The sequence below is a fragment of the Natrix helvetica genome (genome assembly GCF_964273705.1).
Source record: "Natrix helvetica genome assembly, chromosome: 4".
In the NCBI taxonomy this organism is placed as follows: Eukaryota; Metazoa; Chordata; class Lepidosauria; order Squamata; family Natricidae; genus Natrix; species Natrix helvetica.
Window position 1 is genome coordinate 9820408 of NC_138550.1, and position 72089 is coordinate 9892496.

General features: G+C 41.6%; 2 protein-coding genes across 2 annotated transcripts in view; one reads left to right on the forward strand and one right to left on the reverse strand.

Annotated features, from left to right (window-relative positions):
• Nucleotides 1–3670: 3670 nt before the first annotated feature.
• On the forward strand, nucleotides 3671–57920 carry LOC309390714 (N-acetylated-alpha-linked acidic dipeptidase 2-like). The gene is made up of 19 exons (XM_081950352.1): nucleotides 3671–3764; nucleotides 16906–17017; nucleotides 19174–19360; nucleotides 23213–23314; nucleotides 25266–25391; nucleotides 26963–27149; nucleotides 29557–29650; nucleotides 32097–32195; nucleotides 38005–38090; nucleotides 39116–39235; nucleotides 40190–40272; nucleotides 41432–41495; nucleotides 45481–45548; nucleotides 48429–48520; nucleotides 51035–51125; nucleotides 52891–53155; nucleotides 54160–54241; nucleotides 54990–55082; nucleotides 56408–57920. The coding sequence occupies exons 1-19, from the start codon at nucleotides 3683–3685 to the stop codon at nucleotides 56595–56597; spliced, it is 2223 nt and encodes a 740-aa protein (XP_081806478.1). The 5' UTR covers nucleotides 3671–3682; the 3' UTR covers nucleotides 56598–57920.
• Nucleotides 57921–59278: 1358 nt separating this feature from the next.
• CHORDC1 (cysteine and histidine rich domain containing 1) overlaps nucleotides 59279–72089 on the reverse strand; it is a 15327-nt gene continuing 2516 nt past the window's right edge. Inside the window, exons 2-11 of the mRNA XM_081950360.1 lie at nucleotides 70287–70336; nucleotides 69492–69548; nucleotides 68893–69053; nucleotides 68465–68565; nucleotides 68156–68214; nucleotides 67316–67386; nucleotides 67078–67183; nucleotides 66820–66939; nucleotides 64660–64722; nucleotides 59279–63085 (exon numbers count right to left, since the gene is read on the reverse strand). Coding sequence (XP_081806486.1) covers nucleotides 62933–63085; nucleotides 64660–64722; nucleotides 66820–66939; nucleotides 67078–67183; nucleotides 67316–67386; nucleotides 68156–68214; nucleotides 68465–68565; nucleotides 68893–69053; nucleotides 69492–69548; nucleotides 70287–70336 — 941 coding nt within the window. The 3' untranslated portion in view covers nucleotides 59279–62932. The remainder of the gene's footprint in view (nucleotides 63086–64659; nucleotides 64723–66819; nucleotides 66940–67077; nucleotides 67184–67315; nucleotides 67387–68155; nucleotides 68215–68464; nucleotides 68566–68892; nucleotides 69054–69491; nucleotides 69549–70286; nucleotides 70337–72089) is intronic.

Sequence of the window (72089 nt, forward strand, 5' to 3'; positions counted from 1 at the left end):
TAAATATGAGTCAGGTGTCAAGCTGAACATTGACCCTGGGAATGTTGCAATGGTCATAAGTGTGAAAAACAGTCACAAGTCACTTTTTTCAGACCAGTTGTAACTTTGACCAGCCACTAAATGAACTATTGTACGTCGAGGACTCCCTGTATATATTCCACCCACGCCACTATGCAGAGCGACTTCGGGCAGCTTACCAGACAATAAAAATATAACAAAATGTCTACTTTAACTACTAAAGCAATTTTAAAATTTTACAAAAATGGAAGGATTCATATTAAAGAATGTAAGAGTTGCTGGATAGCAAGATTTAACAAATAAATAATTAATAAAACATAAACAGAGGGATAGAATCAAGATCACGTGAAGTATTGATACCACTTTATAATGCCTTGGTAAGGCTACACTTGGAATAGTGCATTCAGTTTTGTCGCCACGATGTAGAAAAGATGTGGAGACTCTAGAAAGAGTGCAGAGAAGAGCAACAAAGAGGATTAGGGGACTGGAGGCTAAAACATATGAAGAACGGTTGCAGGAACTGGGTATGTCTAGTTTAATAGAAAGAAGGACTAGGGGAGACATGATAGCAGTCTTCCAATATCTCAGGGGTTGCCACAAAGAAGAGGGAGTCAAACTATTCTCCAAAGCACCTGAGGGTAGAACAAGAAGCAATGGGTGGAAACTAATCAAGAAGAGAAGCAACTTGGAACTAAGGAGAAATTTCCTGACAGTTAGAACAATTAATCAGTGGAACAGCTTGCCTCCAGAAGTTGTGAATGCCCCAACACTGGAAATCTTTAAGAAGATGTTGGATAGCCTTTTATCTGAAATGGTATAGGGTTTCCTTCCTAGGCAGTGGGTTGGACTAGAAGGCCTCCGAGGTCCCTTCCAACTCTGCTATTGTATTGTAAATACATAAATAAATAAACAAACAAACAAAGAAAGGAAGGAAGGAAGGAAGGAAGAAAGGAAGGAAGGAATGCATATATACAGACTCCCCCCCCCCCCAGAAAAGTATAAATAGATCTAAAAGATGGAGGTGTCCAAGTGACAACTGAGATAAGGCTCTTTCAATCTCATCCAAATGCACAGCACATCAGGAATCAAGAATTATTATTTTTTCCCTTAATGAAATATTAACTGGCCCTCATTAGATTGCTAACCAATAATCTAATCAAGGAGATAGAGCGCTAACTGTAATGGTAAACAGCCTCGTAAAACAAACCAATGAGCTTCTAGGTAAGGATAATGGTTGGGGATGTTTTGGAACGGCAGGGAGAATATTTACAAGGTCCATAGAGCAAGGGTCATTGTTCCTTCTCTGCGGGAAAAATGAACTCATGAAGTGGAGTAAGCAGTTGTTGTGTTGTTTTTTTAAAAAAAAAAATTCTTGGAATCCAGAGTTTTGGCGGTATCCATCTAGACTCTAAAGGATTAAAACAGTTCTGACCTCCCCTTCATTGGAATAACAAAATAGCAGAGTTGGAAGGGACCTTGGAGGTCTTCTAGTCCAAACCCTATACTATTTTTGACAAATGGTTGCCCAAATCCAATCTCTTCTTAAAGACTTCCAGTGTTGGAGCATTCACAACTTCTGGAGGCAAGCTGTTCCACTGGTTAATTGTTCTGTCAGGAAATTTATCCTTAGTTCTAAGTTGCTTCTCTCCTTGATCAGTTTCCACCCATTGCTTCTTGTTCTACTCTCAGTTGCTTTGAAGAATAGCTTGAGTCCCTCTTCTTTGAGGCAACCCCTGAAATATTGGAACACTGCTATTATGTCACCATTGTCTCATTATATATCATTTGTTTTATTTTAAAAAAAGTCCTTCTGGCTGGGGAATTTTAGAAGAAGTAGTCCACACTTCTCCACCTGCTGAGGTTATAACAAACACTGTTCTAATCTTAACAAGAGGGTCGTCTGAGGGTGGTACTGTACCAGAGAACTATTTTTGCTGCTCCTACTGGTTGATTAGTGAATTGCAACACAGGTAAGGCAGCTCTTTCCAAAGTCCATCTTTTAGTGCAGGAAAAAGCCACCGGAAAAAGCCACCGTCTCTGCGTAGGAATCAATTGCCCATGTTTAGCTGCAATACAGTAAAATAAAATAATAAGTAAAATAGTAAAATAAAAGTAAAAATAAAAGTAAAAATAAAATAAAATAAATAAATGAAATAAATAAAATAAACAATAAAGTAAATAAAATAAAATAAATAAAATAAAATAAAATAGTAAAGTAAAAGTAAAGTAAAGAAAAGTAAAAGTAAAATAAAATCAATAAATAAAATCAATAAAAAAATCAATAAAATTAATAAAATCAATAAATAAAATAAAATCAGTAAATAAAATAAAATAAAATAGTAAAGTAAAAGTAAAGAAAAGAAAAAGTAAAATAAAATAAAATAATAAATAAAATAGTAAAATAAAAGTAAAAATAAAATAAAATAGTAAAGTAAAAATAAAATAAATAAAATAAAATAGTAAAGTAAAAGTAAAGTAAAATAAAATGTAAAATAAATAAAATAAAATCAATAAACTAATAATTAAAATAAATAATAAAATAAATAAAATAAAATAGTAAAGTAAAAATAAAGAAAAGAAAAAGTAAAATAATAAAATAAATAAAATAAATAAATAAATAAAATAAAAATAAATAAAATAAATAAAATAAATAAAATAAATAAAATAAATAAAATAAATAAAATAATAAATAAAATAAAATAGTAAAGTAAAAGTAAATTAAAATAAAGTATAAAGTAAAGTAAAATAAAATAAATAAAATAGTAAAGTAAAAGTAAAGTAAAAAGTAAAATAAAATAAAATAAAGATAAAATAGCAAAGTAAAAGTAAAGTAAAAGTAAAATAAAATAAAATAAAATAAATTAAAATTTGGATTAGCGTTAACCTTAATTCTTGGACATGGTGCTTCCTGAGTGCTGATTTGCCACGGGGCAAAACCAAAACAGGCAACCCTTCAAAGACTTCGGGGTGCAAAATGAACACAATCTTGACACAATAGCTATGTTCCAATATCTAAAAGGAGACCACCATAAAGGGGAGGGAGTCAAGCTATTCTCCAAAGCACTTGAGGGCAGGAGAAACCACGGATGGAAACCCATCAAGGAGAGAAGCAACCTAGGACTCAGCAGAAATTGCCTGACAGCGAGAACAATCAAACAATTCAAGTTATTACAGCCGTAGACCAAAGACGCTGACAGTGAGAACGGATTCATCAGTGGAACGGCTTGCCTCCAGAAATTGTGCAAACGCCAACAGTGGGACGCTTTTAAGAAGAGACCGGACAGCCATTTGCCTGAAATGGCATAGGGTTTCCTGCCGGAGCAGGGGGTTGGGCTAGAAGACCTCCAAGGTCCCTTTCCAACTCTTCCGTCCTTTAGTTACACCGCGTGGTTACACCCGGCACTTTATTCCTATAGGGGGCAGTGTTTTGTTGTACTTATGCGTGTTCTAGAGGGAGTTGGAAGTAGGTGTCCTGTGTCCGGAGTGGGACTCCCCCCCTCCCCCTCCCCAAACTCCCGCGATCCCAGTTCACCGTCCCAGCTGGCTTTCGGAGTGTGCGCGGGGGAGAGATGTGTCAGTGGGCGGGGAGATGGGTGGGGGCTCCCCAGCCGGGACGGGAACCTTCCCCGTCCCTTGTCCCGCGCCAGCCGTCTGGAAAGCCAACATGGGCAGGTGGAAAGTGGTGCTTTGCAGCTGGCTGGGCGTCGCGGCGCTCCTGGCGCTGTTCCTGCTGGGTTTCTTAGTGGGTAAGAAGCGCGGGGCTTTTACTTCCACCGGGCCCTTTGGGGGAAGCGGGAGGCGAGGACCGGGGCGCAAGGAGGGTCTGGATCGGAGCGCAGCTGCGCCGATCCAGGACGCGTCGCGCGCCATACGGGATCTCTGACTTCGGCGTTGGCGCGTCACCCTGCTTAGGCTTGCCCGAGCTGGATTTCCACCGGCCCTTTGCCCGGCTGCTGACCCTCAAAGGGGTGTCCAGCTTAGGGAAAGAATAGGATCGGGGTGTGATGGGTGTGCGCGCGTTGGTGTTTCTTGCAGAGACGCAGGTTTTTACACTTTTTACAGATTAACAGAGTTGGAAGGGACCTTGGAGGTCATCTAGTCTAACCTTTACTAACCCTACACCTTTTCTGACAAATGACAGTCCAGTCTCTTCTTGAAAGCCTCCAGGGAGGAAGCTCCCACAACTTTTGCGACCTTCTGACAAGCAGAGTCAATGGGGAAGCCAGATGCACAGATACAGATTAAAAGGGTTGGAAGGACCCTGTAGGTCATCTAGTCCAACCCTCCCCCCCACCTCAAACAGGAGACCCTACACCATTTCTGACAGAGGGCAGTCCAGTCTCTTCTTGAAAGCTTCCAGGGATGAAGCTCCCACAACTTCTGAAGGCAACTTCTGTTCCATTGGTTGGTTGTTCTCACTGTCAGAAAATTTCTCCTTGTTTCTAAATTGAATCTCTCCTTGGTCAGTTTCCATCCATTATTCCTTGTCTGGCCTTCGGGTGCCTCGGAAAATAGCTTGACTCCTTCCTCTTTGTGGCAGCCTCTCAAATATTGGAAGACTGCTATCATGTCTCCCTTGGTCCTTCTCTTCACTAGACTAGCCACGCCCAGTTCCTGCAACAGTTCTTCGTATGTTTTAGGTTCAAAGTTCCCACTCAGAATAACTAGTTGCTTTTCTTCAGCCTAATTTATACTCCAGAATCAACCATCACTAGTGTTGGTGCTGAAGGATTTTAAGAAGAAATTGGACAAGCAATGGAATTGGACATCTAAATAGTGTAGGAGTCTCCTGCTTGAACAGGGGGTTGGACTAGAAGACCTCTAAGGTCTCTTCCAACTGTTATTCTCTTATCTCCCACAGCCACCACTCTTAAATGTCCTTACAGGCAGGACGACAGCACAATTTGAGCCTCCAAGTTTAAAGCAGGAAGTCCATAGGCTCAGAGGCCCTTTGCACATGCTCACTTGCGCTCTTTCCCTAAGGCTCAGGCCTTAGGGGAAATCCCCATTCTGGGCAAAGTTGTTGAACGGTGTGTCACCAGATATCTTCATTGTTTCAGCTTGCCCAATTTCCTGTAATGTAATGCTAATGGTTTTTATCCCATGATCAGCTCTTAAACTTAGTTCTGGATAATAATCAAATCCAGATTGCTTCTTGTAATCCACACCCGTGGCTTGGTTCCCAGGTTTTTGCGCCTGAATGTTCTTTTTAAGAGTTGGTTACCGTGAAGAAAATTCAAAGAAAGAGCTGTTGTTGTTGGTTTTTTTGTAAAAAATATAATAAACATGGATGGCTTTCACTGACGACCCAAAGGTTTAAGTGTAATTTATTTTTATCTGAATTTCTTCCTAGGACGATAACAATTAATGTTTCAATCCAAGCAAAACGTTTTATTCTGATTTGACATGTTTTTTTCCCAGCTGCCGTTGCACAAACAAGCCACGTGTGCAAATCCTAACGTTCCCCTAAAAAGCAAACTTAACCAAATTTAAAATTTCCTAAACTTGCTCCTGTTGTGGACAAGATGACCTTGATGAACCCAGTTGTTCCTTTCCTCATCCTTTCCCCCAATCCCCATGGGGGAGGGATGTGGAAAAATATAGCACGGACTTCCAAACTTTGCTTCGGCCGAATGTTATGTAATCCTTCTGGTGCACCCAAAACAAAAATGCATTTCAAAGCACAAAGAAAGCTTGCACAGGGTGCACAGAGGCAATAAAAAATGGCAACTTTAAGTCCTTAGCCAGTGGGACAGAGACATCATGTTATGCCAGTTCTCGGAGTCAATCATCCTTATTTTTTTTCTTTTCAAGGCACAATTTAAATCGCTCTGGCTGTGTTTCAAGGTTTTGTGTAACTCTCTATTCACTGCATAGCAGTGCTGTAGAATGGCTGTCCCAAGGAGTTGGGTCAGATTTGGGGACTGCAGGTGCTGTACTAATTGGGGTGGGAAGACCCAAGTAAGCAAGATGAACTGCTGGGGGCTCAGTGGTTAGAGTGCAGCACTGCAGGCTGCTTCTGCTGATCACCGGCTGCCATCAGTTTGGCAGATCGAATCCCACCAGGCTCAAGGTTGACTCAGCCTTCCATCCTTTTGAGGTGGGTAAAATGAGGACCCAAAATTGTTGGGGGCAAAAGGCTGACTCTGTAAACCGCTTAGAGAGGGCTGTAAAAGCCCTGTGAAGCGTATAGAAGGCTTAAGTGCTCTTGTTATGTCCTAACACTGCGTGCGTCTGATGAGCTATCCGTGTAACTCAGGGGTGTCCAAACTTGGGAACTTTAAGACTTGTGGACTTCAACTCCCAGAATTCCCCAGCCAGAATTCTGAGAGTTGAAGTCCACAAGTCTTAAAGTTCCCAAGTTTGGACACCCCTGGTGTAACTGAACTCATATCCCCTATTTGCAAGACAAATTTAGGACCAACAAACTTAGGTAGAAAGTTAGCACTCACCCCTCTCCTAGGGGAATGAAATATTTTGAGAAATATTAAAAAGGCAGAATATTACATTTCTCCGGATGAGAAATGGAGAAACGTGCGCTTGGGAAGCAGCCCCCACCTTCCTTAATAGCCCTCAGCAAATGTCAGCACTTAAGAGACAAGCAGGGGGGTGGACTAGAAGACCTCCAAGGTCCTTTCCAACTGTGTTATTCTGTAGTAACATCTCCAGTCCAGGTTCTAGGCACTGTCCACCATGGCTAATGTCACCTGGTCTGCAGTATAGGTTTCCTAGTTTTCCAGAGCTGTTGGGACAAATGATGCCTGACTAGCGTTTTTTTTTTAAACCAGCAGTAATCCAATATTTGTTATTTGTGCATCAAAATGCCAGATGTATCATATAGAGGTAGTCCTCGCTTAACCATTGTCTTATTTAGCGACCGTTACAACTTGAGGTTGCAGAATAAATGAAGCTACAATGGTGCTGAAAAGGTAACTTTGCAATCAGTTCTCACCTTTATGTCCTCTGCAGTGCCCCCCCACCCATGGTCACATGGTAGAGATTCAGGCACTTTGCAACCAGTGGGCCTTTATAACCAATAGAGCATCCCGTGGTCATGGGGTTACTATTTGCATACTTCACAGCCAGGTTCTGACGTGGTCAATGAAGAGCCTGCCAGTGAAATCACAAGTCACAGTCACATGATGTCTCACTGAATGATTGTGAGGCGATTTGCTTAATGGCTGTGGGAGAAGTGAGGTCACAAGTTAATGCAATAATACAATAGCAGAGTTGGAAGGGACCTTGGAGGTCTTCTAGTCCAACCCCCTGCCTAGGCAGGAAACCCTATACCATTTCAGACAAATGGCTATCCAACATCTTCTTAAAGACTTCCAGTGTTGGGGCATTCACAACTTCTGGAGGCAACTTCTGTTCCACTGATTAATTGTTCTCACTGTCAGGAAATTTCTCCTCAGTTTTAGGTTGCTTCTCTCCTTGATTAGTTTAGTTTAGTTTAGTTTATTAGACTTCTAGACCGCCCCCTCTCCCCGAAGGGACTCGGGGCGGTGTACAGGTACCAAATTAAAACCATACAATCAATAATAAATATAATTAAAATCGGATTAAATAGACCCCTGTACAAGTTTATAAAAATTAAAAACTTAACCTTAAAACCAAACCATGAAATTTAAAAATACAAACTGAGGTGGGAGAGCTGGAATTAGGCCAGGCCGGCTAGATGAAACAGGTGGGTTTTGAGCTTCTGGCGGAAGGAGCGGAGATCCGTGGTCGTTCTAATGTCAGGGGGAAGGTCATTCCAGAGGGTCGGGCCCATCACAGAGAAGGCCCTTCCCCTGGGCGTCGCCCGCTGGCACAGCCTAGTAGACGGCACCCGGAGGAGTCCCTCTCTGTGTGAGCGAATCGGCCGAAGGGATGTGTGGGGCAGAATACGATCCCGATTAGTTTCCACCCATTGCTTCTTGTCCTGCCTTCAAGTGCCTTGGAGAATAGTTTGACTCCCTCTTCCTTGTGGCAACCCCTGAGATAGCGGAAGACTGCTATCCTGTCTCCCCTAGTCCTTCTTTCTATTAAACCAGACATACCCAGTTCCTGCAACCGTTCTTGATATGTTTTAGCCTCCAATCCCCTAATCCTCTTTGTTGCTCTTCTCTGCACTCTTTCTAGAGTCTCCACATCTTTTCTACATCGTGGTGACCATGCCAAGTCCATTGCAATCATGTTTTTTTCACTTAACAACTGCGTTGCATAGCAAGAAGTTGCTGCTCCTAACTGTAGATGTTAAGCAAGGACTACCTACATGGACCGATTTTCATATATATATAATTTTTATTCAACATTTTCCAAACATTAAAATCACAACTAGCATTTTCTGAGCGGCTCGTTCTGCAGTTATGATCAAAAAAGCCAAATTGGGGAGGAGAGGAGGAAGGAAGAAAGTAGAGAAGGGAGGGAGGGAGAAAAGAAAGGGAAAACAATAGGTTGTGTTACGAAAGGAGGAAGGGATAGTAAATAAAGCAACCCAAACTGTATATTATAACCTATGAAATGAAATAATAAATACATAAGAATGATAAATGCAAAGAAGAATAACAATTATGTGAATGTATACTTAAAATGGTGTGTAAGAGAGTAAAAAAATAAAATAAAAACCTTTGAAATCAAAAAAGCCAAATTGGCAGTCATAACGATGGAATCAAAGCAACATTTTTTTTCTGTGCACAAATTATCAACATAATCAATTCCATTTTCAATATCACGTTGGGTGGGGGGTGTTCTTCTGATAGGCTGAATAATAAACTAACCAATCAATCAGACTCTGCACAATGCATGCAAGTATGTTGGTCTGATTAGACATGGCACCATATACGTATACTTTTTAAACCAATGCTTTTCAAACTTGGCAACTTTAAGACGTGGTTTTCGGCTCTCAGCCGGCATTCTGGGAGTTGAAGTCCAGACATTTTAAAGTTGCTAAGTTTGAAAACCCTGGTCTGGATGGTGGAACTCACTGCCTCGGGAACATTTGATCCCACTCTTTCCTTTTTTAGCAAGGTTTACGTCTCCTCGTAATGGGACCACTGAAATTTTTTTTATAGCCCAATTGTTATTGACCAAAGTATTTTAAATGTTTTGTTCTTAAAGAAAAGAAAAAAAAATGATCTTGTTTCGGAGCCCATGTTGAACATTATTTTCTAATGGAAAAACATAGGCAAAATGAATACTTAATACAAGGATCAACTTATGACTGTATTTTCACTGGCCCGTCACATACTTCCTGACAGTTAGAACAATTAATCAGCGGAACAGCTTGCCTTCAGAAGTTGTGAATGCCCCAACACTGGAAGTCTTTAAGAAGATGTTGGATAGCCATTTGTCTGAAACGGTATAGGGTTTCCTGCCTAGGCAGGGGATTGGACTAGAAGACCTCCAAGGTCCCTTCCAACTCTACTATTGTATTATTGTATTATTGTATTATTGTATTATTGTATTTGTAAGTCGGGATGGTCGTAACACGGGTCACCCACAAGATTGACCCAATGTTATGTATGACCTCTCTTATGGTGGTTATTAAGCAAATGCTGTGGTTGTTAAGCAAACACCACAGTCGCTAAGTGAACAAATAGTTCACTATGGGGCGTTTTTTTCTGAAAACGAAGTAAAATGCGATCACATGACTGTGGCTAACCTCAAACGGCCATAAATATGGTCACATGACCATGGGGTGGGGTGGGGGGCGGTGGCCCACAACCATCAGAACTGCAGACACAGGTTATAAATATCCCGGAAGAGGTCCATATAATTTTGAACAGTCACTGAGCAAGCAGTCATAAATGGAGGATTAGCTGTATTAAAGTTTTGATCCTTTTTCTCAAAAAGATTCAGGCAGGGACTTTCCCAGCCCCATCTAAAGGGGTCAGGAATCTCCTTTACGTAAAGTAGGGCTTTTTTTTGTTTTTTTGCAGGCCTGTATCTCTTCCTTGAGGCATAGACAAGGAAAGGAGAGAAAGAGAAAGAGCCGTCAACAAATAATCTGCTTGAGAGGGGTTTAAGAAAGATATACTCTATCTAATCATACATATACTGACTGCAGCGCGCATAACCTATGCACAGCATTGGAAAAAAGAAAATACACCATCAGAGCTAGATATAATCAGAAAAGTGTTGGCCTGTGCAGAAGCAGATAGGCTCACTTTGGAACTTAAAAATAAAGGGGAATCAGAATATTTTGAGGTATGGAATAGATTTTATGATTGGTATAAGTTAAGATGACAAGACTGGAACAAATGTATATATTGTGATCAAACAGAAGGACAGACAATGTATTAAGTAGATTAACTGTTAATGGTTGAAACTAGCTGTACATAATGTGAATATACGAACACTCCGACTCCGCGGCATTGCATTGTTTTAAATGTAAAAATAATATATATATATACATATATATACATACATACATACATACATACATACATACATACATACATACATATATATATATATATATATTAAAAAAACAAATACTCTGCTTGAGTTAGAGATGAGATGAGCAAATCGTAAGCTGTGTGCAGTTCCTCCAAAGAGTTTGCAAAGGATGTCTTTCCTGCCAGTGCAAACTTTTTTTTCCAAAGAATTTTTTAAATTTTTTTATTAGCTTACATACCATTTTAAGTATACACTCACATAATTGTTATTCTTCTTTACATTTGTCATTCTTATACATTTATTATTTCATTTCATAGGTTATAATATACAGTTTGGGTTGCTTTATTTACTACCTCTTCCTCCTGTTGTAACACCTTATTTTCCCTTTCTTTTCTCCCTCCCTCCCTTCTCTACTTCCTTCCTTCCTCCTCTCCTTCCCCTTCCTTCTTCCCTTACTTTTCTCCTACTACTACTCTTCCCCTTCCTACCCTTGCTCCTTCTCTTCCTCTCCCTTCCATCCTCCTCACCTCTTTCTTCTTTCCCCCGTCTTCCTTTCATTCTCTCCTCCTCTCTGCTAGTGTAAACTTTTGTTGCCGTTTTTAATCCCTACTGAACTCTCTGACCGAAATAAACCAAAAAACCCCAGCAGATTAACCAGTTTCCTTTCTCTCCTGCAATAATTCTTGGAGGTGCCACTTCCTTGTCCTTCTTCCTCCCAAAATAAATACTCCAGATGTTGCAATCTAATCAAGAGAAACCGGACTCCTTCATTAAGAAACCTGCCCTACAATGTTGGTGCTCACTTTGCCCCGCCAGACTCCAGTGGCAAAACAAAGGAGCAGGCTATACAATTATTTCTTTGTTTGTATCCTGTCTTTATTGTTGTGACAAATTGTCTCTGCGTTAATTGGTTTGTCAACTTGTGCTTATATTCTGAGTTATACAGTAGACTGGATTGTTTCTTATCTGACAATGATTTATGCGCACGTCTCATAATACGTCACACATTCTTTACTTTCCTTCTGATCTTCCGTTCGCCTGCCAAAGAAGGTGGGCAACATAGCTCTTGCCAAAATGTAAGATTTAGATAGCAAAGCTTTGTATTTTTACTTTCTTTTATATTAAAGTTGTTTATTGGAATATGTTTTTGGGTTTTATTTTCTGCTTATTCGGAAATATCCTGCCGACGATCCATACCTCATTAGTTCAGGGTGGAACTTCCCCTGACACAAATATCCCAAGGCATGGGACATATCTAATGCTCCTTCCTCCTCCTATTTTCCACACAACAACAACAACAACAACAACAACAACAACAACAACCCTGGGAGGTGGATTGGGCTGAGAGAGAGCGACTGGCCCAAAATCACCCAGTCGGCTTTCATGCCTATGGTAGGACTAGAACTCACCATCTCCTGGTGATAGGTGTAAAGTCATACACCTGGATTTCATTGTTAAGGTGAATTTACCCTCTTTCTAGCCTGATGCTTCAACCACTAGACCAGTTGTTCTCAACCTGTGGGTCAGGACCCCTTTGGGGGCCGAACGACCCTTTCACAGGGGTTGCCTAAGACCATCGAAAACATATATTTTCGATGGTCTTAGGAAACGAGACACCAATTTTATGCTTGGGGGGTCACCACAACATGAGGAACTGTATTAAAGGGTCGCGGCATTGGGAAGGTTGAGAACCACTGTTCTAGAACAGAGTGGCTTTTCCCCAAATTCTCTGTTAAAAGAACATAACTAATCTTATGACTGTCACTGATGACATTTGTATCTTATGCTTTATGCTGATTATATTTTGTGAGTATGATCATCGCATCAACTTGTTGCTTGCATGTATGCGGAGAGCTTATGCACCGGAGATAAATTCCTTGTGTGTCCAGTCACACTTGGCCAATAAAGAATTCTACTCTGCCCTGCTCTGCCCTACCCTATCCTACCCTACCCTATTCTAAGGAAGAGACTGCATACACACCCCTGGGCTGCATCAACAGAGGAATAGTATTAAGATATTCAGTGGTGTTTATTACTACTACTATCCTGTACCGGAGACAAATTCCTTGTGTATTCAATCACACTTGGCTAATAAAGAATTCTATTCTATTCTATTCTATTCTATTCTATTCTATTCTATTCTATTCTATTCTATTCCATTCCATTCCATTCCATTCCACTCCACTCCACTCCACTCCACTCCACTCCACTCTACATTGAGGCTCCGGTCATCAAATATCCCTCTTACCGTTTCTAGACAGCAAACATTTTCTGATGTTAGTCTAAAGCAGTGTTTCTCAAACTTGGCGACTTTAAGTCCTGTGGACTTCAACTCCCAGAATCCCCCAGCCAGCATAGCTGGCTGGGGAATTCTGGGAGTTGAAGTCCACAGGACTTAAAGTCGCCAAGTTTGAGAAACACTGGTCTAAAGTAGCAGCTTTTTGCAGGATTACCAAGAATTGCACCATGTCTCTCTAAATTTCGGAGAGCACTAACTCTAGCATGTTGTAAGGGTCTCCCCACAGTAGTCCTGTGGCGCTGATATGAAAAAAAAAGTCCCAGATGAGCTGAGATTGTGCCCCTGTGGGCAAGAGACCATTGAAACCACAGCTCATGTCCTGTTATATTATATCCTCCGTAATTATTCACAGACTCATTTTATAACTCCCTACCTGCTATAATATCCGAGAATTTCTGATTTCTTTCATGTATAGCTGTTACTATTGGGCTCAATATGATACAGTTTCTCTGAATGTAGGAAAATTCCTCTGTACTGTCCCAAAATTCAGATGCTCATCTATGATCTCATCACTAGCAGTATATACTACTACTACATCCTGCTCTGATTTATTCTATCTATCTATCTATCTATCTATCTATCTATCTATCTATCTATCTATCTATCTATCTATCTATCTATCTATCTATCCTATCTATATATCTATCTATCTATCATCTATCTTCATTATCTATCTATCTATCTATCTATATCTATCTATCTATCATCTATCATCATTATCTATCTATCTATCTATCTATCTATCATCTATCTATCATCTATCTATCTATCCTATCTATATATCTATCTATCTATCTATCATCATTATCTATCTATCTATCTATCTATCTATCTATCTATCTATCTATCTATCTATCATCTATCTATCATCTATCTATCTATCTATCATCATTATCTATCTATCTATCTATCTATCTATCTATCTATCTATCTATCTATCTATCTATCTATCTATCTATCTATCCTATCTATATATCTATCTATCATCTATCTTCATTATCTATCTATCTATCTATCTATCTATCTATCTATCTATCTATCTATCTATCATCTATCATCATTATCTATCTATCTATCTATCTATCTATCATCTATCTATCATCTATCTATCTATCCTATCTATATATCTATCTATCATCTATCATCATTATCTATCTATCTATCTATCTATCTATCTATCTATCTATCTATCTATCTATCTATCATCATCTATCTATCATCTATCTATCTATCTATCTATCTATCTATCTATCTATCTATCTATCTATCCTATCTATATATCTATCTATCATCTATCTTCATTATCTATCTATCTATCTATCTATCTATCTATCTATCTATCTATCTATCTATCTATCTATCTATCTATCTATCATCTATCATCATTATCTATCTATCTATCTATCTATCTATCTATCTATCTATCTATCTATCTATCATCTATCTATCATCTATCTATCTATCCTATCTATATATCTATCTATCATCTATCATCATTATCTATCTATCTATCTATCTATCTATCTATCTATCTATCATCATCATCTATCTATCATCTATCTATCTATCTATCTATCTATCTATCTATCTATCTATCTATCATCTATCTATCATCTATCTATCTATCTATCTATCCTATCTATATATCTATCTATCTATCTATCATCTATCTATCTATCTATCTATCTATCATCATTATCTATCTATCTATCTATCTATCTATCTATCTATCTATCTATCTATCTATCATCTATCTATCATCTATCTATCTATCATCTATCATCATTATCTATCTATCTATCTATCCTATCTATATATCTATCTATCTATCATCTATCATCATTATCTATCTATCTATCTATCTATCTATCTATCTATCTATCATCTATCTATCTATCTATCATCTATCATCATTATCTATCTATCTATCATCTATCTATCTATCTATCATCTATCATCATTATCTATCTATCTATCTATCTATCTATCTATCTATCTTTCATCTATCTATCATCTATCTATCTATCTATCTATCTATCTATCTATCTATCTATCATCTATCTATCTATCTATCTATCCTATATATCTATCTATCTATCTATCATCTATCATCATTATCTATCTATCTATCTATCTATCTATCTATCTATCATCTATCTATCTATCTATCTATCTATCATCATCTATCTATCTATCATCTATCTATCTATCCTATCTATCTATCTATCTATCTATCTATCTATCTATCTATCTATCTATCTATCTATCTATCTATCATCTATCATCATTATCTATCTATCTATCTATCTATCTATCTATCTATCTATCTATCTATCATCTATCTATCATCTATCTATCTATCCTATCTATATATCTATCTATCTATCATCTATCATCATTATCTATCTATCTATCTATCTATCTATCTATCTATCTATCTATCATCATCTATCTATCATCTATCTATCTATCTATCTATCTATCTATCTATCTATCTATCTATCTATCTATCTATCTATCTATCTATCTATCCTATCTATCTATCTATCTATCTATCTATCTATCTATCTATCTATCTATCATCTATCATCATTATCTATCTATCTATCTATCTATCTATCATCTATCTATCATCTATCTATCTATCTATCTATCCTATCTATATATCTATCTATCTATCATCTATCATCATTATCTATCTATCTATCTATCTATCTATCTATCTATCTATCTATCATCTATCTATCTATCATATATCTATCTATCTATCTATCTATCTATCTATCTATCTATCTATCTATCTATCTATCCTATCTATCTATCTATCTATCTATCTATCTATCTATCATTTATCATCATTATCTATCTATCTATCTATCTATCTATCTATCATCTATCTACCATCTATCTATCTATCTATCTATCTATCTATCTATCTATCTATCATCTATCTATCTATCTATCTATCTATCTATCTATCTATCTCTATCTATCTATCTATCTATCTATCTATCTATCTATCTATCTATCTATCATCTATCTATCATCTATCTATCTATCTATCCTATCTATCTATCTATCTATCTATCATCTATCATCATTATCTATCTATCTATCTATCTATCTATCTATCTATCATCTATCTATCATCTATCTATCTATCTATCTATCCTATCTATATATCTATCTATCTATCATCTATCATCATTATCTATCTATCTATCTATCTATCTATCTATCTATCTATCTATCTATCATCTATCTACCATCTATCTATCTATCTATCTATCTATCTATCTATCTATCATCTATCTATCTATCTATCTATCTATCTATCTATCTATCATCTATCTACCATCTATCTATCTATCTATCTATCTATCTATCTATCATCTATCTATCATCTATCTATCTATCTATCCTATCTATCTATCTATCTATCTATCTATCATCTATCATCATTATCTATCTATCTATCTATCTATCTATCTATCTATCTATCTATCATCTATCTACTATCTATCTATCTATCTATCTATCTATCTATCATCTATCTATCTATCTATCTATCTATCTATCATCTATCTATCTATCTATCTATCTATCTATCTATCTATCATCTATCTATCTATCTATCATCTATCTATCTATCTATCTATCTATCTATCTATCTATCATCTATCTATCTATCTATCTATCTATCTATCTATCATCTATCATCTATCATCTATCTACAGTATCTATCATCTATTTTTTAAAGTTTTAATTTTTAATTCTAGTCTGTGACCATAACAAAAGGTGGATTGATTGATTGCATCACCTCCTGTCCACAGGTCACTTTTAGTTGACATGATTGATTTTCGCTTATAAGAGGGATATTTCTGCTTATTTCATTATTGAATTTTCTCCTACTGACTTCTGCATCTTAGCTTGTTACTGAATGGTCAAGGCAAGCCTTTGCTTTTGGAATATAGTTGTAGTCGTACTTGACTTCCATCAGGCACTGCTCAAAGTTGAGACCACAATCCATCTCAGATGATGAGCCTCCAAATGTCACTCATTAGGTCTCTGAAATGGCATGGGGTCTCCTGCTTGAGCAGGGGGTTGGACTAGAAGACCTCCAAGGTCCCTTCTGAGTCTGTTATTCTGTTAATTATTGGGGAGGAATAAATGAACTATCATATTGTTGTTTTTTGACCCTGCAGGTTGGTTGGTGAAATCCTTCACCGAGCCACATGGCACCAACGAGTCTTTTCCAAATGTAAGAAAACAACTTTATTCGGAAATGAAGGCAGAAAATATCCAGGACTTCCTACGGTAAGTCTGCTGCTGGGTTTCTTTTATTCTGTAGGTTTCGGAAAACAATCTGGGGTGGGCTGATCATACACACACACACACACACACACACACACACACACACAGACACTTTGCCTGTTATATTTGTGTGTGTATGTGCATGTATATGTATGTGTATGCACACATCAGTGGTGGGTTGCCAATATTTTTACTACCGGTTCGGGTGTGTTCCCACGTGCTGCTTTTGTGTGTCTGGGCTGGTGGGCCACCGGTGGGACAGTGCGCCACTGGGCAGAGCCTCCTGCCACTGCTACTACCGGTTCGCCCGATCCGTCCCGAACCGGGAGAAACCCACCTCTGGTACACAGACACAGACACATATATATTATATTAACATCTATGTGAACGACTGTCGTAAAATGGGGCAAATCTCACTTAACTACTTCGCTTAACAACAGAAATTTTGAACTCAATTGTAATCATAAATCGAGGACTTACACATACACACATACACAGATAGTCCTCGACATTTTCAGGGAAATAGTTAGTGTTGTATTTGTGCTGATAAATAAATAAAGGGAGACTAGTATAGATCTATTTCAAGCTATTTAGCTCTCATCAGCTAAGTAAGGTATGGCTAGGTGATGAGAACTAAATAGCTTGAAATAGATCTATACTAGTCTCCCTTTATTTATCTATCAGCACAAATACAACACACACACACACACACATACACACACACACTGTGTGTGTGTGTGTGTGTTTGTTTGTTTGTTTGTTTTTGGAGATTTTCACGGGTGTAGGTATGCTGGTCTTGTTGTATTCGGGTCTTTTCCTGTGTAAGATTGAGATTGTCTTGGCAACGTTTCAGCGAGGTCCCACTTGCCATCTTCAGGCTGGTGTGACAATACCTCCCGCCTACCAGACATCTGGAAACCAGCCCTAGTCAACAAACGAGCCCCACCCATCACCCAGGCCATTACAACACAAAAGAACAACGGACACACAGCCAGCCACACAACAGCCAACCAATCTACAAATGTCAACTCCACCTACCAATCAGGATGCAACTACACAGCCAATCAACCCACTTACAACAACAAAGCCAGCACTCCACACACTCCCACCAAGGTTTATAGAGAGACGGCAGTTCTGACCACGCTTTACTCGCACAAGCACAAAGCCAAAAACGCCAGCCTGAAGATGGCGAGTGGGACCTCGCTGAAACGTTGCCAAGACAATCTCAATCTTACACAGGAAAAGACCCGAATATATATATAAAGTGTTATGTCAAAGCACCTGGTATGCCCAAATATGGGAGGGAGCATACTGCTTCCCTTTTGCCTTTCAGCTCCACCCTAGGAGCCTTCCAGGCAGGAAACCATTTTTGTGTTGCATTTGTGCTGATAAATAAATAAAGGGAGACTAGTATAGATCTATTTCAAGCTATTTAGCTCTCATCACCTAGCCATACCCTAGTCTACTACTATACTAGTCTCCCTTTATTTATTTATCAGCACAAATGCAGTGTGTGTGTGTATGTGTGCGTACGTACATACATACATAATGTCAGCGTTCCAATTATCATACAGAATTAAATCAGAGTCCAAGGCAAAACTTTCCTTAAAGTTCCAATTTAATAAGTCAGACATGTTGGTACATCTGTGAGGCGGTGAGGTGGAAGGTAGTTTCTGTCTTCCTCACTGAACACCTCCGCCAAATCCCAGTAGATCTTTGGGACTCGTTGGATCCCTGGAGGTTTGGTGTCTGCTGCGGGTGCTGCAGGTTCCGGATGGTTTGGGCTGTTGGGTCCAATCGTTCCTGGGTGGCCTTTTGGCTCCACCGGTGGTAATGGCCCAAAACCAATAATCAATTTTCTAACGCCGTCCTCCCACTTTAGAGTAGGTGCCCACTTGTCCATCTCCACCCTGCTGGTTCCAGTCAGGTGCCAAGGTGCGGAAACATACATACATACATACATATATAATTTTTGATGCCTTATTTAAACTAGGATTTGCATGTTTGTATGTATAACATCTTTTTATCAGTGCTGTATACCAGTGATTGCATCACCTCTTTAGATGCTAAATATACTAAGTAAATGAAAGAAAAAACAGAAGCCGCCCCAATTCTGGGCTCAGCTGGGCTTCCGTCCTGAGGCGCTCTCCTTTATCTAGCTCCTTCACCAGCTTCCCACATGTGGCCGGAACAGAGCAGAACCTTCGCTTGGCCAAGCAAATCCAGAGCCAGTGGAAGGATTTTGGCTTGGATACGGCAGAACTGGTCCACTATGACGTCCTCCTTTCTTACCCAAATCAAAGCTCTCCCAACTATATCTCCATTATCGACAATGGCGGAAAAGAGGTATGGAAAGCAGGACCTTCCTTCTTCTGTGGGGGAGACCCCTCGGGGGAAAAACGGGGGAAGACTGTGTGGAGAAAACCCACAGCAAAACCTAAGATTCCTCTAGACCAGGGGTGTCAAACTTGATTTCATTCAGGGCTGCATCAGGGTTGTGTTTGATCGCCAAAGGGGTGGGTGGGTTGGAATGGGCGTGGCCTTGGTGGCCGTGGCCAGCTTAACATCACTGCAGTGGTGGGTTGCAGGCGGTATGCTCCGGTATGGGCGTACCGGAGCCTGCCCGGAGCACTGGGTACCGTTCCGGTACGGTGCTCGGGAGGGCTCATCCGCCCCCCCCCCAGCTCCTTACCTGTCCTTTAAAGCCTTCGGCGCTTCCGCGCACATGCATAGCGTTTACAGCACCCTGCACGTTCATGTGGAGGACACCGGGCTCCGTTGCAACCATACCAGTTGCAACAGGATCCAGAACCCACCACTGCATCACTGGTGTTGGTGGCTCTTGTGGTGGCCCGAGTGCTCTGCCAGCAAAAATGGGCTCCAGAGCTCCGTTTTCAGCTGGGATAGCCTCCTGCAGCCTTCTGCCAGTGAAAATGGAGCTTGGGATGGCTGCACGCAGCCCTCTCAAGCTCTGTTTTTGGCTGCAATGGCCTCCTGTAACCCTCTGCCAGGGAAAACGGAGCACGGGAGGGCCACAGTCAGCCCTCTGGAGCACCATTTTCACTGGGAGAGGCACCACAGGCCAGTCTTTTGTTGTTTCCAGGGCGGCCCTGTGGGCCAGATCTAAGCACCGTGCAGGCAGGATCCGCTCCTGGCCCTTGAGTTTGACACCCCTGCTCTAGAAAGAACAATTAGGTTGGAATTACTTTTTTGTTGTGTACAGCAGGCAGAAATAACCTTTTCCAACCTTTCGTAAGGACGGGCAACAAAACAGATACTAAGCATTATTGTCTACGCTACTGTCAATGTGTGAAATTTATAGAATGCCTAGGAAATCTATAGAATGGCAGTCAAAGTATAAAAGACTTAATATTCCACACATTTCCCAGCCATTCTACGTAACATTTAGGGTTGTATTTGACCTCGGGGAGGGGGGCAGGGTGGGTGTGGCCAAGGTGGGCATGGCCAACTCGACATCACTCATGTTGGGGACGCCTCTGGTGGCCTGAGCAATCTGCCAGCGCTATCAGGCTCCCGAGCTCTGTTTTCGACTACGACGGCTTCCTGCCACCCACTGCCAGTGAAAACGGAGCTCGGGAGCGTTTTCGCTGGCAGAGGCACCATAGTCTGTCTGATGACATATGCTAGCAATTTATACTAATTTCTCTTACACAGAGGTGTGCGTCAATGCGTGGAAATCAAATGACTTGTTTTGCCTGGTGCCTTTATTTTCAGCCTGCCTTAAATAGTGCTATTGTACTACAGCATGATTTATCTGATCGATGGCAGTGCTTAACCAACCTTGGCTGACAGTCAGTGAGCTAAATATTTTTGTGTCTGGTTAGGATGTATTTATTTATTCACGCGTTTGTTTTGCAATAGTTGTAAACCACACCGTCAATTAAAGCTCTGGGAAGTGAACAGCAGAGCAAGAAAATAATAGTTTCGTTTTTTTTAAGTATCAGATTTATCATCGTAGACTACGGTAAAAGTAGTCCTCAACTTACGACCACTATAGAGGCCAGGATTTCCATTGATAATCAAGACAGTTGTTAAATACTCCATTTTACAACCTTTCTTGCCACAGTTGTTTAAGTGCATCGCTGCAGTAGTTAACTTAGTAACACGGTTGTTAAGTGAAATGTTCCAATATTTGAGGGGCTGTCACAGAGAGGAGGGGTTCAGCTATTTTCCAAAGCACCTGAAGGCCAGACAAGGAATAATGGATGGAAACTGACCAAGGAGAGATTCAACTTAGAAATAAGGAGGAACTTTCTGACAGTGAGAACAATCAACCAAAGGAACAGAAGTTGCCTTCAGAAATTGTGGGAACTTCATCACCGGAGGCTTTCAAGAAGAGACTGGACTGCCATCTGTCAGAAATGGTGTAGGGCCTGCTGTTTGGACAGGGGGTTGGACTAGATGACCTCTAAGGTCCCTTCCAACCCTGTTAATCTGTATCTGTGAAACTGGCTTCCGCATTGACTCTGCTTGTCAGAAGATTGCAAAAGGGGATTACACAACCCTGGGAAGCTGCAACAGTTGTAAGCCTATGAAAATGCTCTAGGTAGCACTTTCTTCCCCTCCCTTCACAGGAAGATAAAGGAGGGAGGAAAAGAAAAAGATGAAAGGGAAAAAGGAGAAAGAGAAGCACATTCAGACTTAGAAAACTACACGGACTTGCCCATTGTAGTTATAAGAAGTGCAGCCTTACTTTAGGAGCACTTCATAGATAGAAGTTTCACCAAACAGATTGTCCTCTAAATGAGTGGGCCTACCACTAGATGGGTGAGCCTACAACTCCCAGAATTCCCAGACAGCATGTCTTGTCATTTAATGACCCTGTAATCTCTTTCCGGGTGAAATCAACGCAACTGAATAGAGCTGAGTGTTTACTGGCCAGATGCCCTTCCTGTTGCCAGTGCGGAGTTCGCAGCAGATATGGTCAGTGGGATTCTGGAACATGGCCAACTCCACTTTTGAGAATTGTTGTCACTTATGTCTGGAGAATGCAAGGCTGAGAAAGATCTTTGTACAAATTAAATTGGCAAATGTAAATGTTAGCCAAATCAATGTTTTTTTTTTAAACGCAGGAACCTATAAACCTAATGAATCTTCCAACATAATGATAATTCTATTGATTTCACTTTGGAATGGCCATCTGAACAAAAGCAAAAAGAAGTAAAATGTTTGATCTATGGCTAATTCTGGTTAATGTCCTTTTAACTGATGATCATTCAGATCAGAGGTGATATTCAGCAGGTTCTGACCAGTTCTGGAGAACCGGTATCGACATTTTGAGTAATTCAGAGAACCGGTAAATACCATGTCAGCGTTCCAAATATCATGCAGAATTAAATCAGAGTCCTAGGCAAAACTATCCTTAAAGTTCCAATTTAATAAGTCAGACATGTTAGCAACGAACTGTGGACCTGTGAATCTGAAAACTTCCTGGGATTCCACCCAGTTTAAAGTTCATGATCTTTTCCCCACACCCATAAATCCATCACATGGTCCAATCTTCTTTGGCCACGCTGGCATCTCCACCCTGCTGGTTCCGGTCAGGTGCAGAGGTGTGGAGACAAAAGATGACTTTGGCTTCTATAAAAGAATGACAACAACACATTCCACAATTCTACTCCTTTCTATTCCCACTCCCAATTACTACACTAATGAAACAGCATAATGAAAGAATAGAGTGTGTGGCAGGCCAAAGAACCTAAAAAGGAATATAATTGCAGGCCTGACATACCACCTCTGACTGGTCCTGCCCCCATCTATTCTCTGCCTCCTGAGTCTCAGCTGATCAGGAGGGAATGGGGAATTAACCTTCCCCTGCCATGCCCACCAAGCCACACCCACCAAGCCACACCCATGGAACAGGTAGTAAACATTTTTGAATCCCACCACTGATACTTCAGCAAAATGGAAAGGCCCCTTCCAAATTTTTATATGGCAGTTATATATAACCACTTGGAAAGTAAATCTGATTGAATTGCAGATGCACCTTCTGATTTCATCACTTCAGATCAGATCTCCATAATCTACATCCCCAAGATGTACATTTCTAAGTGAAATTTGAAAATCAAAATGGGAACCTTAAAAAGAATTGTAATTTTAGGAGCCTGCCAAGTCTTTTACCTAATCAAGCTGTCATTTCAGCTTTCTAATGAAACTTCTGTCTTTTGTTCTGAGTAGATTTTCAACTCATCGTTATTTGAACCCGCTCCTGAAGGTTATGCAAATACTTCTGGAGTGTTACCGCCGTATAATGCTTTTTCAGCGCAGGGTGAGCCACAGGTAAGGACTTGAATAATTTGGCTTGTGTGAAAACTATTACAGTGGTACCTTGGCACTCCACTCCTTTGAAATTCATTGAATTTTGTCCTCGTAGTTTGATGTGAAAGTTTTGTCCTGGTACTTATTTTTTGTTTAGTATTTCATGCACAAGCTGCTTTGTAATTCACTACATCAGGGGTGTCAAACTCAATTTCGTTGAGGGCTGCATTATGCCTGTGATTGACCTTGGGGGAGTGGGGTTGGGCGGGCATTGACCTTGGGGGAGTGGGGTTGAATTTTGTCCTCAACGTAGTTTGATGTGAAAGTTTTGTCCTGGTACTTATTGTTTGTTTAGTATTTGATGCACAAGCTGCTTTGTAATTCACTACATCGGGGGGGTCAAACTCAATTTCGTTGAGGGCCGCATCAGGGCTGTGATTGACCTTGGGGGAGTTGGGTTGGACTGGGCAGGTACAGCCAGCTTGACGCCACTCACTGGGTGTGACTGACTGGGTGGGCATGGCCAGCTTGATGCTACTCCCCAAACTGCTTGCATGTTTCCTCTTCGCATTGGTTAGACTGGGCTGACGCCACACTGATCCAATCTTTCCCCTTTGCATTGGGTAGACTGGGTTGAAGTGATGCAGGCCAGCTCCTTACATTTTCCAGGACGGCCCCATGGGCAGGATCCGACCATATCACAGGCCAGCTCCAGCCCGCGTGCCTTGTATTTGACACCCCTGTACTACATTATTCCTTATGGGAAATTTTTTTTGGTACTCGCTGTTTTTGGTACTAATCGTACCTCCCGGAACCAATTAATGGTGAGTACCAAAGTATCACTGTACCTTGAGATGTGATGCCAGTTTTCAAAATGGTCTTTCTTGACTTTTCTTGAAGACCTTTCAGTTCTCATCTAAGAAGCTTCTTCAGTTCTAGCTAACTGGTGGGGAATAGAAAGGACTTAATAGTATTTGTAGCCAGAGAGTCATTAACACTCTGAAGGGCATTGAAATCATCTGGGGTTAATGAAGATAAGTCATCATCTTTCCCTGAAGATGAGTCAATTCAGGAAACCACAATACTCACAACACTCCGTTGTTACTTTCTAAGTATCCTGTTTTCTAGAAAATAAGACCTAACCGGAAAAATAGGATGATTTTTCATGAGGCTCGTAATATAAGCCCTACCTCAAAATAAGCTCCAGTTAAGATTGTCAGCCAGATGGATACATTTAGTAGCGTATTTCCCCGAAAATAAGACGTAGCTAGAAAATAAGCCTTAATGCATCTTTTGGAGCAAAAAAATAATATAAGACCCAGTCTTATTTTCAGGGAAACACGGTATGTCTATGGGAGGGGTCGGCAACCTTAAATACTCAAAGAGCCACAAAGGTCCTAACCGGAACCCCCCTGTTCAATTCTGGAGCCAACCAGAAGTCTGGTTTCCCCACCATAGAGTCTCTTCCTAGTGTGGCGTCCTTTTTCCTCTACCTGTCCTAACCGAAAGCCCTATCAATTGTGGAGCTGACCGGAAAACCCGCCCCTTGCCATAGAGTCTCCTTTTGGCGCACCCTGCTTCCCCTTCCCCCAAATCGGAAGCTCCTCTCAAAATTGTGATGTCGACTGGCAACAGGGAGCCACAGCAGAGGGATGAAAGAGCCACATGTGGCTCCAGAGCTGCAATTTGCTGACCCTTGGTCTATGGGGCCATCTTAAATTTCCTGCAAATAAAGCCGTTTGCTTTGTAATATTGCCAACTTTCAATAAACCATTTCAACTAAAAAAAAAAACAAGATGGGAGGCCTGAAGGAGAATGTTTGCAATTGTGGGCACCAAGCTGGAGATCCAGAGCATAGATGTTCGGGAAACAGTTCTCTGCATAAGTGAAACAGATTCGATGCGTAATAGTAAATTGAATAAAATTAACAGTGCCAGACCCCAAAATCTGTTTTTGTTTCCGTCCTGAAAAGGCCAATCTGGTGTATGTCAATTATGGACGCACAGAAGATTTTTTCAAGTTAGAGAGAGAAATGGGAATAAACTGTACAGGAAAGATTCTTATTGCCCGATATGGAAAAATATTCAGAGGAAACAAAGTAAGTTATCCACAGCTTTATTTTCATTCTTTCATAAGACCGGCTGTCTTATGGTTTCTCGGTGGCAATCAATACTACCAAGAGAAATATTTTTAATGTCTGCGTTAGGGCTTTGTTTAAATACTGCACATAGGTTTCTTTAAAAGTAACAATTAATTAATTGGATGTGGAATTTTTCAAAACTTGTTGCGGTAGAAACCTCAAATACAATTCAGTCATTTGTGGTGGAATGTTTGGTGAGAATCCAGATGGTGTTATACAAACTGTGGGAGCCAAACCTTTATGTTAAGGTTGTGAGGGGCAAATTGTTCTCGGGACCTTGGTTTAGCACAGTGTTTCTCAACCTTGGTGACTTGAAGTCCTGTATTCTGTATTCTGTATTCTGTATCTCAACCTTGGTTCTCACCAAGGTTGAGAAACACTGGTTTAGCACGTCGCCCAGAATAATGTTGTTTTGATTACCAGCTGATAATTGGGCTCCCTTTACGAATCCACCCAACCTAACCTTAATTTCTTATTTGTGGACTTCTAGTCAGCGTCCCTCTCTACAAGATTTTCTTGCTACATATGCACACAAACATGCAGAGGGAGAGAGAGGTAGGAAAAGAAAGGGAAGGGGAGAAGGAGAGGGGGAGAGGGAGGGAGGGAGAAGGACAGGGACAGGGAGGGAGATGCCGAGGGAGAGACAGGGAAGGGGGGAGGGAGAAAGGAAGAGGGAGGGAGAGCTGGAGAGGGACAGGGATAGGGAGAAAGGGGTGGGAGTGAGTGAGAGAGAGAATGATAGAGAGAGAGACAGACAGACAGACAGACAGAAACAGAGACAGAGAGAGAGAGAGAGAAACAGAGAGAGAGAGACAGGTAGAAAGAGAGAGAGAGACAGAGAAAGAGAGACAGAGAGAGAAACAGAAAGAAAGAGAGACAGAGAGAAAGAGAGACAGAGACAGAGAGACACACACAGAGAGAGACTGCTCTGGCCTAAGAGCCCAACTATATTTAATCTCTCCTCTTAATTTTCTCTTACACCACAAGTTGGCCATTGGTGGTCCTGTTGAGCGCATTGCACTAATCCAGATTAGAGGAATGGGCACAAATAGGAAACAAAATGGATTTCTGCAAAGACCTTCCCAAGAGGAAGCTGTGAATCTAGGATACCTAATCCTCATTCTGACTGAGGGGGTGCTGGCAAATATTCACCAACATACAGTCTTCAAAGGCAGCCCCGTGTCACGTGCATTGTAGTAGTCCATGTGGCATGAGCTATTTTGTTGGAGCAAATATGGGAAGGCCTCTGATACCTACCCTTTTCCCCCGAAAATATTGCAAGACAGCAGCAGCCATGAGGTGACCACGCTCGCCGCCTCCTGCCCCTTAAAAATAATAAGACCTCCCTGAAAATAAGGCCAAATGCTTATTTTGGGGGGTCAAAAGAAAATAAGACCCTATCTTATTTTCGGGGAAACACGGTATATATCCAGTAAGCCTTGGAGTCCATCTTAATCCCGTTAATGCTACTCCAGAAACTCAAGAGGACGCACGACTGTTTTGCTCCTTAACAGTTGGTTTTTCTGCAGGTTAAAAATGCCATGTTGGCAGGAGCGAAAGGAATTATCCTTTACTCTGATCCTGCAGATTATTGTGCCCCTGGGGTCAAACCCTACCCAAACGGCTGGAATCTTCCTGGACAGGGGGTTCAGCGTGGAAATGTGTTAAATCTCAACGGGGCAGGAGATCCTCTCACTCCAGGCTATCCAGCCAAAGGTCAGTGTCCACAAGCCCACAACTAACCCCCTTTGGGTAGGAGAAACCGTCGCTTTTTGATATAATGTTTGCTTTCCATACATACCATATTTTTCGGACTATAAGACGCACCTTTTCCCCCTCAAAAAAGAGGGTGAAAATCTGGGTGCGTCTTATACACTGAAACCCCGCACCCTTTGAAACAAAATGCTTCTGGGGGCTGGGGAGGACACAAAAGAGCAAAAAACAGACCGTCTAACCGCATTTTTGCCCCCCCAGCCCCCAGAAGCACTCTACAAGCCTCCCAAAGCCTCTGCATGCTTCCCCTTTTATTTTTGCAAAAAATGACCCGTTTTTGTGAAAAACTGCCTGTTTTTTGCTCATTTCTGCCTCCCTAGCCCCTAGGAGCACTTTGCAGTCCTCTCAAACTCTCTGCATGCTCTGTTTTTCACAAAAAAGTGAGGCACGCAGAGGGTTTGGGAGGCTGGCAGAGTGCAAATTTTTTTTAATTTATCTCTTCAAAATCATGGTGCGTCTTATAGTCCGAAAGATACGGTAGGTAGTCCTCAATTTATGATGTAATTGAGCCTAGCATTTCTGTTGTTAAGTGAGACAGCAGTTAAGTGAGTTTTACCATAATTTTATGATAATCCTCACCACAGTTGTTGAGTGAATCGTTGCCGTTGTTAAGTTAAGTAACTCAGTTGTTAAGTGAATCTGGGTTCCCCATTGACTCTGCTTGTCAGAAGGTCGCAAAAGGGGATGACATGACCCCGGGACATTGTAACCGTCATAAATACGAACCAGCTGCCATGCCTCTGAATTTGACCATGTGACCATGGAGAGACTCCAATGGTTGTAAGCGTGAAAAATGGCCATGAGTCACTTTTTCCAGTGGTGATGTAACTTCAAATAGTCCCTAAGTGAACTGTTGTAAGTTGAGGACTACCTGTAATAGCTGTCATTTGCAAGTTTTGGACATTTCAGATGAAACTGGAAAATACTTACTCTAAGCTCCTCAAAAAAATATGGATGCACTCTTTTTGTACAGATAAGTATATTGAGGGATGCTACCAAGGGTTGAAAAAAAATTCTGCAACACCAGTATGAAAATATTAATAGGCATTTTTCAGTGGCAAATTAACGTGAAGCCATAGAGCTGAACATCAATGTTTTTACTGTTGAAAGTTTAGCAACACAATCTAAACACCTCTGCAGATCACAAAATAGAGCAGAGGAGAGCAGAGCAGCATAGCATGGAATAGAATGGAATGGAATATAGAATACAGAATACAGAATATAGAATACAGAATACAGTATATAGATTATAGAATATAGAATACAGAATACAGAATACAGTATATAGAATATAGAATACAGAATACAGAATATAGAATACAGTATATAGAATATAGAATACAGAATACAGAATATAGAATACAGAATACAGTATATAGAATACAGAATATAGAATACAGAATACAGTATATAGAATATAGAATACAGAATACAGTATATAGAATATAGAATACAGAATACAGTATATAGAATATAGAATACAGAATAAAGTATATAGAATATAGAATACAGAATACAGCATATAGAATATAGAATACAGAATACAGTATATAGAATACAGAATACAGAATACAGTATATAGAATATAGAATACAGAATACAGTATATAGAATATAGAATACAGTATATAGAATATAGAATACAGAATACAGAATACAGTATATAGAATATAGAATACAGAATACAGAATACAGTATATAGAATATAGAATATAGAATACAGAATACAGTATATAGAATATAGAATACAGAATACAGTATATAGAATACAGTATATAGAATACAGAATACAGTATATAGAATATAGAATACAGAATACAGAATTTAGAATATAGAATATAGAACGGGACAGAGCACAACAGAATAGAATTCTTTACTGGCCAAGTGTAAATGAAAACTCTGTACTGATAGTCCTTGACTTAAGAACCACAATTGAGGCCAGAATTTCTGTTGCTAAGCAAGGCAGTTGTTAAGTGAGTTACGCCTGATTTTGTGACCTTTTCTATCACGGTTGTTCAACTGAATCACTGCAGTTAAGTGAATCACATAGGGGACAAGAGAAACCAGCTTCCCCCACTGACTTTGCTCGTCAGAATCCAGCTGGGAAGGTGAGCGTCTGACCCTGAATGTTGCAACCAGCTGCACAAGCCCTGAATTTTGATCCCGTGACCACGGAGAGGCTGCAACCAATTGTACATACAAGGACAGGTCCTAAGTCGCGTTTTTTGCAGTGCCTTTGAAACTTTGCATGGTTGTAAACGAATGGTTGCAAATCGTGGAGTACGTAGCACCAACCCCGATTCCATGTATTCATATCCTACTCGTCTCAGACTTTTTTTGATTCTTTTCAGACTACATGTTCAGACTTGACGTTAGTGATGGAGTGGGAGTTCCCACCATCCCAGTGCATCCTATTAGTTACCACGATGCTGAAGTTTTATTAAGGTACGCAGATTAAATTGTGTGAACTGGAAAAGGTTGGCTGTTTTTTTTTAATAAAAAAAATCCATGCCTATTTCTTGACTAGGCTCAGGACTGACCCCAGTCTTGAAAGCTTATCCAACCGAGAAGTGGATTTGGTGTAATGGTAAATGGTGCTGGACAAAGAAACCAGGAGACTTGTGAGTTCTAGTCTTCCCTAAAGCGTGGAAGTGACTTTGGAAGAGTCACTCACTCTCAACAGGTTATCCTTGATTGATGACAATAATTGAGCCCCAAAGTTCTATTGCTAAGTGAGACAGTTCACCTTTGTGATATAAACCGTTGACTGATTAGCTTTAGAAGTCACCAGACTCCAGAAAAACTCTGGGCAGCATATATTTAAAGCAGAGCCAGTTTGGTCCAGGGGTTAAGGTACTAGGCTAGAAAGTGGGAGACTGTGAGCTCTAATCCAGGGGTCTCCAACCCTCAGGCTGTGGCCTGTTCAAAACTGGGCCAAGGGAGAGATGGGCAAGCATGCATGCATGAAGCTCCACTCATGTGAGAGGTGGAGAAGTGAGTAGAGAGCGCTTGAGTGGAGGGTGCAAACCTCCATGCATGCAAGTGGAGGGTGCTCTCCCTCGCACAAATGGAGCAGTGTGTGTATGCATGTGCTTGCTGTCACAAGCTCCCTCCTACCCTGGGCCAGGCCGCCAAGCTGGACAGATTGGGGACCCCTGTTGTAGCCCCACCTTAGCTATGAAAGCCAGTAGGGTAACTACTTGGTCTCAACCTAACTCACTTCTACATGGGGCTGCCCTTGAAGAACACCCGGAGTCTTCAGCTGGTCCAGAATGCGGCCGCGCGGGTTGTCATGGGGGTACCTAGGTGCTCCCATGTTACACCCCTTTTAGGCGGCCTGCACTGGTTGCCGGTTGTTTTCTGGGTGCGATTCAAGGTATTAATTATGACCTTTAAAGCACTCCATGGCTTAGGCCCAGGGCACCTGTGAGACCACCTACTGCCACCAGTAGCCTCCCACCGTCCAGTATGATCCCACAGAGTTGGCCTACTCAGGGTGCCGTCGGCCAGGCAGTGTCGGCTGGTGACCCCCAGGGGGAGAGCCTTCTCTGTGGGAGCGCCTTCCCTCTGGAATGAGCTCCCCCCGGAGCTTCGCATAATCCCCGACCTGCGGTCCTTCCGACGCGCCCTAAAAAGTTGGCTTTTCCAGCAAGCCGACCTGGCCTGTTAATGTTAACTTATTTTAAATGTATTGTTTTTTAAAAAATTCGGTTTGTTTTTTTGGATATGGATTTAATCTTTTTAAACTTTTGGGATGTGTGTTTTTTAATGTTGTACGCCGCCCTGAGTCCTTTTGGAGAAGGGCGGCATATAAATCCAAATAAACCAAACCAAACCAAACCAAACCAAGCCTCACTTCATAAGGTGGTTGTTGTGGAGAAAATAGGAGGAGGAAGTAGTGTGGGATATATTAATTGCCTTGTGTTAATTGCAAAAATAATAAAGGCCGGGCAGAGGTGAGTTTCACATAATTTTACCACCGTTTCTCCACTAAGCAAGTGACTTAGAAAACGTGGCTAAATAGAACGGCATAGAGCCGGAGAGGGTGGGCAGGGGGGTCGCCGAAGGTCGCCACTCCCGGTTTGCCCGAATCGGTCCGAACCGGCTGAATACCATCACTGAAGGTGGGATGTCGAGAGTAAATGTTTCCCCTGTCCAGTTGTGCCTGACTCTAGGGGCAGTGCCCATCTCTGTTTCTTATGCAAGGGAGCCAACGTAGTCCAAAGATGCTTCCCGTGGTCATGTGGCCAGCATAACTATATGCCAAGGCTCTCCAGAACGGTGTTACTTTCCCACAGAAGTGGTACCTATTTATCTACTCCAGTGGTGAAATTCAAATTATTTACTACCAGTTCTGTGGGCGTGGTTTGGTAGCTGTGGTGTGGCTTAGTGAGTATGGCAGGGGAAGGATACTGCAAAATCTCCATTCCCACCCCACTCGGAGTCCAGCCAGAGGTGGCATTTGAACTACTCAAAATTTCCGCTACCGGTTCTCCAGAACCTGCTGGATTTCACCCCTGATCTACTCGCATTTGCATGCTTTTGAACTGCTACATGGGCAGGAGCTGGAGCAAGGAACGGGAGCTCACTCCGTTGCGCGACGCTCGGGTCTCAAACTTGAGCTGTCAGCTTTCTGACTGACAAGCTTAGCATCTCTAACCACTGAGCCATCGCACACTCCTGAAGGCGGGTTAAAAATAAATAAATAAAAAGCAATTGAAAGAACCTTAAGTGTCTGAACAAACTGCTCCACAATCACTCATTCTGTGTTCCACAAACAGCCTTGGGAGGGCAGCTAGCTTTTTTCTAAAGAACATTATCAGGATGGGAGGTAAAAAGTTCTCAAAAAAAATGTGACAAAAGATAAAGAAGGTTTCTTTGTTTTTTCCAGATTCATGGGTGGTTCTGCACCTCCAGACAAGAGTTGGAAAGGAAACCTCAACGTATCCTATAATGTCGGGCCTGGATTTTTAGATCCATACTCCATAAGGTTAGTTCTAACATTTTTTTTTTATCCTTTTGCTTCAATTCCCATCCAAACTGCGTGAATCCACTTAAAGCTGTTTTCATTTTCTGAAAGACCATTGTTTGTCTTAGGGGCTGGATGAATACAAGTAGTCCTCGACTTACGACCAGAATGGAGCCCAAACGTTCATAATAGCAATAGCACTTAGACTTATATACCACTTCACAGTGCTTTTACAGCCCTCTCTAAGCGATTTACAGAGTCAGCCTATTGCCCCTAACAATCTGGGTCCTCATTTCACCCACCTCGGAAGGATGGAAGGATGAGTCAACCTTGAGCCAGTGAGATTTGAACTGCCGAACTGCAGCTAGCAGTCAGCTGAAGTAGCCTGCAGTACCGCACTCTGACCACTGCGCCACCATGGCTACATACAGCAAGTACCAGGACCAGTTGCAAGTCACTTTTTTTTTTTTTTTGCTGATGGTGTAACTTCAAAAAGTTACTAAACAAATGGTTATAAGGAATGGTGGGCTCTAAATAATCCCTATTTAAATAATTTAGCAACCAGTTCTCTGCCTTAATCACCAGCTGGGTAGATGTGGCTTGGTGGTCATGTGACTGGGTGGGCGTGGCCAACTCCACTCACATCGATGGGCGCTTGGCCTTAGCTGTTACAATGTAATCAGGGTTAACCAGAGAGGCAGTTTCTGTAAGCAGGGCAATAAAGATTCAGCTAGAAATAACACCAGAATGTTTCCTTCCTGCCTTCCTTACAGGATTAGCCCTGCAAAGTGGAAAAAAACAAAAGGAGATTTCTTCCAACAACCGGTTCTCCCAACTGCTTAGAAAGTTAACAACCGGTTCGCCCGAATAGGTGTGAACTGGCTGAATCCCACCACTGGTTATATGTCAAGAATGACCAGTACTTACTGAACTATACTACACAAGGTTTACATGTTGTTATCAACTAGGTAGCTAAATTGGGGGCTCTTAGAACATTTGCTATGCATGCAGGTCTGAGGAAATCCACCTACTTTCCAAAACAGATAACAATTGCAGAAATTAGAGCTGGCAGGATTAAATTATTGGTATTGGTGCCAGTAATTGATGGTTCATAGGTGAAAACGATTTGAGGTCGTTTCGCTGCTTGGATAGTCAGTTTTGATTTGAGAACTAACCATTTAAATTCTGGACAAGCACTACATGGGAGTTACGTGAGCTACATTTTAGCTTCTAATACCAATCATGAATTCATAATAAGACGGTGTTGTTGTAATGCTGAAGTGATATATTTAGCTTGCTGGTACATTGGTACTGCTGCCAGTCACGTTGCTATGTTAATAAAGTAGATTGTGGGAACTTATATATCACCTCCATCTTTTATTGCAAGAAGGTCAATTATGCAATGTCCATTATTCTAGCTTGTCCAATTAAGAAGGAAGCTCTTTCATTTACTTTTTTTTAAAGCACTTCTTTTTTGAAAGCTCATTTTTCTGTTCTTTCCCTTCCCATAGTTTGCAAACTCAGAAACAACTCCTCCTCCTCCTTCTATAACAGAATTAGAAGAGACCTTGGAGGTCTTCTATTCCAATCCCCCTGCTTAGGCAGGAAATCCTACCTTATCTTATCTATACCATTTCAGACAAAGGGTTATCCAATCCCTTCTTAAAAACTTCCAGTGTTGGAGCATTTACAACTTCTGGAGGCAAGCTGTTCCACTGATTAATTGTTCTCACTGTCAGGAAATTTCTCCTTAGTTCTAGGTTGCGTTTTCTTCTTCTTCTTCTTCTTCTTCTTCTTCTTCTTCTTCTTCTTCTTCTTCTTCTTCTTCTTCTTCTTCTTCTTCTTCTTCTTCTTCTTCTCCTCCTCCTCCTCCTCCTCCTCCTCCTCCTCCTCCTCCTTTTTCTTCTTCTTCTTCTTTTTCTTCTTCTTCTTCTTCTTCTTCTTCTTCTTCTTCTTCTTCTTCTTCTCCTCCTCCTCCTCCTCCTCCTCCTCCTCCTCCTCCTCCTCCTCCTCCTCCTCCACCTCTTTCTCTTCCTCCTCCTCCTTTCCTTCCCCTTCCCCTCCTTCTTCTCCTCCTCCTCCTCCCCGCTCTTCCTCCTTTGTTACTACATTACATTTGCAACCTTCTGACAAGCAAAGTCAACGGGGAAGCCAGATTCATTTAACAATCATGTTACTAAGCTAACAATTTCAGTGATTCACTTAACAACGCTGGCAGGTTGCATAAAATGGGGCAGGATTCCCTTAATAAATGTTTCACTTACAAAACCAAACGTTGGTCTCAATTGTGGTCATAAGTCAAGGAACTTACCTATATTGAAGCTTTCGAACTCTGATGTTGGAGAAGACTCTAGAGCAGTGTTTCTCAAACTTGGCGACTTTAAGTCCTGTGGACTTCAACTCCCAGAATCCCCCAGCCAGCTGGCTGGGGAATTCTGGGAGTTGAAGTCCACAGGACTTAAAGTCGCCAAGTTTGAGAAACACTGCTCTAGAGAATCACATGGACAACCAACCAACAAACCAATGGATCATCCAACAAATCAGAACCAAGGGTTTTGACTTGAGGCACAAATGACCAAACTCAAATTATCCTACTTTGCTTATGTTATGGAAAGAACTAACACTCTGGAAAAGGCTCTGTGAACTGGTAGTTTAAAAAAAGCTTCAGAAAATCACACAGCTCACAGCTGATCTACGCGATCGTCGGAAGTTTTTCCTCCCCCTTTTTTAAAGCATTTTTTTTCCTGCCAGTTTGGGCAAATAGGCAGGAAAAATGCTTTAAAAAGTGGGGAAAAAAAGCTTCCAATGATCGTATAGATCAGCTGTGAGCCACGTGATTTTTGGAAATTGTTTTCTTTTTTGCTTTTTAAAGTGTTTTATTTCTGCCTATTGGCCCGAACCGGCAGGAAAAAAAATAATTTAAAAAGTGAAGAAAAAAGGTTCCTTGACAATCAGCTGTGCATGTGATCATGGGAACTTTTTTTTTCACTTTTTAAAGAATTTTTTACTACTTATTCACCCGAACCGGTAGTAGAAAAATGCTTTAAAAAGTTTTTTTTTAAAAAGGTTCCCACGATCACACGTCATAGCTGAACCTAATTTTTTACTGCTTAAAGCATTTTTTACTACCGGTTCGGGCGAATAGGTAGTTAAAAATGCTTTAGAAATTAAAAAAGTTGGCCATGCCCACCCAGTCACATGACATCCCCCCACCCCCCACCAAGCCACGCCCAGAGAACCGGTGGCAAATCTTTTTTACATTTCACCATTGCACAGAGTCAATAACAATCCATCAGTTACAAGGGGAAGCATAGAAATAAATGGCCTTTGCACAAGAGACAAGTATATATATATACACTGATTATTTTACAACGTAGCCTAGAGCAGAAATCAACCCAATGATGACATAAATTGATATAAATGTGGCCATAACTGGATGGAAGAAACATATGCTCACGTATTTATTACCTATTCACTCAATTTGTCCCTGTTGCAAAAAGCTGGACTCTCAAGTGGGCACAGCAGCATATAGTAATACAATAAAACATGCTTAAGGATCAAAGCAGTCCCCACCCCCTCTTCCCAAAAAATACAATAAGATACAAATCATTCACGATAGTTTACCAGTTTCTCGGTTTCCTTAGGCTCTTGGGAACAACTCAATCTTTAACAATTGTGGAAAAGCTATAAAATGAGGGTGTCAGGGTGTCTAAAATGAAGAAATATTGGAGATACTCCAAAGCAGTTTTCTTTATTGTTCCTCATTTATAGGGGTTCTTCACCTACAGACAGAAATCATGCCAAACCAAAACACTTGTATCAATAAAATATATACTCTAAGAACTATTAGGAAAGAGCTGTCTTCACTCTTTTTGATATCACGGCCCATCTGTCAAGAGTTTGTTGCAAAAAAATCAAATCCAGAAAGCACACACAGATAACTGATTCATTAACTTCTTTATATACATGCTAACAAATGAATAAATGTACAATATAGGGACGCGGTGGCTCAGTGGCTAAGACGCTGAGCTTGTCAATCAGTTCGGCGGTTCGAATCCCTACCGCCGCGTAATGGAGTGAGCTCCCGTTACTTGTCCCGGCTTCTGCCAACCTAGCAGTTCGAAAGCATGTAAAAATGCAAGTAGAAAAATAGGAACCATCTTTGGTGGGAAGGTAACAGCGTTCCGTGCGCCTTCGGCGTTTAGTCATGCCGGCCACGTGACCACAGAGATGTCTTCGGACAACGCTGGCTCTTCGGCTTTGAAACGGAGATGAGCACCGCCCCCTAGAGTCGGGAATGTCTAGTGAGGGGAACATTTATCTTTACTTTAAATGTACAAAACCAATAGTAGATTCTTTCAACGTGGTAGAGGTTACAAGCAGAACACAAACAGGAGGAGAACAGTTTCATTTCAGAGTTCAGAGGAGACAGAGTCTCAAGTTTCTGTTTCAGTTCTTTGCACAGACTCAGAAGGTTGCAGGCTAAACCATGCCCTGGCTCCTAGCTGTTTCAGCTCCCATTGGCTGACTTTGTTTGCTATGCCTATTCATTGGCTGACCTTGTTACCATGTCTCTCCCAGTCATGAATATTCTAACATCATCAAATCTCATTTTCTTCCAAGATGCTGCAGAAATTATTCTTAGATGTTCTGAGAGATAGATCCACCTTATTCCAGGATTTATGCATAAAACTCCCTCAACCCCCAAAGGACAGGAAGTCCTTGACTTATGACCACAATTGCCTCTTTTAATATGCCCCAAAATATTCCAATCTAGGGGGTGGGGGGCGGGGCTTCACACAGAATCTTGGTGATTTCGTGTACGTATCCTGGCAGCAAAATTCCAATTCCTCATTGCCTTTGCCGACTTCTAAACATTTGCTGTCTCTCTCTCCTTTGGAATGCAGCCCCTTCCTAATGGGAATCCAGAGTACATTCCACTATAGTGGGCCACCTTAGTATCAGGCACTTGTTCAACAGGATGGGCGTAGTCACACATATATACATACAAACACAGTTTCTAGAAGCGGATCATCGAGTGAAGACGGAAATAACCGAATATTTGATCCAGGGATCCGTTTGAACATACAGATACAGATTAACAGAGTTGGAAGGGACCTTGTAGATCATCTAGCCCAACCCCCTTCCCCCACCCAAGCAGGAGACCCTGCACCATTTCTGACAAATGGCAGTCCAGTCTCTTCTTGAAAGCCTCCAGTGATGAAGCTCCCACAACTTCTGAAGGCAACTTCTGCTCCATGGGTTGATGGCTCTCACTGGCAGAAATTTTCTCCTTATTTCCAGGTTGAATCTCTCCTTGTTCAGTTTCCATCCATTATTCCTTGTCTGGCCTTCAGGTGCCTTGGAAAATAGCTTGACCCCCTTCCTCTCTGCGGCAGCCCCTCAAATATTGGAAGATGCTATCATGTCTCCCCTGGTCCTTCTCTTCACAGGACTAGCCATGCACAGTTCCTGCAACCGTTCATTGTATGTTTTAGTCTCCAGTCCCCTAATCATCCTGGTTGCTCTTCTCTACATACTCCTGCCTAGCCACAAGCAAACGATTGACTTTGATACACCTGTAGCAGAACTTTATATTGCATATAAATACAATAAAAACAAAACAAAAACAAACTGAGTCCTTTTGCAAAACATACAACTTGGGAATGCTTTGAGGTACTCCTGGCAGGGTTGACCTTAACTACTGTGTCACCAAATCTTTTTTTTCCCCTCCTTCTTCTTCTTCTTCTTCTTCTTCTTCTTCTTCTTCTTCTTCTTCTTCTTCTTCTTCTTCTTCTTCTTCTTCTTCTTCTTCTTTCTTCTATGACAGAAAAGTTAAGATGCACGTTCATAGCACCAGTCAGATTACCCGGATATATAATGTGATCGGAAGCATCAAAGGAGCAGTGGAGCCTGGTGAGTTTTCAATGTCGAATGCTTTATTTAAAACGGGGAATGGGCAGTTTTTGGGTAGCTGGAAACCAAGTTGAGCATGTTTTTAAGGAAGGGAAGAATTACACAGGATGGCATAAGGAGGACATACCCTTGATTGTTTGTTTTGGGGGGAGGTATTGGAATTAATAGGGACGCGGTAGCTCAGTGGCTAAGACGCTGAGCTTGTCGATCAGAAAGGTCAGCAGTTTGGCGGTTCGAATCCCTAACGCCGCCTAACGGAGTGAACTCCCGTTACTTGTCCCAGCTTCTGCCAAGCTAGTAGTTCAAAAGCACGTAAATATGCTCCGGAAGCTGGAAATGGGCCCATGCGCGCAGAAGAATTCATATTGAACTGTGCATGCATGTGCAATGTGTGTCTGGCACGAAGCACACACACGGGTACATTGTGCGTGGGTTGCGAACTGACAGTAACACCAGCAGCAACCCACCCCTAGGTGTAGGGTTTCCTGCTTAAGCAGGAGATTGGACTAGAAGACCTCCAAGGCTCCTTCCAACTCTGTTATTCTATATTCTATACTAGCCGATAACCCAGCATTGCTCAGGTATTTATTTATAGGGGGAAAATGTCTGGACCAAACGTAATTTCTAATGCTGGATTTTCCCTCTTACCAGAGGGAGTCCCCTTGTGGGGAACTATGAAGCTGTTACTGTGGCAACTCCACTGCACTGTACAGTAGAGGCCATTTTAAGGCACAACAGGCTGTATCTTAACAGAACACACACCCCGAGGGGCATTAGGGGTGTCTTACCCCCCCCCCCCAGTATTTTTTTCTAAAGATTAAGTTATCTGTGTACCAAGTTTGGTTGAAATTGCTTAAGGTATTCCAGAGTTATGCCGGAACACACACACGCGAGCGCACACACACACACACACACACAGCCATTTTTACACATATAGATTCTATTTCTGAAATAGAAAAGAGAAATCTAGCAAGTTTATTCTGAATGTTAAGGAAGTGAATTGTTCTAATGCTTCCTTTTCTTAGATAGGTATGTAATTTTTGGAGGCCACCGAGATTCCTGGGTCTTTGGGGGTATTGACCCCACCACAGGAGCTGCTGTCCTTCAAGAGGTTGCTCGCAGCTTTGGCAAGATGATGGAGAAGGGTAAGACTAATAGACGGAAAAATTGGGGACCCAAAGCAGAGGTGGAATGTGCTGGGATTTAAATGTCAACATGCGTTTGAAGTAGATTCTAAGCCACCTTGATCCTTTGCTCCATAAATGTAGCAGGTAAATAAAAGTAACAAACGAATCAAAATCCTCTTCCAAAGATAAAGGTGTTGTGGTCCGCCAGCAACTCTGGTAGTAGAGTTGGACAGTGAGTAGATTGGGGAGGAACATGGGCCAGTCCTGGAGGCTGAGGAAAGCTCAGATGAGGGCTCTGCGTTGGAGGCAGAGAGGGAGTTAGACAGCAATGAGGCAGAGGAACGGCTGGAGCCTGTTCCCAGTGTGCGCATGCGCAGAGCTGCCAGAAGACAAGAACAACTAAGAAAGCAGGGTCGCCTTGGGAGTAAAGCCACTCCTTGGAGGTGATTGGCCCCTCCCATAGGAAACAAAAGAGGAGCGAGTGGGGAGGGGGCTTTTGCAGGAAACAATTCATTGATTCGGTCGTGTCAAGAGTGGAAAGTTCTGTTTGTAACTATAAGAGACTCTCTGCCATGTTTTGCCTTGCCCTGCATTTGGAAACTAGTTATCTGGCAGCTCTCCAAACGAGATAAGGTTCGTGCTGATAAACATTCCTCTGAAAGACTGTTTGCTAAGCCTGCTGACTGTGAATGAAAGAAATTCACAGTCATGTAAATAAAAGGGGTTTTGCCAGGAGCAAGACTCTGCTTCTTGCTTTTTAAGGAAGCCTGGATCGGAACAAAAGGAAAGCACAAAAGATGTTTCTGTTGAGCAGCTTAAACCTCCTTTGTCATGCAAAAAAGTATTTATTTGCTTTGTTTTTAAACTAACTCAAGCTGATTTATCCATAGACATTGATAGGTTTGCATCTTTAGCCATTGAGAGAGTAAAGAATCAAGTTTTTTTCTGTAATCTTAATTTCATTTTGTGTAGGTTGGAGGCCAAGAAGAACAATCATTTTTGCCAGCTGGGATGCAGAAGAATTTGGATTATTAGGCTCCACAGAGTGGGCAGAGGTGAGTGAAGGACTCTGTAAGATTGTATTATTTATCCACAGGTTGTCTTCGACTTATCACCACTGAAAAAAGTGGGTTATGGCTGGTACTCACAGAATAGAATAGAGGAGAGGGGAGTGGAGTGGAGTGGCATGGAATGGAATGGGATAGGGGAGGGGAGGGGAGGGGAGGGGAGAAGGGAAGGGAAGAGAAGACAGAGTAGAGTAGAGTAGAGTTGAGTTGAGTTGAGTTGAGTTGAGTTGAGTTTATTTGGCCAAGTGAGATTAGCCACCCAAGCAATTTATCTCTGATGCATAAGCTCTCTATGTATATGCAAAGCAACAGAATAATGGCAATCCTAATAATATTAATATCAATAAGAGTGGCGAGTAAGAAGGATAATAAGAAGGATAAATAGTAAGGCTACAGCCATACTGTAGTGCAGTGGTTAGAATGCAGTACTGTAGGATTCTTCTGCTGATTGCTGGCTGCCAGCAATTTGGCAATTCGATTCTCACTGGCAGGAGGCAGCCTTCCATCCTTCCGAGCTCAGTAAAATGAGGACCCAGATTGCTGGCAGCAATATCTAAACCACTTAGAGAAGACTGTAAAGCACTATGAAGCAGTATATAACTAAGTGCTACTTCTATATGCTGCTTCACAGTGCTTTACAGCACTCTTTTAAGCCTATTGCCCCCAACTCTCTGGGTCCTCATTTTACTGACCTTGGAAGGATGGAAGGCTAAGTCAACCTTGAGCACATCGGGATCGAACTCTGGACTGTGGGCAGAGTTAGCCTGCAATACTGCATTCTAACCAGTGCGCCACCAGGGCACAGCACGATTGGTACATCAGGGCTGAAGAGTGTGTGACCACCCAGAAAATGTACGTCGATTGTATGATTGTACGTCGCCCCAAGTCCCTTTGCGGAGAGGGGGCGACTGATAAGTCAAATAAAATAAATAAATAAATAAAATAAATAAATAAATAAATAAATGCTGAATTTTAAATCCCGGCTTTCATTGGCTGTGGCAACGGGAGCTTCTGGGAATGATAGTTCAGCCACTTTTGGAAAGTTGCCAGTTCCCCACTTTTCATTTAGATGCTGTTCACGATCGATCATAATGGGCACAATAGAATTCATTTCTTTTTATTTTTATGTTTTTTTTTGCAATTGCAGGAGAACAGCAAACTTCTTCAGACACGGGCTGTGGCTTACATCAACACCGATTCTTCCATTGAAGGTGAATATCTGGTAGACTAGCCCTGATGACGTTATCTAGGGAGGGTAATGAAATGTCTGCAAGAAAACAACCTAACTCAGAGAGCACCAAGGATCCCTCACATGAATATCCCTTACAGAGGTGGGTTGCTACCGGTTTGCTCCAGTTTGGGCGAACTGGTAGTGGAAATTGCAACTGGGTCGCTGAACCGGTAGAGATGGCAGGCTGGCCACACCCCTGTACAGGTTACCCGGTCGCTGCAGTATGTTTTTTTGGAGACATTTTTAATGTTCTGTGCATGCGCAGACCTATTTACAGGCAACTGTGCATGTGCGCAGAGCTTGCACGCAAATCACGCAAATGCCGAACCGGCAGTTACGCCGGCAAGACAGGTTGACAACATCCAGACCTCAGCCCCCCTTATAAGTTATATATATATATAACTTATAAGGGGGGCTGAGGTCTGGATGTTGTCAACCTGTCTTGCCGGCGTAACTGCCGGTTCGGCATTTGCGTGATTTGCGTGCAAGCTCTGCGCACATGCACAGTATATATATATTGGACTGAAATGCCCTTCTCTTTTGGGAAGAAGGAATACTATTGGAATCATTTCTCTTCCAGCAAAATGAGGGTTAACAAATGTAAAACAGATTTTAAAAAATGGGCAATTCATTTTTAGCACTGTCAACTTGGAACATCATCCTAGCAACAGATGCTCGTTTTAAAAATAGATTATTATTAGCCGTTCGAGTACAGTCTCCTTCAAGTTGAGCCTAAGGTTTGGTGATTTGGTAGAGACTCCATCCATGGAGTTTTCTTGGCATTAGTGGGGAAAGTTATGCCTTCTTTCTCGATTTCCTAAAAAAATACTTTCCATCTATCCTCCAGTCCTTGGATTTCCTTGTAGTTTTCCATCCAGATCCCAATCAAGTGAGGCAGTGATGGGATTCAATTTTTTTTACTACCAGGTCCATGGGTGTGGCTTGGTGGGTGTGGCATGGTTTGGGGAGCGTGGCTTGGTGGGCATGGCAGGGGAAAGATACTACAAAATCCCCATTCCCTCCCGATCAGCTGAGACTCAGGAGGCAGAGAATCGATGGGGGCGGGGCCAGTCAGAGGTGGTATTTACTGGTTCTCCGGGCTACTCAAAATTTCTGCTACTGGTTCTCCAGAACTGCTCAGAACCTGTTGAATACCACCTCTGAAATAAGGTCTGACTTCTGAACTCCAGCAAGATTGATTAAGTGCTGCAAGTTTCTTAAGACACTGATGTTAACAGAATAACAGAGTTGGAAGGGACCTTGGAGGTCTTCTAGTCCAACCCCTCACCTAAGCAAGAGACCTTGTATCATTTCAGACAAGTGGCTGTCCAGTTTCCTCGTAAAAACCTCCAGTGTTTGAGCATCCACAATTTCTGGAGGCAAACCCTTCACTGGTTAATTGTTCTTAGTTCTAGGTTGCTCCTCTCCTTGATTAGTGTTATAATTACTACTGTTTAATGATGGTGGTATTACAAACTTAAATGGGATCATGTTTACTGTATACATCAGGGGTGTCAAACTCGATTTCATTGAGGGCCACATCAAGGTTGTGTTTGTCCTCGGCGGGGGCGGAGAGTGGCCAGCGTGGGCGTGGCCAGCTCAACATCACTCATGGGAGGCACTTCTGGTGGTCAAGTGCTAAGGCAGGATTTCCCTCAGACTCTCCCTCTCTCTCCTTATAACCTACCTACCTTCCTTCCTTCTTTCTTTCCTTCCTTTCTTTCTTCCTTCCTTCCTTCCTTCCTTCCATCCTTCCTTCCCTTTCTTCCTTCCTTCCCTTCCTCCCTTCCTCCCTTCCTTCCCTTCCTTCCTCCCTCCCTTCCTTCCCTCCATCCTTTCTTCCTTCCCTCCCTCCCTTCCCTTCCTTCCTTCCTTGCATTCCTTCCATCCTTCCTTCCACCCCTCCTTCCTTCCTTCCTTCCTTCCTTTCCTTTCCTTCCCTTCCCTCCCTCCCTCCTTTCCCTTCCTTCCCTCTCTTCCCTCCCTTCCTTCCTTCCTCCCATCCTCCCCGAGCACTGTTTTCACTGGCAGAGGCATCGCAGGCCAGTCTTTTGCTATTTCCAGGGTGGCCCCATGGGCCAGATCTAAACAGCCCGAGGTCCAAATCCAGTCCGCGGGCCTTGAGTTTGACACCCCTGGTATAGGTAGTCCTTGATTTACAACTGGTCACTTAGCAACCTTTCAAACTTTCGACAGATCCTCTTGGGGGGGTACTAACAACTTGGATTCGAAGTTCTGACAATCGGACTTCCACACAGTCACGTGACCAAACTTCAGCTGCTCAGCATCTGAGCCGCGTGCATGGCCGTTTGTAGTGTCTCGCGGTTACATGCCAGCAATACCTGGCCCAAACTGAACCATTGATTCACTGAGGCATATACTTAGCCACCACAGCAAAAAAGTCACAAAATTACGAACTTCATGACTTAGAACTCTAATGGGCAGGCTCCATTGTGGTCATAACTCAAGGACTACCTGTACTGAACTCTTCGAAAAGATGCATAATAATTCAATCCATACGGTTGAAAAAAGGAAAAAAGTTTCCCTGTCAGTCATGTCGAATTCTAGGGCACGAGGCTCATCTCCATTTCTTGGCTGAGGGAGCCGGCATTGTTTGAAAGCGATTTCCATAGTCACATGGCCAGCATAACTATATGCCAGAGGCACGCAGAATGCTGTTACCTTCCCACCGAAGTGGTGCCTATGTCAGGCCTGTAGTTATGTTCCTTTTAAGATCTTTGGCCTGCCACACTTTCTTATAATTTCCTATGTGTTTCATTAGTGTAGTAGTTGGGAGGGGGGAATAGAAAGGAGTAGGATTGTGGAATGTATTGTTGTCATTCTTTCCTAGAAGCTCAAGGTCATCTTTTGTCTCCGCACCTCGACCTGTGACCAGAAGAAGCTGGGTGGAGATGCCAGCGTGGAAGAAATGGATTGGGGCATGTGATTGATTTATGGGGGTGGTCATGAACTTTCAACTGGGTGAACTCTCAGGATGTAAATCAGAGTTGGAATTCCATAGCACAGTGCCAACATGCCTGTATGATTAAATTGGAACTTTAAGGATGATTCTGCCTTGGTCTCTGATTGATTTCATGCATGGTATTTGGAAATTGACAACCTATTCATCTACCCGCATTTGCATGCTTTCAAAAAAAAAATGCTTTCATTGGGCACAATGAGAATAGATCTGCTGAATAAAACTCTGCATTGGCGACAAGAAGGGCATCTGGCCATTATAACACTCTGCTAGCTCCATTCAGTTGGCCAGACTCCACCCCTCAAGGGATTATGGAGTCACTCAAAGGAGATGATGATGATGATTTGCATGCTTTCAAACTACTGGAGTTTGGCAGGAGCTGGAGCAAAGAACGGGAGCTCACCCGTTTAAGTGGCACTTGGGTCCTGAACCTGGCCTGTCAGCTCTTCAGCTTACAACAAGCTCAGGATCTTTAACCACTGAGCCATCACTCCCCCTCGATCCACAAGCAATCATTTTTATTTAGACATCTCAATGAATTTTAGAGCATATTCCAGAACCGTGTCTGTATGAAAACTACATTCCGGTTATCCAAGAGCAGAAATAATGTTATGGGTTGGTTTAGAAGACAAGAGATGTCGGTGTTTTCTTTTTTTTTGGAAGGGGGGGGGGGAAGTGTGTCAAGGGATGTCAATTACACAGTCTCCCAGGAGTTGTTGTGTGGTTGTGCATGATACGTATGTAAGTACCTTTCTGTTTACATGCAAGCTGTCAGAAGTTGTATGCCTTGACTCATCTCAAGTGGAGGGAAAATTCCCTGTAGTGCACGAAAGGAGGAAGTTTGCGCCTGTAGATAAATTCAGTTTGAAGTAGAGGAGGCTATGTTTTAATTTGATTTTTTTTTCTTTTTTGTAAAAAAAGGGTGTTTTTTGAGAAGGAGCTGTCCTAACATTGATTCAAAACCATTTCTGTGTTTGCGTTGCAGGCAACTACACTTTGAGGGTTGATTGTACTCCTCTTCTGAACCAGTTGGTGTATAATTTGACAAAAGAGGTATAGTTGGAGAATGTACAGCATGGGGAAAACATTTGGCTTTGAGCCAGGAAGGAAAGCGACAGCAATTACAGTTGTTCTTCCATCAAATGATTCAGCAGAACCAACATCCATAGTCTTAGGTTATTCTGGTATGCAGTGGAAATCAAACTCAGGCAGGGCAAGTACAGGAAGGCCAGTTCACATTTCTGCCCTCCCCCTCCTCTTCCTCCCCCCTCTTCCTTCTCCTCCTCTTCCTTCTCCCCTTCTTCCTCTTCCCGCTCGTGCTCATCCTCCAGACGTGGTATTCAGCAGGTTCTGACCAGTTCTGGAGAACCGGTAGTGGAACTTTTGAGTAGTTTGAAGAACCAGTAAATATCTCCTCTGACTGGCCCTGCCCCCATCTATTCTCTGCCTCCCGAGTCCCAGCTGATCGGGAAGGAATTGTGGATTTTGCAGTAATCTTCCCCTGGAGTGGGGAGGGAATGGAGATTTTACAGGATCCTTGCCCTGGAGTGGTGTGGGAATGGATATTTTATAGTATCCTTCCTCTGCCGCGCCCACCAAGCCACGCCCACCAAGCCACGCCCACATAACCAGTTGTAAATTTTTTTGAATCCCACCACTGCCCTCCTCCCAATCCTCCTCCGCCCCCTCCCTCAGCCTCAAAAGCAAAAACTGCAAATGTTGGCTTTGTCCATTTTACAGTAGCGCTGATTAGGCACAAAAATGATTGTATACTTGGATTCACGTGTGCCTCAGATGCTATAGTTGTGTCCAGGGGTGGGCCTCAAAAATTTCAGCAATGGGTTCTCTGCCCAGTTGCTGGGTGGTTGTGGCCTACTCAGACTCTTGCACCACAGCGGGTGAGGGAGCATTTTCGCCTTCCCCAGGCTCTGGTGGCTTTCCTTGAGCCTCTGGGAGGGTGAAAACTGCCTCCCTCGGGCTCTGGAGTCCGTCCAGAAGCTGGATACGGGCCCATTTTCGGCCTTTCAGAACTTTTCCCCCTTCCCGAGCCTCCAGGCAGGCCCTGCACTTACCTCGCATCCAAAACGAGCCATGTGGAGACTCCTGGGAGGGGTGGGCGTGGCCAGCCAGGGGTGAGATTTGGAGATTCTCCAAACCGGCCATAACATTAGCTACGGGTTCTCCCGAACCTGTGCGAACCTGTAGCAGCCCACCCCCGGTTGCATCTAGGGAAGCAAGGATATGTCTTGCCCCTGTGCCTCCCTGCATGTGGGTCCTTCTATCACCAATATTTGAATTCAGCACTTTGTGATCTAGCACTCTAAAAAAAAAAAAAGAATGCATTGACTATGAAGGATGGGTTGTGGCTGCTTATCCCATGAACAGAACTGCCCATACTTGGATACAGCCAATTTTGACTTTCCTATCTGATGTTGGTACTCTAAGCATGAATGTTCTCCGTGCAAGTGAAGGTGAAATGAATCAAGGTATCTAGGAGGTGGAATCAGGGGACATTGAAAAATCCCCGTTCCAATGGAAAATTATGAGCATGAGCATCACTCATCGCAATAGCATTTACAATACAATACAATACAATACAATAGCAGAGTTGGAAGGGACCTTGGGGGTCTTCTAGTCCAACCCCCTGCCTAGGCAGGAAACCCTATACCGTTTCAGACAAATGGCTATCCAACATCTTCTTAAAGACTTCCAGTGTTGGGGCATTCACAACTTCTGGAGGCAAGCTGTTCCACTGATTAATTGTTCTAACTGTCAGGAAATTTCTCCTCAGTTCTAGGTTGCTTCTATCCCTGATTAATTTCCACCCATTGCTTCTTGTTGTACCCTCAGGTCCCTTGGAGAATAGTTTGACTCCCTCTTCTTTGTGGCAACCCCTGAGATATTGGAACACTGCTATCATGTCTCCCCTAGTCCTTCTTTTCATTAAACTACACATACCCAGTTCCTGCAACCGTTCTTCCTATGTTTTAGCCTCCAGCCCCCTAATCATCTTTGTTGCTCTTCTCTGCACTCTTTCTAGAGCCTCCACATCTTTTCTACATCGTGGTGACCAAAACTGAATGCAGTATTCCAAGTGTGGCCTTACCAAGGCATTATAAAGTGGTATTAACACTTCACGTGATCTTGAATCTATCCTTCTGTTGATGCAGCCTAGGACTGTGTTGACTGTTTTGGCAGCTGCTGCACACTGCTGGATCATATTTAAATGGTTGTCCACTAGGACTCCAAGATCCCTCTCACAGTTACTACTGTTAAGCAACATATACTGTACCTGTGCATTCCGTTTTTGTTGCCTAAATGTAGAACCTTACTCTTTTCACCATTGAATTTCATTTTGTTAGATGGTGCCTAATGTTCAAGTTTGTCAAGATCCTTCTGTACCTTTAGCCTATCTTCTGGAGTGTTGGCTATTCCTGCCAGCTTTAGGCTTACATACCGCCCCATTGCACTTTGCAGCACTCTCTTGAGTGGTTTACAATGTCACTCTATTGCCCCCAACAATCTGGGTCCTCATTTTACTGACCTCGAATGGAAGGCTGAGTCAACCTTGAGGCAGTCAGGCTCGAACTCCAGGCTGTGGGAATGCAGAGTTAGCTTTCCAACACTGCCCTTTCACCACTGTGCCACCAGGACTCAATGCACAGAGGTGGAAAGCACATACTGTCAAGAGCACACAATAAAAATGGTAGCAAGTATAGTGTAGGCCCATCCTTTATTTTTGGCTGTTGCTTTTTATAACGCTGCTTTGTTTGATCAACTTTATTGTTAAGTTTGTACCTCAGAAGAATATCTTGATTTTGCTGGGTCAACATTCAAACCAAGTAACGAATCAACCAACTTGGATCTAGAGCATTCAAAATGCTTAAAGAAGTAGCAATGTGGGTGATAGATCACGTTTCATTTCCTACACAGGTCTCAAGTCCTGATGAAGGCTATGAAGGAAAATCTCTCTATGAGAGTTGGCTTGAGAAGGATCCTTCCAGTGAAACCAACCAGCGACCCAGGTAAGATGTGTTCTAATCTACCTTTTATTAGCACGCCTGCCCTTTGCCCACATGGGAGAACTGCTATAGCATGGGTCCTCATATTACGGCCTGGGGGCTGGATGCGGCCTGCCGAAGCCATTAATGTGCCCGGCATAGGACCACAGGGTTGCTATGCCCACATCACCTTGCCAAGCCTTTGGCCGAGCGCTGAACTTACCTTCAGGCTTAAACTGAAAGGTAAGGCCAATTTTGGCCTGCAGACACATTTTGGAAGCAGGGAGGTGAAAAATGGGGCAGATGCCCCACAAGACACAGAATACCAGCCGTTTTCACCCACTTTTGGCCTGCAGAGATGTGGGGGAGGTGGGGAGGACGTGAAAAATGGGGTGCACATATGCCCCAGAAGGCCAAAATATGGGCTGTTTTTCACCTGTTTTTGCCCAAAAAACGGGCCATTTTTGCCCATTTTTTTTGCCTGCAGAGACGTTCTAGAGGTGGGGAGGTGAAAAATGGGGTGTGCGGATTCCCCGGGAGGCCAGAAATGGGGCTGTTTTTCACCTCCAAAAGATAGAGAAAGCGAGGGAGAGACAGAAAGAGAGAAACAGAAAGAGAGAGACAGAGAGAGACTTGTCGATTGTAAGCTCCTTGGGGCTGAGAAGAATTGTTGCAAAACTGAGTTTCCTGAAGTGGAACCACTAGGCTCCTAAACAACTTAAAAAACAATGTAGTAAAAAGAGAAGTCAACCAAAAGAGCAACATGCAAACAAAAGCAAATAAAGCACTCCCAGGAGCCAAACAAAGTTTACCGTAATTTTCGGAGTATAAGACGCACCTTTTTCCCTCCAAAAGAGAGTGAAAATCTGGGTGCGTCTTATATACTGAATACAGCATTTTTTTGCCTCCTGAAACCCCGCACCCTTTGCAAAAATGGCCGTGCATAGCCTTTAGGAGGCTTCCAGGATGCTCCTGGGGGCTGGGGAGGGCAAAAATGAGTGAAAAACAGACCGTTTTTTGCTCATTTTTGTTCCTCCGGCCCCCAGGAGCACTCTATAAGCCTTCTAAAGGCTATGCTTGCCCTTTTTTGGCAAAAAACGGGCCCATTTCATGAAAAAACAGGCCATTTTTGAGAGGTCTGCAGAGTGCAAAAACTTTTTTTTTAATTTGCCTCTTCAAAATTTTGGTGCCTCTTATACTCCAAAAATACGGTAATTTGAGTGCATTGTTTAATGGACTATTAAATTGGCCACACCCACCTAGTCACATGACCTAGCCATGCCCATCAAGTCACCCCCAACAGTCTGAGGGACCGTGAATTGGCCCCCTGTTTAAAAAGTTTGAGGACCCCTCTACTATAGCTTTTATATCTGCTGCATAACTATAAAAGCAGTGTCCTATTCCCCATTGACCTGCAACGCACTAGGCTAGGCTCAAATGGGATTGTGTCAGAGAATGATGTTCTTGATGATAATGATAATATGTGTGCATAGTCCTTGTTAGGGATGTAACCCTAGGCTTGGCTTGGCAATGTATATAAACTATGATTATAACAAATGTATCTGTTAGTTTAAATGCTAGAGAGATGTAATTGGTTTGTTACCGCAAGCAGCCATAAGAGGGAGCCAGAATGACTGTGAGCTCTCTGTTTGTTAGACGCTGATCGGTGTATTGTGAGGTACTGTGGTTTGCTACTGTTAGTTGTTTTGTGTGCTAGAATATTTGATAACTGAATGACTGAACCGTGTATGACCTTGGACTGTTAACTGGACTCTGAATATCTCTATATTTCCACATAGTAAACTACTATATTTTATACTATTCAGTGTCTCTGTATGCTGGTTTGTGCGTATTCGTCCATACCACTCTCATTACGTTCCTCTGCACACTTGCTCTCCTAATGGGGAGCTTACTTACTTAACAGTCCTCAACTTACAAACATTCATTTAGTGACTATTTGACATTACAACAGCACTAAAAAGTTACTGCTTGACCAGTCCTCACACTTACAATTGTCACAGCATGTGTTTACAATGGTTGTAGCGATCGCAACAACATGTACAGACTTATACAGGCGATCCTAAAAATATGACCACAACTGAGCCCCAAATTTCGATTGCTAAGTGCCAAATGTTTGTGAGAATAAAACCTAGAATTGAGGAGAACTTTTGCCGAAAAGTTATGGAGGCATAATCGCGCATTCCCCTCACAATTTTGAATTATTGAGATGCAATTTTGATCTGAAGCTGTATCTTGTAAACTGGAGCCAATTAATACTGAGGACTTAATTTTCCTTTATTAGCAACCCAATTCTGGTAAAATTAAGCCTCTTTCATTTCCAAGGCTTTCTCCTTGTAGACCACTGACTTCTGGCGTTTCTTCTGACTCTGGTTATTTTTTGATATTGCTTTAAATTCCTGCCACTTCCTCGGAATTCAGGTATCCACATTTTGAAGTGGAAACCAACAACATAAAAGTACCAAATGTTACAAGAAGATTGAATCTTGAATTCTCCCCTTCCTTCTCCTATCTGGCCAGGATCAACAAACTTGGATCGGGCAGTGATTTTGAAGCTTTCTTTCAAAGATTAGGGATTGCGTCTGGGAGAGTCCGCTACACTAAGAACCGGGTAAGATGAACTGCTTTTTTAAAAAAGCTGTCACCAACAAAAATTGAAGACACACCTGTTCCGATTGGCTGGTCTGGCATAATCATAACTGCTACCTCCTGGCAAACATATTTCTTAACTGGTATTTTAGGGGAATTGTTTTTTAAATTTAATTTTATGGGATATTTTTAGGGGTTTTAAACTATTTACTCAGCTGTACAGTTCTTTTAAACCTTCTTTTATCCTCCTTCGTATCTATTTTCCTATTTAATAATTTCAATTGTTTAATTATATAAGTATTTATATGATGTGTTTCTTATATGGACTGTACACCGCCCCGAGTCCCTTTCGGGAGAGGGGGCGGTCTATAAGCGCTCAGTAAATAAAAAATAAATAAATAAACTAGTTTTTGGAAAGAGCAATCCATATATTTACTTTATTCCGTGAATCTATTTCTTAGCTGCTTGAATCACCAAAGCCACTCCAAGTGATATTCAGGGAGTAGAGATTGAAAACAGAAATGTAGTAACATAAAGCAGCAAGTGTGTCAAAGCACATTGGGGAAGAAGGATTCTATAAAACCATAAGAACTGAGGAGAAATTTCCTGACACTGAGAACTACCGTATTTTTCGGAGTATAAGATGCACTTTTTTCCTCCTAAAAGAGGCTGAAAATTTGGGTGCGGCTTATACTCCGAATATAGCTTTTTTGAAGCTTTTTTTCAGCCCTAATGAGGCGCTAACAAGTGAAGCGATCTTCCATGCTTTGCCTGCTTTTCTCATTGCTGCTCCCTCCGATGATCAGCTGTGCTTTAGAAGCTGTTTTTTATCCCCAAGCAGGGGATAAAAAGCGCGCACACGCTCAAAACTAGCAAACTTATGTGCTGAAGCTGACCAGACTAAGGCCGCTAGGCAGATGAATACCTGGTAGGCAGAATCCCCCCCCCCCATTTTCCTCCCCAAATACCAATGTGCATCTTATACTCTGGTGCATGTTATACTCTGAAAAATACAGTAATCAGCGGAACAGCTTGCCTTCAGAAGATGCTCTATCCTTGGAGTTTTTCAAGAGGAGATTGGACAGCCATTTAACAGGAATGGTATAGGGCAGGGGTGTCAAGCTCAACGCCTGTGGGCCAGATCTCGCCCGCGGTGTTCCTAGATCTGGCCCGCAGGGCCACCATGGAAACAGTGAAGGACCAGTCTGCAGTGCTTCTGCCAGCAAAAACAGAGCTCACGAGGGCTACACGTGACCCTACCAGGCTCCATGTTCACTGGCAGAGCACTGCAGGATGTAAGGCTGGCCATGCCCACCCTAACCACGCCTATTTAACACCCCCCCCCGGTTGAACACAATCCTGACGCGGCCAATGAAATCGAGTTTGATACCCCTGGCAAAGGGTTTCCTGCTTGAAGAAGGGGTTGGACTAGAAGATCTCTAAGGTCCCTTCCAACTCTGTTGTACAATAGTCACCAAAAAGGGGTTTATAAATCACCCTGACTCAGAGCTTGGTAGAACAGCCAAAGTAGAGACTACTTTAGTAGGAAGATTAACAGCGTTCCGTGCGCCTTCGGCATTTAATCACATGACCACAAAGACATCTTCGGAGAGCGCTGGCTCTTCGGCTTTGAAATGGAGCTGAGCACCACCCCCAGGAGCCGGAAATGACTAGCACACATGTGCTGGGGAACCTTTACCTTTATTTACCTGGATGGAAATTTGAAACTTTGCCGCTGAATATGGGCTCCATTCTGCTGACTCATTTATTTATTTTCTTTTTGACAGAAAGTGGACAAATACAGTAATTATCCTGTTTACCACACTACCTACGAGACGTTTGAACTGGTCAAGCGGTTTTACGACCCCTCTTTCCAGAAACAGCTCACTGTGGCTCTGATACGTGCAGGCTTGGTCTATGAGCTTTCAGATTCCCCTGTTCTGCCTCTCCGTTGTCAGGATTATGCAGAAGCTTTGAGATTCTACGCCAATGAAATCTATGACCAGGCCAAGAAACACCAAGAAGAACTTGAGATGTACAAAGTTTCATTTGGTAAGGTTTCTCTTGAAGATGGCTTGGAATCCATACATTTATGATTGAGCTTTCTATTCACCATCGTTCTGTCCCCCCTAAAACAGAATCATAGATTTCTTTTCACATATTTATTTTATCAACGAGGATAGAATACAGAACAAAAACAAACAAACAGAAAGACGAACAGCCAGCACGAACAGCCAAAAGAAAAAAAGTGGTGTACAAAATAAGGAAAAAGATTTTTTTAAAAACAATCCCAAAATGTCAAATAAATCTAACACTAAAATATAAAAAATCCACCCCAGCTGGATGTTGAAAAATAAATTTAAAAAATGGATAGGATAGGATAGGATGGGATAACAGAATTGGAAGGGACCTTGGAGGTCTTCTAGTCCAACCTGCTTAGGCAGAAAACCCTATCATAGGTTTTCCTTTCTTTATGTGAAGGATCTACAAATAGTTATACACTTTCCCATCCACAATGATAAAAAATACTATATAAAATAAATATTCCAGATGTGGAAATCTATCTAATAAGCAAATTGACCCAACATCTAATTATATTATATACAGTATATCAAAAATAAAGAAAACAATAGGTTAACCCAAACATTACTCTAATCTTAAAAGCCCTCTGTTAACCATCTGTTATTGTATTTAACACACATAAAAAGTCCACAGAGTCGTAGAATCTGAAGGATTTTAAAATCCCATTTAATTCATTCCTATGTTTGGCAAAGGAAATGTGATGCAAAGGTTGCTGAGTGGGGTGAAACTCCAGAAAAATATCCCCCCTCCCATGCATGCCTATAAGAGAGGATGTAGGGCAGGGACTCAATCCATTGCCAACTCCTCCATCCTAAGCCCCCTCCCTCTTCCTTCTTGGTCATGTGACCCAGAACAGAGCTGGTTTGATGGTGTTAAAATGAATTCCAGAAGCTGTGCAGGGCCATTTTCTCTACCTTGTTTAAACTAACAATCACAAAGCTTGAACCTCATTGTGACATTTTTCTGTTTCGCAGATGCCTTGTTTTCTGCCGTGAATCACTTTGCATCTGTAGCAACAGTTTTTCATCACAGGCTTTCACGACTTGACATGAATAAGTAAGTTTAATATTTCTGCAAAAGTTAATGTAACTTTATTGGCGTTATTGATCATCATTCATCTGTTCATCTTTAGGAGAAAGTTTTGCTTAATAGAATAGAATAGAATAGAATAGAATAGAATAGAATAGAATAGAATAGAATAGAATAACAGAGTCGGAAGGGACCTTGGATGTCTTCTACTCCAACCCACTGCTTAGGCAGGAAACCCTACACCACTTCAGACAAATGGTTATCCAACATCTTCTTAAAAACTTCCAGTGTTGGAGCATTCACAACTTCTGGAGGCAAGCTGTTCCACTGATTAATTGTTCTCATTGTTGGGAAATTTCTCCTCAGTTCTAGGTTGCTTCTCCCCTTGATTAATTTCCACCCATTGCTTCTTGTTCTACCCTCAGGTGCCTTGGAGAATAGTTTGACTCCCTCTTCTTTGTGGCAACCCGTGAGATATTGGAACACTGCTATCATGTCTCCCCTAGTCCTTCTTTTCATTAATCTAGACATACCCAGTTCCTGCAACCGTTCTTCATATGTTCTAGCCCCCAGGCCCCTAATCCTCTTTGTTGCTCATACTTACATCGCAGTTCTTCAGCACTGCCTAACAGATTTCAACTCTCAGAATTCATGCATGACTGGGGAATTCTGAGAATTGAAGTCCACCCATCTTAAAAGTTGTCAAGGTTGAGAAACACTATCCTGAATAGTACAAGGGTGTTTGATACATTCCTCAGTCTTCTATCTTTTACAGTCCTATTGCTGTACGGAGCATGAATGATCAGCTGATGTTTCTCGAGAGAGCTTTCATTGATCCTCTTGGTCTGCCAGGCCGGCCATTCTACAGGTAAAGCATCTGAGTGCAACGAGACTTTTTGACAAGTATGACTTAGTAACACTTGACGTTTTTGCACTGTCACAAGTAGTCCTCAACTTACAACTGAGTATTTTTATTGGTAAGCAAGGTGGTGATTAAGCGAGCTACACCCCATTTTGCAATCATTTTTTGCCGTGGTTGCTTAGTGAATTATGAGGTCATTAAGCGAATCCGGCTTCTCCATTGACTCTCAGTCTGGGTCCCCCATTTTACTGATCTTCGAAAGCCGATTCAACCTTGAACCGGTCAGGTTCGAACTCCAGGCTGTGCGCAGAGTTAGCTTGCAGTACTGCCTTCTTACCACTACACCACCGCAGCTCAAACAGCGATCACACCACTAACCAAATGCCCAAATTTTAATCAGATGATTGCGGGGAAACTGCAATGGTCATAATGTGAGAACGGGTCGTAAGTCACCTTTTTTTCAGGTGGGTTTGTAATTTAAAACAGTTGTTCATTGAATAGTTGTAAGTTGAGGACTACCTATAGTAGACTGGAGAGGTTGGGAGATGAATGGGAAAAATCCGGTTAAAGAGTTCAGCTGCTCAGGTAATCAGTATTCAACCTGCCCAGAACATTTCTGCTTCAAAGAAAATAGATTTTATCGGCAGAAGAATCAGTAGTAAAACAAAAATGGTTTTTCACATTCAGTGTGTAAAACATTAGTAATAGCAATAGCATTTAGATTCATATATAAAACTTCACAGCCCTTTGTAAGTGGTTTACAGAGTCAGCATATTGCCCTCAATAATTTAGGTCCTCATTTGACTGACCTCGGAAGGATGGGAAGCTGAGTCAACCTGGAGCCGGTCAGAATTGAACTCCTGGCTGTGGGCAGTGTTAGCCTGCAATACTGCATTCTAACCACTGGGCCACCACAGCTTCAGTAAAATATAGTCCTGTGATGGCGAACTTATGGCGCATGTGCCAAAGGTGGCACACAGAGCCATAACTGAGGGCACGTGAGGCATTGCCAGAGGGTAGGGGGAGGCTGTTTTTGCCCTCCCCAGGCTTCAGGAAAGCCTCCGGAGCCTGGGAAAGGCGAAAAATGGCCCAAAGGGCCTACTGGAAGTCCAGAGGCTTCAGTGAGGTCTACACACATATGTAGGGGAGAGCATGGGAGGGGGGGTGCATGCATGCGCAGGGGGAGGCCGTTGCATTATGGGTGTGGGCATGTACACACACACACACTATCGTGCAGGGTGCACTTCGCATCCAAGGAAGCTTCTTCAGTTCTGCTAAGTTTGCACAACTTTGCTAATTATTATTTTTGCCTCTGTCTCCTTGCTCTGCAGACACGTCGTTTTTGCTCCAAGCAGCCACAACAAATACGCAGGCATGTCATTCCCAGGGATCTACGATGCTCTGTTTGATATAGGCAGCCGGAGAGATCCACACAAAGCATGGAAGGAAGTGAAGAGACAGATCTCTATCGCGGCCTTCACTGTGCAGGCTGCTGCAGGGATCCTGGAAGAGGTTTTGTAAGACGACGGCTGTAGACCAGAAGCGGCCTATTTGATGTGTGTGGCTGGAAAATTTATATTTTGTGTGCAGTTTTACAATCCCAGCACGTCATGGTAATACTGCTTCCAATTCTGGCGATTTGAACACCGATCAAGCGGGTTTTGGCAGCAGTTTCCTCTCCAAGCTAGTTTCAATTTAGTTTCTGAACGTTTCGTTACCAGACTAGGTAACATTATCAGGGGTTTTTTGTCCTATTCCTCGGATTCATATGGGAATAAAAATTTGAAATCCCTTTTACTCCAATACGGGTAGTTCTTAGAACCACAAGGTAGCCCTTGACTGATGACTGCAATTGGGACCAGAATTTTTGCTGCAAAACAGTTGTTGAGTACGTCATGTCCAATTTTATATTTTGGGCCATGGTTGTTAAGCAAATCATTGCAATTTCTAAGTGAATCAAAGAATAGTTAAACAAATATGGCTTCCCCCACTGCCTTGTTTGTCAGAAACTGGCTGGGAAGGCCACAAATGGCGATCAGAGGAACACTGCGCACTGTTAATTGTTGTCAATGCGTGCCAACTGCCCAAATTTGGATCCCGTGATTGTGGGGATGCTGCAAAATTCATAAGGGCCAGGACCGAATGCAAATCACTTTTTTTCAGCGTTGCTCTGACTTTAAAGGTTGCTAAATGACGGGTTGTAAGTCAAGGACTATCTGCATTTAATTGCTTAAGGCGGGCCCAAACATCTAGCTTCGACTGATCCAGCCTAGGGATGTCAACATTGCTCCATGAATGAAGTAACTGGTTTCAGATAGCCCATGGCTCAGTGGTGGGATTCAATTTTTTTTTACTACGGATACTGTGGGTGTGGCTTGGTGGGTGTGGGAAAGGTTACTGCAAAATCCCCATTTCCTTCCAATCAGCTGGGACTTGGGAGACAGAGAATAGATAGGGCGGGGCCAGTCAGAGGTGGCATTTACGGGTTCTCCGAACTTCTCAAAACATTTGCTACCGGTTCTCCAGAACTGGTCAGAACCTGCTGAATACCACCTCTGCCGTGGCTGCTTTGAGGTTTTGGATTATGCACAAAATACAACCAAGCTATTTTGCATGAAACAAAATATGGATGTTTTCCTTCCGAGCACAAATGGCGACTATAGCGGGTGGACACAAAAAGGTTGGCTGAGTGGAGGATATGGTAACGTTAGAAGCAATAGCACACCTATGGAGGGGGGGGAAGACACGGGAGTGGGACATGCTATGGTGGATCATCAGTGCTGGCAGCTAAAGAGGGGAGGTCTTGGGAAAATTTGGAATGATGGATTATGCACCTCAGGAAGCTCGTGGAGGCAAGGGAAGGTGGCAATGTCCCAAAGGTGCTTTTTCAAAAGGCAACAGGACTTATTTTGTTTTTCCTTCAGAGTTCCTCCCAATGATATTCTTCAGATGTGTTGAGGCTACACTGCTTGAGTATAACAATACAATACAATAGTAGAGTTGGAAGGGACCTTGGAGGTCTTCTAGTCCAACCCCCTGCCTAGGCAGGAAACCCTATACCGTTTCAGACAGATGGCTATCCAACATCTTCTTAAAGATTTCCAGTGTTGGGGCATTCACAACCTCTGGAGGCAAGCTGTTCCACTGATTAATTGTTCTAATTGTCAGGAAATTTCTCCTCAGTTCTAAGTTGCTTCTCTCCTTGATTAGTTTCCACCCATTGCTTCTTGTTCTACCCTCAGGTGCCTTGGAGAATAGTTTGACTCCCTCTTCTTTGTGGCAACCCCTGAGATATTGGAAGACTGCTATCATGTCTCCCCTAGTCCTTCTTTCTCTTAAGCTAAACATACCCAGTTCCTGCAACCGTTCTTCATGTTTTAGTCTCCAGTCCCCTAATCCCCTTTGTTGCTCTTCTCTGCACTCTTTCTAGAGTCTCCACATCTTTTCTACATCATGGCGACCAAAACTGAATGCAGAATTCCAAGTGTGGCCTTACCAAGGCATTATAAAGTGGTATTAACCCTTCACGTGATCTTGATTCTATCCCTCTGTTGATGCAGCCTAGGACTGTGTTGGCTTTTTTGGCAGCTGCTGCACATGGCTGGCTCATATTTAAATGGTTGTCCACTAGGACTCCAAGATCCCTTTCACAGTTACTACTACTGAGCAAGGTATCACCTACACTGTACCTGTGCATTCCATTTTTGTTGCCTAAATGTAGAACCTTACTCTTTTCACCATTGAATTTCATTTTATTAGATAGTGCCCAATGTTCAAGTTTGTCAAGATCTTTCTGTATCTTTAGCCTATCTTCTGGAGTGTTGGCTATTCCTGCCAGCTTGGTGTCATCTGCAAATTTGATGAGTTCCCCATTTATTCCCTCATCCATAACTAGCCTCAAACCAGATTGAGAAAGATTAGGGTGGATTGATCCACTGTGGATGATCTTGTTTTGAGAAATATATACCTAAACTTCGCTTAAAGCAATCGCTCAGCTCTTCTATGATAATAAGTATGATAAAAGCATTCTCCGTGGGCCCTTCTGCGGTGTTAAGTCACCAGGGGCTTTGATGGAAATAGTCCATAAAATACATCCTCTGCACAAACTTACACAATATAAGCCACAACACTCAACTGATCTTTTATGGATCTGAGCAAACAGGTCTTTTCACAGGCAACAAACAAACAAAATATTCTCACAATTCTTCCAAAAAGGTAGAAATTAGGCACTAAACTGTTTATTTCCAAATTTATAAAAATAATATCTGAAGGCATGAAACCACAAGCATCCTCCAACACAATTTAAAACGAACATCCGTGCATTGTGGGGGAAACAAAAAAGAAAAAGCACTTGAAAAACCTAGTGTTCCAGACACTCTTCTTTACTTTTCATACACAACTGAAGTTCTTAGGTATGAAAAAAGTGAACAGCCACTGATTTCTTTTTTAAAAATTGTCATGCTATAATTTAAAGCAAATATTTTTATTACTACATAGAATAGGTCTTCCCCCCCGCCTCCCCCTCCCCCCCGGCGACAAAAAACCCCCAACAGTTCTGACTGTGGAAATGGTGACTTGGCTGTATAATAACTAATAGGGTGATGGCGAAACTTTTCGGCTTCAAGTGACCAAACCAGATCGTGCGTGTGCCAGGGCATTTTAAAACCCGAAGACTAGCTGGCCAGCATGCCCATGCCTGTTTTTTGGGGCTGTTTTCAGGCCGTTTTCCAATTGTTTTTTGGCACAAAAATGGCCCCAAACAGCCTGAAAATGGCCCAAAAATGGTTTGAAAAAGGCCTGAAAAATGGCTAAAACCAGGGTGTTTTGGGGGCCATTTTCCAGGCCATTTCCAGGGTGTTTTGGGTCATTTTCAGGCCGTTTTCAGGGCCCAAAATGGCCTGTTTCTGGTTTTCGGCACACCAGAACAGCTGGAGACAGCGTGCACGCCCATAGAGAAGGCTCTGAGTGCCACCTCTGGCACACGTGCCATAGGTTCGCCATCATGGCACTAATATCTTAATAAAACCTGGGTCCCAATTTATAGATGCTTTGCATTTAAGAGTGCCCATGGGTTTCATTGGAAAAGAAGTGATTCAACTATAAACAGGAACACGGTGCTTGAAATGGCACAGAGTCCATTGAGTGGCTGCCCAAATTAAGACCTACAGGAGACCTTGCAATTTAACACTCCAAACTAAATGACTGACCAGCTTTTTCTCTTGTCCAATAACGGGGAGGGGTGTCTGTGTCTCCAATTGTAGACTTCCAAGTCCCAGAATTTGTAAGATTTGCAAACTTCAAGTTCTAGAATTTTCCAGCCAGCTATGCTGAGGAATTCTGAGTTGAAGCCCCAATAAGCCTTAAAAGTTGCTAAAATTGAGGATCCCTGCAATAGGAGACTACAAAAATGGCAGACAAAGAATGTTGTCAATTTCCATCAGGAATATACAGTGCTGGGAATGATTCTGTACAATGAATCGATCCCTAAACAGGCCTCAACCACAGAAGCCTGGGGAAACTGTTCACTGCACCTCAAGTGCCAACAGCTTATTTCAAGGGCAGCAAAAAAATAAGAAGGAGGAGGAGGAGGAGGAGGAGGAGGAGGAAGGAAGAAGGAAGAAGAAGAAAACCCAGGAAAGTTACACTATTGTAACTTCTGTGGTTAAAAATCAGACTTCATCAAGGTAAGTAAATGAAGATGCAACTGACAACCTGGGGAGTGAAAAACTGTTCTCCAAAGATGCCTGCAGCTATTGGTTTCAAGTCTTTCTAGCCGCCTTGTTGCCTTTGAACAATCTGGCGTGCAATATGAACTGGATCCAAGTGTCATGCTAATGAAACATGACAATGCTGGGAAGTAAAATTACAACTGTTAACAAAGAGCAACCGTTTGATATTCTGAGACCAAATTGACCTCTCGTTGGAAAATAACTCTCCAGAAACTTGTAAGTAGACAATTAAGATCAACTTGGATGTTTTGCACGTACTCCAGTTTTTACATGTTATATTAAACCATGGCTTTGTTCTTGAAGAACAATTTTTTTTCCTGCTTTCAAATATCAGAAGTGTTTGTATTCACCATGCTCTACTTTGCTTGCAATTAAAATTCTGCTTGCCTTGCCTTTATGCAATTTGCTGTCTTGCTCAGAGGTCAAGCCACAGGAAGCATCTATAATCACCCAAAGAATCTGCTGGGCATAACAACAGAAGTTGCCGGCAGGGTCTGTCACTCACTGAATGGCTTCTCCAGACCCCTGAATGCGGGATACTTGCATTCAAGGGTGATTGGGGTACAGCGTGGTGTCTTTTAGGCAGAAATTCAAAGAAGCAGACCACCTAGATCTGAAAAGTAGATGCTACGGAGCTAATTGGAGGCCAAAGGACAGAAGAAACAGATTCTGAAGATGCATGGTTTTATTAAGGTCTGTCTGTTAGAATAGCATCCCCAACATTTCCTGCTCTGCGGACTGGCGGTGGCGAGGTGGGGGAGGGGACGGTTTTGTGTGCGCGCACGCTACTTGCACTAATGCAGCTTCGTGCGGGCACACTCGCCTGCTGCTTGTGGGACCAGTTCCCAACAGGCCATGGCCTGGCCCTGGGCTGCAGACTGGGGGATTTGGCCGTTTTCTAGAGTTATCTTTTCTTAGAAAATTCAGTTTAAACTGTCTCAAATGCTTATTAAGAATCACAACCATGAAAGGCTGCTTCATTTTCCTCTTATAACTGCCAGATTAAAATCTTTTTTAAAAAAAATATAGAAATATTATAAATACAAGGGCTTTTTAAATAGGCCCCCCTTTCTGCGTGCAATCCCTTATGACTTGAGTGACGCCAACGAGTCGTTGTGCGCCTATAGCAGTTTTGCCATCTTCAAGTATATAAAAAGTTCTGTAATTTGTTATGCAACACAATTCGCCATTTACACAAAGATCCTAGTTTTGCGTAAAGCTGAACTATTTCGTACTTCTTGTGTGCATTTCAGCCTTCCCAACTTTTAACTCCCATTAAAAGTCACACTCCTGGCAAAAAGGTGCAAACTGTATGTCTCGGTATAAACCTGAGTTGCCTTACTTGCTTTACCACAAAGGAGATGGAAAAACTGATCAGCAAAGCATAGTCACTAAAATCAGGAGTGCAAATATGGACATTTTATCTATGCTATTTCCTCTTTGGATGAAGGCAAGGCTTAAGAAAAAACAAATGAAACGGACCCAAAATTTCCAGTGCCTGCTCTTTGGAAAACCTTGGCTTTCTGAATAAGTGCACAGAGGTAGCTTAGCAGCTCACTGACAATATATTTCCTGAATTCCTGGGAATTTAAAAAAGAGAAGAATTACCAGCTTCTTTGCGCAGGCAAGTCTAAAACCACCAGATTTTTCTCTACCTTTCTGCATTTAAAAACATTAAAAGATGATATAGAAATACAGCAATAGCCATTTGGGCTCCTTGCTATAGAAACAATCCTGAGAGCATCCAGCTATCTAATGAAAATTTAACTTGGATTTTCAATGTATACATTGAAATCAATTCTACATTCCTGAAAGATGCTAGAGATGACTAGCTTCTAGATATTTAGTTTGGGGCTAATGAGAACATGCACTCCCTTTATAATACGATGGCAGGGAAAATTCGGAGGTTTGCAAGGTTTCCAGAAGCATCAGTCGAAATTGGGGAGTCGGTACAACAAAACCAGTGGTCTGCCCTACTGCTTAAAAGCCATGCACTACACTCGAGCCGGAATGAATTCTTTTTTTTTCTTTTCTTTTTTTGAAGTGGGCTGCCTATAAAATCAATTTGTGTTAAAATACCAAGTCACCATTTTGCCAGGCACAAGGAACCGGAAAACTTTCCAGATTTCAAGCGTGTTCTACAACGTTTTGAGGCTCTTTTTGTTGCAATTTGGATGCTGGGAGTTCCAAGCCTGCCCATAACATGGGCTCTGCTTTCCTCATGGTGAGCTCGATCTTTGTCGCCGTCATATTGACGTAGCTCCTTTTCACATCAATCACCTGGAAGAGGGAAAATAGTGGTTTCAGTCCAAGCCATGGAACCAGAGGGCGCTTATAAGCATCTTTAAAGTCAACGCATTCAGTTGGACTACAGGTAGTCCTCGGCTTACAACAGTTCATTTACTGACTGAAGTTACAATGGCACTGAAAAAAGCGACTTATCATTTTTCACACTTACGACCACTGCGGCCGGCCCATGGTCACATGATTTACATTAGGATGTTTGACAACTGGGTCCTGTTTATGACGGTTACAATGTCCCAGGGTCATGTGACCATCTTTTGCAACCTTCTGATAATCAAAGTCAATGGGGAAGCCAGATTCATTTAACAACCGTGTTACTAACTGAACAACTGCAGTGTCTTCGCTTAACAAGTGTGGCTAGAAAACCTGTAAAATGGGACCAAACCCACTTAACAAATTTCTCATTTAGCAACATAAATTTTGAGCTGAATTGTATTCATAGGTTGAGGACTACCTGCAGTATTGGCTCATGACAGTCTATTGATTACAGAGAAATCAGTAAGCATTGTTATAACTTTGGAAAGAGGCTAAAAGTGCAAGTCCCTGAACTCTGAGGGAAAAAATCCACCTCATACATATGACCTTATATATATTACCTATGAGATAATTGTGTATAAAATGAATACAGGAAGTCCTCAAATTACAACAATTCATTTGTCAAATGGATAGCCATTTGTCTGAAATGGTATAGGGTTTCCTGCCTAGGCAGGGGGTTGGACTAGAAGACCTCAAAGGTCCCTTCCAACTCTGCTATTGTATTATTGCATTTAGTGACAGCTCGGAGTTACAATGGCACTGAAAAAAGTGACATGATCATTTTTCACACTTAGTGGCATGATCTTAGTGGCATCCCCATGGTCACATGATCAAAATCCAGACTCTTGTCAATTGACTCATATTTATGACTGTAACAGTGTTACGGTCACACAATCACCTTTTGAGACCTTCTGACAAGGAAAAATCAACGGGGAAGCCAGATTCATTTAATAAGCGTAGCAAGAAAGGTGGTAAATTGGAGCAAAACTGACTTAACTGTCTCACTTAGCAACATAAATGTTGGGCTCAGTTGTGGTCATAAATTGAAGACTATCTGCAGTTGGCAAATGAATAAGGAAATTGGAAATTTTGCTCCCAAAGTATGAAAATAGGAGGAGAATAATAACAATAGTCTTGAAGGCTTCTTATCTAGATTTCTGAGATCAAGAAGCAATTATACAATCTTTCCTAAACGTCCCACTTTTATATCAAGAGAATCAAAGGACACAACAGTTAAGTTTTTAACTTGTTTCCTAACAGCCTGTGATTGTGATGAATGAAAAACTGATTCATTGATGCCATATGGAATTTTGCAAAACACACATTTAGTAATGACTTAAGTGCACAGAATCCATTCAACAACCACTTCCACAACTGTCGACTCGACTTTGGCATTTGCATATTTTTTAAAAGACAATCACATTGCATTAGAAAAGTCCGACAACAGAATCCATAAAAAAACTTTTGAGAGAAACTTTAGTAGCATAAGATTTGAAGCAGAATTATGTACTTACACCCCATAAATTCAGATTCTGAACGAACACCTTATCACCTTCAAACACAATATGGATATTTAGCTGCAAAAAAAGAAAGGTATATCCAATGAAAGAGAAATGCAAGTTTACTCACATTTATTCAAACAGGTGTATTATTATTTGGAAGTAACTCTTCTGTTTAAATGTATGAAAGCAATGTTTCTCAAACTTGGCCAGTTGAAGATGGGTGGACTTCCAACTCACAGATTTCACCAGCCAGTTGGGGAATTCTGTGAGTTGAAGTCCACCCATCTTCAACTGGCCAAAGTTGAGAAACACTGTACGAAAGAAAAACAGATGTTCCAATTCTTTCAACCACTCTTTTACAAAATTCCATTTCTAGATTATCTTACTGCCATTTTCTGAACTGGTTCTGATTTCTCTGATTCCTTCTTAAAGCATGGTGACCCAAACTTGATACCACCCCAGATACCCAAACAAAACATAGGAGAGCAGAATGATTAATCCCACAATTGGGAAGTTGTGTGCCTACACTGATGCTGTGTAAAATTGTATCTGCCTTTTTTTGCAAACGCATCATACCGCTGGCTCAGATCCAATTTGCAAACCAGCCTTTATCCCAAGCTCTTTTTCACAATTGCTGTTATTAATCCAGCATTTGCCACCTCGTTTCCATGTGCTAAATTTCTAAAGGAAGAACCCTGCATTTGCTTCTATTAAATCGCATTGCTATTTTCAGCCCATCTTTTTAACTTGATTTTTTTAAAAAAATTGTCTTCCGAAGTATTAACTACACCACCCAATGTTGTGGCCTCTACAAAGTTGGTAGGTGATCTCTTTATGTTCTCATCCAATAAAAATGTTGAAAATTACAAGCTCCGGTTCTGAACTGTGCGTCACCTCGCTTAAAACCTCTCTACAATTTGATGAAGAGCTGCTGGTGATTACTCTTTGGATGTGATTATTGAACCAATTATATATTCATTACATTGTCATGCCCTCCCTCCAACAGGTAATTTGTTTTTTAATCAGCCTCACATAAAAGGAGCTACAAAGAACTAAGAACACCTCTATATGTTTATCTCTGTGTGCATATACTTTATTGCAACTAATTTCATAGGCATAGTTTATTGTCGTGTTGCTCTGTGGAAGATGTCTCACATACTTCGCATTCTAATGCCGTACAATCTCCTCTGGTGGTACATACCAGTGGTGGATTGCAGGTGGTACCCCCCGGTACGGGCCTGCCTGGAGCACCGGATACCATTCCGGTACAGTGCTCTGAAGGGCCCACCTGAGCTCCTTACTGGTCTTTTAAGTCTTCGGTGCTTCCGTGCATGGTGAGTATAGCGCCTGCGCTCCATTGAGCAGCTGGAGTGTTGTGGAGGCTCGTGGAGGCGCTAAGACACATGCACTCGCGCTGTGCGAGTCCATGTGGACGCCACTGGGCCCGTTCCAAACAGTACCAACTACCGGTTGGAACGGGATCCGGAACCCATCATTGGTACAGACCTAACTCCCTCTAAAAAGTTTAAATGCTAGGAAAGGTTGAAGGAAGGAGAGGATGAGGATGATCAGCAGCAAGATGGATGCACTCTGTTATAGTGGCCACTAAGCACATCGTTGGAAGACCTGAAGTACCAGATTAGGGGCAGACCACTATAGGGGAATTCTCTGTACGCTGAGTCAACACTGAAGGTCTGTAGGGATTCTCAGTCATCCAGGTCATGGTTGTCCCAAAGGTGCTTTTTCAGGAGGCAACTTGTTTTTAAAAAAATTTAAGATGTTTCGCTTCTCATCCAAGAAGCCTCTTCAGCTCTGGCAGGATATTCCTTGCAGACAGCTTGGTCATTTGCATCCTTTTAGAGGGTTGGTGAAACACTTGGAGGTTTATTTGTGTCCTCAAGGTCACCTGAGTAGTGCTCCTGGTTCCTTTAGTCTGCAATTTTTTCTTCTGGAAATAAATCCTTCCATTCCCCACTATCCTGTCAGAGCTGAAGAAGCTTCTTGGATGAGAAGCGAAATGTCTTCAAAAGAAAAAAAACAAGAAAGTTCAGTTGCGTCCTGAAAAAGCACCTTTGGGACAGAGTCAACACTGAGTTGATGGCATGTAATCAATCAATCAATCAATCGTTTGTGCATGTATGTCAGCCCCACCAAAGGAAAAAAGTAACTTACTAATGTACTGTTTGCCTCTACCCGGCTAAGTTCAGGAATGGAGTTCTTCGCATAGATTGAGATTGTCACTTCACGCCCAGTTTGATGCCAGTCGTGCCTGCATGGCACCACCTTCTTCCCCTTAAAGTTGAGCAGACAAACATGATTAATTTTTCATTTTAAAAAACTTGCTATCTATTTTTTCATTGGAGTGAAGATTGCTCAATGTAATCTCCAATGTAGTCAATGTAGCTAAACAGTATAGCTGCAACTACTTACGGCATCCTTCTTAATCCACAGGTGTGTTCCTGTTGTGCAGCCCTCTTGAGCCAAAAAAGTATTAAAGTCTGATGTTTTCCTCTTACAGCAACTCCAGTACTTCATCCTATATATTGCAAAGGGCAGAGGGGAAAAAAATAAATCTTACATAGAATCACATAGCACTATTGCTAGTCATCCAAATATGCTGCTCGTCTATAAAGAATTTTAAGAATGAATTTAGCCACATGATACCCACCCTTCATGGAATATTGGCACACCAGCATGATAGATACATACGCCCTCCATGCTGCCTGGTCCTTCAAATGTCTAGGGACACATCAACAGAAAATAGTTCATTAGCCACTGAATTACAGCAGGTTAAATCCCAGTGCTTGCCAAGCAGGAAAAAGTCACGCATGGCCACAGGCGTTTTTATTATTTTGCAATTCCCATTGGTCTTCAGCTGAAAGCGTTACACAATGAGCCAAGTTTCTTCCAGCTGTCTGGATGAGAAAGAAAGGGGGAGGAGGGAAGGCTTTTCTGTGGCTCTTTTAAGGGACGTTGGAAAAATATTTACCTATGCAGATTTGGATCAACATTTGAACTTTGTTTAAAATAATTACTTCTTGTTGTTATGATTCATGTGTATTTAAAAATAAGAAAATGGGTGAAAACTCCCTTGGCTGCGAATGCAAAAAAAAAAAAGACGTTGATATATATGTACCAGGTTTCCCCGAAAGTAAGACAGGGTCTTATTTTCTTTTGACCCCCGAAATAAGTGCTTGGCCTTATTTTCAGGGAGGTCTTATTCTTTTTGAGGTGCAGGAGCTGGCGAGCATGGTCACCTCATAGCTGCTGCTCTGTTGCAATATTTTAGGGAGGGCTTCTTTTCAGGGGAGGGTTTATTTTAGCACATGCGCTCAAAAGCCCAATTGGCCTTGTTTTCCGGGGAGGTCTTATTTTCAGGGAAACAGGGTATAACTATTCATGGGATATGTTGATGTAACATTGGTTGGCGGGTCTACACTAAAACAACAACATGAAGTAAAACTGACGGTCTACTGTGTTGTTTAAATGAGATTTAAAGATATTTTACCTTTGAACAGCCTGCATTTTTGCACGGAGTCCCAATCTTTATCTCATCGCTATCATCTTCTGTAAAATAAAATATTCTCCTTTAGAACATTTCTAAGTTTTCATACTTAAAAGAATTTTTTTTGGGGGGGGGGAGGATTGGGATGTACTGTATAACAGATCAGAGGAGCACTCACACTGAGTATTTTGCACACAAGATGTTTGCTTTTCAAACGATAGCACCATGCACACTGCAAAAATGAAGTATAATAATAATGGACACCACACATTCTTTGGTAAAATCACCTTGGAATATTATTAAGCTGCCTACCTTTTTTTACTTCATTTTCCGTTGATAGCTTTAGCTTTTCTAACGATTGTTTCAAGGACGCCGATACTTTTAACTGCAAGCAGCTCATTGGTTCATCAGAACTAAGGAACCACAGGGGGGAAAATGTTTATTCAGTCTCAACAACTAACTATTTTGATATTTTAAGGAAAAAGAGTTAAAAAGAGTTCTTAATATTAATATCCTTGGTAGTTACTCTTATGATTAAAGAGGATTATATCGTATAGATTTGCAATTTTATCCAAGATTGGTTTACAAAGGTATTTTGGGTTTCTCCGGGAATAAAGTAAAATAAAACATAGACATTACACTTAGAAAGCAAGTAATAAATTTAAAAAAAAGTTATAACCTATGAAGTTGATTTGGCATTAATGCCAGTCTTAATTGCAGTATTATCGCAGTATTGTTACCTTGGTCTTTGAATGGTTTCTACTGGCCTTGGTGCTTGAATTATGTGCTCTTGAAATTTAGGTTTCAGATCAGCTAATTCTTTTCGTTCAGAGGTAGTTTTCACTTCAGGTTTGACCGGCTCAGGGGGTTTCTCACTATTATGGAAGCCCTTGGTGCAACCCTGTTGTAAAAAAAAAAACACTATTTAATACAAATTGTTACTCAGTTCCATCAATGTACTTGAAAATGTCTCTTTTCTTATTAGCCCCCAGATTCTTTATCATTCTAACCTGTATGCTTGGTTAAGCAGATATTCCCCCCCCCCACTTTTTTTTACTAGACTAATCATACATTAGTATGGTTGGTACACCTATACCAACTTCTGTTCTTCACGGTATTGTAAGATGGTAGGATAGCAGAGTTCGTGTGTTTTAAAAAAGCTTAGATAATAAGACTCCCATTTAAACACAATATGCCGGGTAGTATACTAGCCGGAAATTAAATAAAGCCAGCTAGCTTTTGCATGTGTTTGCCAATGGAAAAATTGACTGAATTTGGCACTCAAGCATTAATATCATACAATAGTTAAATAAAAACCTACGTAGCTACTAATACATACCTTAATGCTTAAGAAATCAGAAAAGTCTGTTGTTCTTCTTTTACAGCATGACCAGCCCTGTAAAAATATGGTGGCATTGAAATCTTATCTAGTGTCAGGTGCAAACAACCGGACCTATACATGTAGAGCTACCTTATTTTTATCTGCCTATAGTACAGGAGTGTACCCAGACTGGCAAATTTCGTCTGGGAAAGACCAGATAAGGCCTAAGTCATTCAAGGGGGAGGAGTTTAGACTTAGTTCTGTTGTATTTAGCTGTTAGGGAGTCCAGGTTGATTCCTTGCTTGAGCCTAGGTTGGTTGCTTTCCAACTTCTAGCGAATATTATTAAAGAACACGTGAACTAAAGAGAAGAAAATTTAACACTAATCTGATAATGCCATATTCCTCTTAAATTATTTGAGGAATCCTATTTTTCTGTCTTTCAGTTGCATCATTTCTTTTCATTTCTGTTTTGTACTGCCCAACTAAGGCTTGATTAAGCAATGAAACAAGTTAATTAAATTTACAATCAAAATGCGAATCATACCTAGCAAATACTTTTTCCTAACTGAGCCAAAAAATCTGAATAAACTGAAAAGCATTCAACGCAATTCAGTTGGCTGCGTCTAGCAACCTTTTCTCATGATTTAGCATGTATTTATACTGAAAGTCGGTGTTGTTTGAAGAACCCATGAGTTTTTACTACATTCGGATAAACTGATAAGGCCACGAGAACACTTGAAATAACTGCAATTAGTATGATTTAGTTTCAGTTTTTAAAAAGCCATTGAAATAATTATATTTGCCCACTTACTTTAAGAGCATCATGAAAGACAGGTACACCTGGGTGATATGTGCATGATTCTAAAAATGAAAAAGCAAATAGCTTAGCTAAACTCGAGTGAACAACTTTATACGAGCAGTATTTAGCAGAACAAATTACTCTTTATGCAACAGTAATATTTTCAAGATATGAAATAAAGCCTGCAATTTCCCATAAATTCTTTTTCTCTACTGACCGATTGTCCTTGTTCCTCTCTCATCTCTACTGGGTTCTGGTAGTCTAAATTTAGAATTTAGGCTGTTCGGGGAAAGAGTATCCCTTAGTTATTATTGTCACAATGTATTATGTAATAATATTTTGTTATATAAAGAAATATACCTGAAATGTTTCTTGGCAAATCATAATTCTGTTATAATAAGGTTTCGTTTGTGTAACACATATTCCTCAAGGCACTGTAAGTGTACATTCCACATGGTCATCATGCATATTGCTTAAACTTATCTTCTAAAATAAGGTTGAAATATTAATTGTGCAAGAGAAATAAAGTTCTTCCTTAATGATCACCATGTAAACTCCGCAGAAATATTACTTCACAAATATTTAGATCATGCTTTTTAAAAAAAAAAAAGCGAGCAAAACAATAACTGAACTCTTATATTCAAGATGAATGTAACATCTAAACATCAGATAAAGGGATGCGGATAAATACAGTAGATTCTCATTATTCACAGATTCTGTATTTCTGAATTTGTCTACTTGCTGAAATTTGTAACTGCAATCAATATCTGCAGTGATTTCATGGTCATTCACAGCCATGCAGAAGAGCAAAAGAATGAATTGCTTGACAGACACAGTCACAACTGAGGTTTCAGTATTGACCAATTCAATGTTTGCATCTTTATAGAAGGTAACCACTACAAATATTGAGAGTTGACTGCACATTACATTCACTAGCCCTCTGCTATAGCGTTGCTAACTCTTTACTGATGGAGGAAAGAACCTCTCCAAGAATGGGAAAATATCCTGAAAAATAATAATTAAAGCCAGAGTTCTCAGTTGAGTGCCTTCCCAAAGGTAGAAGACATGGAAGGAGATGGGAACACAGCAATCGGAGTCTGCTGGTGTTCCAGCCATTCAATCCATGCAGTTTCTTTCTGACAAAGGGTTCTTCTTTAACATTATCACAGGGTATCATCAGGTAAAAAGATGTTGGAAAAATTGCTGCTGGAGAGAGACATGGAAGGAAGAGATAGCCATGTGCACATTGGCAACGCCTGATTTCTTTCTTCTATATATTATTTATATATGAACATCAAGGAAAAATATTTTAACAAGACAATGATTTCAGTTTATGTATTAGAAGTTATAATTAAACATAACTTGCACATATGCAAAAGGGGGCTAAGAATGCTCACACAAAAATTGCTAATATGCCAAATGCTGCGTTATGTAACGAGGGATGTGCAGTGATCCCGATCTGAAGAGGGAAAAGCTGTTAATGAAGCAATGAAGGAACCCACATGTTTTCACCTGCTGCAACTTGTCATACATCAGTTACAGGGATTGGGCTACAGCTACAGTGAGAAATATACAGTAATTTTAAGGAGTTGCCAATAGGTGAGAAGTACATGTGTACTTATTATTTCAGCTTATCACAACATTGAAGGCGGCTTATGGCAATAAAATAAATAAATACAAAATACCAAAGAATGTAAAGCAACCATAAGATTCATATCCCAAAGGTGCTTTTTCAAGAGGCAACTGGACTTTATTTTATCTTTGAAGACGTTTTCCTTCTCATCCAAGAAGCTTCTTCAGCTCTGACTGGATGGT

Excerpts from the sequence above, each read along its gene's own strand:
- LOC309390714 (XM_081950352.1), top strand. The coding sequence starts at position 3,683 with ATGGGCAGGTGGAAAGTGGTGCTTTGCAGCTGGCTGGGCGTCGCGGCG. Across the intron at positions 3,765-16,905 it reads CCTGCTGGGTTTCTTAGTGG|GTTGGTTGGTGAAATCCTTC; the intron begins GTAAGAAGCGCG and ends TTGACCCTGCAG. Across the intron at positions 48,521-51,034 it reads GAAACCAACCAGCGACCCAG|GATCAACAAACTTGGATCGG; the intron begins GTAAGATGTGTT and ends CTATCTGGCCAG.